General features: G+C 32.1%; 2 protein-coding genes and 1 long non-coding RNA gene across 6 annotated transcripts; all 3 read right to left on the bottom strand.

Moving 5' to 3' along the window:
• Positions 1 to 13,937: 13,937 nt before the first annotated feature.
• Positions 13,938 to 21,124, bottom strand: LOC116022981 (putative late blight resistance protein homolog R1B-8). Of its 3 annotated transcripts, none has more exons than XM_031263904.1 (7): positions 17,042 to 21,124; positions 16,771 to 16,911; positions 16,570 to 16,676; positions 16,188 to 16,281; positions 15,922 to 16,009; positions 14,936 to 15,009; positions 13,938 to 14,171 (listed from the first exon to the last, which is right to left on the bottom strand). In XM_031263904.1, the coding sequence occupies exons 1-2, from the start codon at positions 21,122 to 21,124 to the stop codon at positions 16,792 to 16,794; spliced, it is 4,203 nt and encodes a 1,400-aa protein (XP_031119764.1). In that variant the 3' UTR covers positions 13,938 to 14,171; positions 14,936 to 15,009; positions 15,922 to 16,009; positions 16,188 to 16,281; positions 16,570 to 16,676; positions 16,771 to 16,791. The 3 variants fall into 3 exon arrangements, with proteins under 3 accessions (XP_031119764.1, XP_031119763.1, XP_031119765.1); XM_031263903.1 differs by having other exon boundaries at positions 14,936 to 15,002; XM_031263905.1 differs by lacking the exon at positions 16,570 to 16,676 and having other exon boundaries at positions 14,936 to 15,002.
• Positions 21,125 to 22,941: 1,817 nt separating this feature from the next.
• Positions 22,942 to 28,311, bottom strand: LOC116022983 (far upstream element-binding protein 2-like). Of its 2 annotated transcripts, XM_031263909.1 has the most exons (7): positions 27,899 to 28,311; positions 27,468 to 27,748; positions 27,209 to 27,301; positions 27,059 to 27,130; positions 26,846 to 26,962; positions 23,414 to 24,214; positions 22,942 to 23,347 (listed from the first exon to the last, which is right to left on the bottom strand). In XM_031263909.1, exons 1-7 carry the CDS (start codon positions 28,212 to 28,214, stop codon positions 23,096 to 23,098), a joined length of 1,932 nt encoding a protein of 643 aa, XP_031119769.1. In that variant the 5' UTR covers positions 28,215 to 28,311; the 3' UTR covers positions 22,942 to 23,095. The 2 variants fall into 2 exon arrangements, with proteins under 2 accessions (XP_031119769.1, XP_031119768.1); XM_031263908.1 differs by having other exon boundaries at positions 22,942 to 24,214.
• Positions 28,312 to 52,261: 23,950 nt separating this feature from the next.
• On the bottom strand, positions 52,262 to 54,841 carry LOC116022934. The gene is made up of 3 exons (XR_004099316.1): positions 54,674 to 54,841; positions 52,746 to 53,699; positions 52,262 to 52,665 (listed from the first exon to the last, which is right to left on the bottom strand). It is a non-coding gene; the product is annotated as an uncharacterized LOC116022934 (long non-coding RNA).
• Positions 54,842 to 72,089: the final 17,248 nt, after the last annotated feature.

The raw sequence follows: 72,089 nt of genomic DNA, 5'->3' as shown, positions 1-72,089 counted from the left end.
CATTCACTGATAGAATAATATAGAATAGAATAATCATGATAATTATTATGCCTTCACGGATAGAATAATATAGAATAGAATAATATGAGCAGTTACATGCATGAGATTATATGTCTAAACAATTACATTATGATAGAATAATATAATTATTATAATTATAATTATTAATTGGTAATAATTGGTAATTGGTAATAAACAAATGTAATTATAAACAAATAGGATTTCAACAAGAAAATATTTTATTAATTACTTCTCAACTTTCACATCTCTTAACATATCCACTATCCTTTGTATCACATTGCTTACTAGGCCCCAAATATCTGCATTTCTAATTAAATGATCAAGAGCTGAAAATATAATATTTCAAATATAAAAGAATAGTTGATTTTATTATAGTTCAAAAAAATATTTTAAAAATAATTAAATGAAAATTAAACGTCACGGAATTTAGGTCATTTGAAAAGTAAATTAATATTAATATTTGATTGAAAATTGAACGAAAAAGGAAATGAATTTATTTCGACAATTAAATTATTATAAGTATATTAATCATATTAATATTTATGAAGGAAAAAGAAAAATGAATATATTAATATTTCATTGAAAACATAATTGACAATTATATTTTTATAATTATATTACTTATTAATTATATAGAAATGAATATTAAAATCTTTTTATGAATGAAAAAGGAAATAAATATTACACACGAGAATCTGTTATTAATATTATGTTAATAATGTTACTGATTGGCACAGGAATCTAGCCAAATAAAAAAGGAGATTAATAATAAAAGTTCACTATAAATATAACATAGTTTTCCCTATGCAAAAATTAGTAACCACCAAATGAAATATTAGGAAAAAAGAAATGAATATGTTCATATTTAACTGGAATATAATCGACAATTATATTATAATTATAATTATATTAATTATTTAGAAAAAAAACAAAATGAATTTATTAATATTTCACTGAAAATATATTCAACAATTATATTTTTATAATTATATTAATTTTTAATCATATGAAAATTAATATTAAAATTTTATGAACAAAAAGGAAATGAATATTACACGGGAATCTGTTATTAATATTTTCTTACTAATTGACAAGGAATCAGGCCAATTAATTGGCAATTATCAAGAAAAAGAAATGAAAAGCAATATTAATTTTTTTGATTAAGGAAAAAGGAAATAAATATATTCAAAAGAAAATGGAATATTATGAAAAATGAAATGAATATATTAATATTCAAAAGAAAATGGAAAGCTATATAATATTTGATGTTATAATTTATAGGCTAAAGTGTCATCCCGCACCATGAACTATATTGAATTATTCATGCCGCACCTTAACTTTCATAAGGTCTATTTTGATACACAAACCATTAATTTTTGTTCATTTAACAATTTTTACAGGTTACTTACAAGTTATACGTAATCTATGCTGACTTGGACTTTTTTTTATTGTTTTCTTCTCTTTTTTTTTTTGATTTTTTTTTTGTTTTCTTCTAAACCTTCTCCAGCTAAACAACCCGTACCAGAACCGTAAAATAATAAAAAAAAAATATTATATTTAGGCATTTAGCTACTGGTAGTAGCTAAATATGTATTAAAAAAATTTATATTTAGCTACTGCCAGTAGGTAGTAGCCAAAATAATAATTAAAAAAATTATAATATGTTTTTTATAATAACAAAACATATTATATATAATTATATATACTAAAAAAAATTCGGTTGAACCGGAACCTTTATATAAGGTTCCAGTTCTGGTTTGTGTAACCTTGGAACTGTGAATCGGCGGTTCAGAACCGGAATGAACCGCGGTCACCCCTAGGCAGGTCGTCGATGGGCTCGGCGCACGCTGCCGCAAGGGAGGGGAGGAGCAGTGGATTGTGGAGGAGCTGTGGTGATTTGGTCTAGTGAGCACTGGTCCGGCTGAAGGCATAGGGGAGGGGCAGCGTGAGGCGTTGATTTTTGGGGTTTACTTAACAATTTTGGGTTGACTTAAAAAGAAGATACACATAAGCTAATTATCTGTGCCATGTCATCATAGTAACCTGGTAACCTGGAAAAAATGCTAGATGAAAAAAAATTAATGGTTTGTGTATCGAAATGGACGTTATGAAAGTTCAAGGTGCGGCATGAATAATCCAATATAGTTCATAGTGCGGAATGACACTTTAGCCTAATTTATATAATTGTATATCAATCCAAATATTCTTAAAATAGGGGCTCATACTTTGGCTTCTCTTGCTTTTTCACAGCACCATGCTTTGTACTAGGACTCTGTCCCGCCTGTCTCTATTTCTACTATGATTTAATCTACCGTTTGGTTGGCTTTAAAAAAAACATTCTTAAAATAGTATAATGACTTCATTCCGTGCAATGCACGGGCGAAAATACTAGTTATCATAATAACCAATTATAAAATTTTTTTTGAAAACAATAACCAATTATAATTAATACATATGAATGACTAATATTTATGAATATATTATATATATGAATAATTAATAAAATAAATGGTCTTACTAAAATGCCCCAAACTTTAGGCGGGAAAATTTGGGATGAGGATATTGCTTTTATATATAGTATAGATATAGATTACACAGAGAATACGTATAAATATTAAATGTACAAAAATTTAATTAAATGATGAGTTAGTTTAGATAGTTAGATTTTTGTTAGTGTGTGATGATCTTAGGTTCGAAACTTAGGGTATTGATTGATTAAATTCTTTAGGGTGTGTTTGGAAAGCTGGAAAATGGTTTAATTTTTAGTGTTTGGATGCATTTTGGAAAACTGTATTTGTAACCCCTCGGTTTTTTCGACAAAGTTAGGGTTCGAAAAATATTTTTTTAGGCTATAATATTTATGAGATGATCTCTCGATACTTCAGAAGGATTTTTTTTTATAAGTGAGGCTAATTATTAATAAAGCTGCGATTTACGTACCGGTCACGAACCGTAAAATTTTAAGGACGTATATACAGTTCGAATTTTCCTAGAAAATAGATTATTAAGCATGATACGATTACGCGTGAGCTTCCGACTCAGTTCAGTGAAAAAAATTAGACGAACTGTAAGAGTGAAATTTGCTACGAACCCTGTACCTATATTTCGCGAGATACCGAAAAATTCCCAATTTTGGTGATTAGCGACGGGATTATTTTTAGGATAATTTTGGTATTAGAATTTTCCCGAATTAAGCTATAATCATCCGGACTTTCATCTGATTTAACCCCAAACTGGCAAAATAAAATTGTTCTTCAAGGAGCCACCATAGGGAGATGACAAGTGGCAATCCAATCACCACTTGGTTGGCTCATTTATGGCATGTCATAAGAAGTATGGGAATGTTGCACTTGATTTCTTAACCTTCAAGCCAAACTCACATCATCTCTCTCTCCTACTCCACCATTCGAAAATACCATAAGGAAGAAGAAGAAAGGAATTAGTTTAGTCTTCCACTTGTGATCAAGAACTCCCAAGCATTTCTTCAACTCAAGTGTTATAAGTGTAGGTAAGACTTTAGACTTTGTTTGGTTAAATCCTTCCTAGAACTTAAGTGTAAACTAAAGGTGCATGAAAATGTTGTTATTATGGTGATTTTTCTAGGATCTTTGGTGAAGGACTCAAAGGAGGAAATCAACAACTCTTACGGTTTTTAAGATCTTCCAAAGAGGTAAGGAATCCCTTAAGTTGGTTTAGTCACTTGAAGGTGAACAAATGCTAGTAAATTATGTGACTAGGAATTTTATGTGAAAATTATGTGTTAAGTTTATGGATCTACAAGTTGGCTCAAAGAAACTACACTTTAATGTTTAGTAAATTTTGGTATGCATGTTCATAGTTAATTTATGCATGTATATGTTGTGTTTATGTCCATATAGGCTTATACTTGTGAAAATATTGNAATTAATGGTTTGTGTATCGAAATGGACGTTATGAAAGTTCAAGGTGCGGCATGAATAATCCAATATAGTTCATAGTGCGGAATGACACTTTAGCCTAATTTATATAATTGTATATCAATCCAAATATTCTTAAAATAGGGGCTCATACTTTGGCTTCTCTTGCTTTTTCACAGCACCATGCTTTGTACTAGGACTCTGTCCCGCCTGTCTCTATTTCTACTATGATTTAATCTACCGTTTGGTTGGCTTTAAAAAAAACATTCTTAAAATAGTATAATGACTTCATTCCGTGCAATGCACGGGCGAAAATACTAGTTATCATAATAACCAATTATAAAATTTTTTTTGAAAACAATAACCAATTATAATTAATACATATGAATGACTAATATTTATGAATATATTATATATATGAATAATTAATAAAATAAATGGTCTTACTAAAATGCCCCAAACTTTAGGCGGGAAAATTTGGGATGAGGATATTGCTTTTATATATAGTATAGATATAGATTACACAGAGAATACGTATAAATATTAAATGTACAAAAATTTAATTAAATGATGAGTTAGTTTAGATAGTTAGATTTTTGTTAGTGTGTGATGATCTTAGGTTCGAAACTTAGGGTATTGATTGATTAAATTCTTTAGGGTGTGTTTGGAAAGCTGGAAAATGGTTTAATTTTTAGTGTTTGGATGCATTTTGGAAAACTGTATTTGTAACCCCTCGGTTTTTTCGACAAAGTTAGGGTTCGAAAAATATTTTTTTAGGCTATAATATTTATGAGATGATCTCTCGATACTTCAGAAGGATTTTTTTTTATAAGTGAGGCTAATTATTAATAAAGCTGCGATTTACGTACCGGTCACGAACCGTAAAATTTTAAGGACGTATATACAGTTCGAATTTTCCTAGAAAATAGATTATTAAGCATGATACGATTACGCGTGAGCTTCCGACTCAGTTCAGTGAAAAAAATTAGACGAACTGTAAGAGTGAAATTTGCTACGAACCCTGTACCTATATTTCGCGAGATACCGAAAAATTCCCAATTTTGGTGATTAGCGACGGGATTATTTTTAGGATAATTTTGGTATTAGAATTTTCCCGAATTAAGCTATAATCATCCGGACTTTCATCTGATTTAACCCCAAACTGGCAAAATAAAATTGTTCTTCAAGGAGCCACCATAGGGAGATGACAAGTGGCAATCCAATCACCACTTGGTTGGCTCATTTATGGCATGTCATAAGAAGTATGGGAATGTTGCACTTGATTTCTTAACCTTCAAGCCAAACTCACATCATCTCTCTCTCCTACTCCACCATTCGAAAATACCATAAGGAAGAAGAAGAAAGGAATTAGTTTAGTCTTCCACTTGTGATCAAGAACTCCCAAGCATTTCTTCAACTCAAGTGTTATAAGTGTAGGTAAGACTTTAGACTTTGTTTGGTTAAATCCTTCCTAGAACTTAAGTGTAAACTAAAGGTGCATGAAAATGTTGTTATTATGGTGATTTTTCTAGGATCTTTGGTGAAGGACTCAAAGGAGGAAATCAACAACTCTTACGGTTTTTAAGATCTTCCAAAGAGGTAAGGAATCCCTTAAGTTGGTTTAGTCACTTGAAGGTGAACAAATGCTAGTAAATTATGTGACTAGGAATTTTATGTGAAAATTATGTGTTAAGTTTATGGATCTACAAGTTGGCTCAAAGAAACTACACTTTAATGTTTAGTAAATTTTGGTATGCATGTTCATAGTTAATTTATGCATGTATATGTTTGTGTTTATGTCCATATAGGCTTATACTTGTGAAAATATGAAAAAATAAGGATAGTCTCTGGCAGTAACTTCCGAGATTTATTGGGAAAAATTGGTAAGGTATTTTGATCCTATTTTTTTTAGACATGTAGTTCTATAAGTGTAGAACCTGCATATAAAATTTCATAATTATCGGAGTAGTATAAGTATGGTTTTCGAATTTCTTTCCAAAACTGGTCCAGAGAGAGAAACTCTGGACAGCACACTGCCAAGGGCAAAAATGAAATTTTCTGTGTTTATTCGCGGATCAAAATGACCAAAACTTTTTATGGACATCAAGTACTATAAGTTGGGGTTCTACCATAAAAATTTCAAGTGAAAAAGAGTTCGGGAACTATTTTTACCGGCTCAATCTTTCGAACTGCGCCAAGCTGTAATTTCCTAGCAGATTTGGATGGACGCGGCAGTGGACGCGCGTCCACCGCGCGCCCATCAAGGGAGTGTCTTTGGCGTCACGGCCGAAAGGCCGGACGCAACCACGGACGCGCGTCCGCTGCGCGTCCGTGGCATCCAGACTTCGGCGAGAAATGCCGAAGCAGCGGACGCGGCTCGGACGCACACGTCCGCTGTGTGTCCGCAGCTGCGGCCAACCGCGAGTCCGCGCGACGCGGACTCGTTTTTTACCAAACTTTTCCCCGATGTTTTTAATCCCGAGTGTTATGATGTTTGAAAGGCCTACAGGCAAAAGAGATCTATTTTTGAAAGAAATATCTGTTTTGGAAAAATTATGTACATCACTTTAGAAGAAAATATTGTTGTTGAGAAATAAGTACAACTCTTGTAACTTGAGGAGTGGTGTTGGAAAGCCTATGAGTGTTGGAAAGCCTATGAGTAAATAAAAATGTTTATAAAACTTACGTCGAAAGAACGTATGCTATTTTGGTAAACAGGTTGTCAAAACCTTATTTTTAAGGAATGAGTACATTACGTGAGAAAAACGAGAAAATGACGATTGAAAAGCCTGCGGGCACTGAGAGTATTTTGAAAATCCTTCTTGGGCTGATGAGATAGCCGATTTCAACTATTGGACTCAAATGAGAAATATGTCCAAAAGAAATGATTTGAGAAAGAAAAACGGAAGGAAGAATCATGTTTTCAAACCCTTAGTTTCTAAAGCGAGTTGAGGAGGACCTTGATTGACCCACGGGTGGCTTTAAGTGCCATGGCCCAGTGGTCGTTGTGGATATTGTATGACCAGTTCATACTGTAGGGCAAAGTCTATTCGTCGATATGTTATTGTGTATGACCAGTTCATACTGCAGGGCGAAGTCTATTCGCCGGGTACTATATAACTCGTAGGATGAGGTATTCCTATGGGGGTGTGCACACTTAAGGTATAGTTACTCCAGAAGTCCGGGTAGGTGTTGTTTTTATGGACCTAGCTAGGCCAGCTAGGAATCATTTTAACGAACCTTACGTCCAGGGGATCAGTGTTAGACCGGGTGATGACCACTGAACCCGAGTTTGATGATCCAAGTAGTCAGAGTGGGAGTTATGAGAATGCTCCAAAGGCCTCACGCTCACTATGAAGAAACTAAGGAAGTTTTAAAGATGAGAAAAGAGTTACTCTGTAACGACTTGAGAAGGAAATAATTCTATCCAAAATGTGACGAATTTTGAGCACGGAAATGTGCTGTTGAACCTCCTTTTGAGTTAAAATGAGGGAACTACTGGAAACGAAATATTTTACAAACTTATCTGAAAAACAGAAAAATGTGTTTTAAGTGGCAATGATGCCGGTACCTTTATATGAGAAAAGTTTACGTGTTGAGTTAGCTTTACGCCTTATATTATATTATCTACTATTGATAACCTGATTGCAGGTAGAGCTATAACTCGTGGGTAAATTTTACAACTTACAAATTATTATATTTTCGAAACCTTTGTCTACTTTTGAGTGACAATGGATTTCCTTACTTAGCCGTCGTGCTAACTACACCTCGATGTGTTTACAGATGTTGTCTAGTATGGGCTCCTGAAGCCCGATGAGTTCTGAATAGGATGGAAGTCGAGGTTGAGGACTACCCTATCCTAGAAAAGACACCCTGGAAGAATTATTTCCATACGTACATAGTTGTATGTTGACATGGTTATTTGAGGATTGTAAGTTTAGCCTTAGCGTTTGGGTATAGGAGAGATACCTAAGCGTGACGGTAACACCCAGTTTTCTGCTGGTTAGACGCTTCCGCAATGTATTGTATTATTAGGGATTTTGTAATAAATCCAAGTGGTGAAAATTGGGGTGTTACAGTATTTGTGTGTTTGGTTCATTTTCCGAAAAATAGATAGAAATATATAATTATATATTTTTATTATTTTATTTAAAATATTAAAATATTTATAATTTATAATAATAATTAAAATTTAAAACCCCCTCCCCCCCACCCGTTTCCGGCGGAACCAGAGCATACCCTGGTTCCTCGCCGGGAACCAGAGTAGTGCCCTGGTTCCTCGCCAGGAACCAGAGCAGTCTGGTTTCCGGCGAGAAACCAGAGCACTGTGCTCTGGTTTCTGCCGGAAACGGTGATGTGTGTGTGTGTTGTTGTGGGCGGAAAATGACTTCCGCCCAAATTTGGCAGAAGCCATTTTTCGCCAAATGAGGCTTATTTTCCCCAGTCAACAGAAAATGACTGGGTTTTCCAGTGCTTGCCAAACACCCAAAGCCCGGCAAATGATTTTCGAAAATCATTTTCCGGGCTTCCAAACACACCCTTAATGTAACATTAGGATTCTCTTCTTAAAAAAAAATTATAATTGTGATTTAAGAACTCAATCATGTTTAATTAAATTTTGAGCAAATTGTCATTTTGGTCCACTGACTATACGGGTCCTATTAAGTTTGGTACACGACTTTCAAAAGTGTTAATTGCATACCACGACTTTGCAATTTGTATCAATTTTGGTCACTGCGGCGAAATTGCCGGCCAAATGTCGCCGGATTCTCTTAATCCCTCTGATCCGGCTTAATTTTAGGGGCAAAAATGTACTTTTCATCCAAACAAAATAACCCAACCCAAACCCCTATCCCAAACCCGGTTTATAACCCCAAGCAAGGCCAACCCAGGGTCCTCTTCGTCTGCAACCACCGCACCATCCTAGACCCCGTGGTCACGGCCGGAAAATCAGCTGCGTCACGTACAGCATAAGCAAATTCTCGGAACTAATTTCTCCGATCAAAGCCGTCGCTTTGTCCCGGGAGAAAGAGAAAGACGCAGCTCATATCAAACAATTGTTGCAAGAAGGCGACTTGGTGATTTGCCCGGAAGGGACGACTTGCAGGGACCATTTTTGCTAAGGTTCAGTGCCCTTTTCGCCGAACTCACAGACAGAATCGTGCCGGTGGCCATTAACACCAAACAGAGCGTGTTTTACGGAACCACCGTCCGAGGACACAAACTTCTCGACCCGTATTTCGTGTTCATGAATCCTCGGCCCACGTACGAGATCACATTCTTGGACCAACTCCCCCCGGAGCTGACCTGCCGCGCCGAAAAATTGGCGATTGAAGTCGCGAATTACATCCAGAAGGTTTTGGGCTTTTGTAATTTCTCAGGTTTTTATGGGATTCTGTAATTTCACAGCCAGGAGTCAGCTGAACCGGGTTTGGGATAGGGGTTTGTGTTGGGTTATTTTGTTTGGATGGAAAGTACATTTTTGCCCCTAAAATTAAGCCGGATCAGAGGGATTAAGAGAATTCGGCAACATTTGGCCGGCAATTTCGTCGAAGTGACCAAAATTGATACAAATTGCAAAGTCGTGGTATGCAATTAACACTTTTGAAAGTCGTGGACCAAACTTAATAGGACCCCTATAGTCAGTGGACCAAAATGACAATTTGCTCTTAATTTTTGTAAAGTTTAAATAATTTAAAGTTTTCAAAAGGAAAGTGTAATTAATTTTTTTAAAGTTTTTCAATAATTTCCAGTCAATTAGTAATATCATTTTTCTTTCCAATTTGCCTAATTTTTGTTTCCTTTTCCATTAGGATCTTCTTATATTTTCAATCAATTAATAAAATCAGTTTTCTTTTCCATTTTATCTTTACTATTTACTATTGTTTGGGCAGAAATTTCACAAAGAATGATTTTATTTTTATTAATAGTAGTATAGATATTGAAGTATAAATAAGTATTCGAATTATTATTATTATTGGTGTAAATAATAATTAATAAATTATTTTTTCTTATAAAATTAGGCAGAATTTGTTTTCATTACTCTCATAATTATAATGGTTTAATTATTCTTAGAAATTGGTAAATAAAATTTTATTACCAATTAAACTTCATTAATTTTTTTTACCAATTAATTAATAACATTAGTTTGTGCGGGAAAGTTGAATGTGAGAATTTTACTTTTATTAATAGTATTGATACGTGAATATAGAAACAATATTATCAATTAATAGATATTAGTTAATTTCAATTTTACATTCTCTTACGGAATAAGCTTTATTAATTATTTGACCAATAAAATATTTAATTAATTGACTACAAACATTTGAGCTGGAAATGAAATAGGAGAATTTTACTTTTAGTATAGATAAATATCATCAAAAGTGAAGTGTGAAGTCCAGGTTTACTTGAAACTTGGAAAGTACAATAGCTAAAAAATCACATTATTGCCGTAAAGATGGAAAAACAGTTGAAACTAGAAGTGGTGCTTTGTATTTTATATGAAATTTGCAATGCATTTTTATAGGAGCTGCATCTGCACCTATGTGATGAACTGCAAATCCACAATTTTTATAAGATTATTGCGATTCAAAGTTATTCATCTATGAATTGCTAATAATACTGGCTAATTTATTTTCTCACCTCTCTTAGACTCAACAATTCTTGAATCTGATTCTTCACAGCAACATTGGTAACTGGTAAGGTTTCTTCGTTCTCTACAAATCAATTTATTTTTAATTCATTCAGCAAAAGTATATATGCAAAAAGGTCTTTGATAGATCTTCTAAAGGTGTGTTCAGATGTCCGAGTCTTCAGTTTTCTACACCACATTGCATGGTGCTATGTTCTGTTGACAAAAGGCTCCCTGATTATATCTCTTCTAAGTGAATTTCTGCATTTCACTTTTTATGCATATATGTGGGTATCGGGTACTCAGGTGCTAATTCCCCAACTACATTGATAAGATGATGCCATCTCTAATGATTTAAATGAGTCATTACTTTTACATTATATTTGGTTGGGTAAAGATGCATTTAATCAATACCTCCCGTACAACACCTACTATCATGTGTAAAATATGTAATGATCCATTTCAAAATATTTAAAGATGTGTACAGCATGAATAATAATGTATCCTTTGCTGACTTTAAAAAGTTTGTACATGGAGTTCTAGTTCTGAATTTGCATGAGAATTATTATTATTATTATTATTATTATTATTATTATTATTATTATTATTATGTTACCTCTTAGGTTCAAATTCAGGAGTTTTCTGAAGATGAGGCTTTGAACAGCAAAGGCACTTATTTACTATTCATACCAAAAAGCTTTGAACAACAGAGGGCGGCGCACACATACATTATTTTAAATACAATTCTTTTGTATGTATTTATAGGGACATGGACATCGTGCTACACTTAATGCATCAAAATTATATCGAGCTATAATAACGCTGCAATTAAACTTACAAATTCAGAGGTTGAAAAAATTTCTACAATTGCTATTATCCCTGCATCAATTGATCCGGTATGCAAAAAAAGTTTTACACACTAATTCAATATATTATATTTAACATTAATTTTTGTAATGATGACAACGTGTAGATTCAACCTGTTTGGATAAAAAGAAAAAATCATCTTTAAGCATCAGAACAAAAACACATGGTACATTAGATGCAGTCATTGTTTGAAAAAGGTTAACATAGAAGGTGACAAACAATTATGCTGCATGCATTGTGATGAAATGGTTGCAGTGAAAACAACACGGTTAATAGTAATTTTTATATACATTTTATTTAGACAGAGCTAAGTATCAATTGAATCATTAAAAAAAAATACAACAATGCTAATCTAAAACATAATAGGTGTAAAATGGACGTGTAAATTACTTATGGAAGTGGATGTCTGGTTACATCCATGTTTGGGAAATGTGCTTAACAATTATTACTCTTAACCAGCAAACAAGTTATGCAATTGGAACAACTGGTATTAATCGTCTTCCAACCACAAACACTCATGTTTATATTAAATTAACCTATGACTAACAACATATGAACCTTGTAGGGTCAACAGCTAAGAATTCAACATATCAATAACCGTTTACAAGACGAAGACTACATAATACAATTGAAGTCTCAATCTTATACACAAGAAGGTAAACACATGGTATCATATACCATAACATCATTACACAAATCATTCTCATTGACTACTACTAGTAAAAAAGATGCAGTAAAGACAACCAACAAAAAAAAGAAACTAAACTTCACTAAAGATGGAGAAGATGAAGACAATTCCGAACCTTAACAAAACACACAAAGAAAAATTAATTTAGGGTGTGTTTGGTTGGGGAATTTAGGCATAAGGAATGGGTATAATAGTGATTGTTAGTGTTTGGTTGATAGGTTGTTAGAATGCTATTATGGGTTTGGAATACCCCATTAATTGAAAAACTCAATACCCTTATTAAATAAGAGTTTCATTTCCCTTCCTCATTTCTTCCTCAACTATTAATAATCATTCTCATTCCACCCTTCTACCAAACATGCAAAATACTTTCACCAAAACTCATTACCATTACCAAGTATTTGATACCCATTCCGATTCCGATTCCATGTGCGAACCAAACGCACCCTTAATCTTCTCAAATTAGTACTCTTTATCCAATTGTTTAATTCAAATGGTTGATCATGAAAGACAGCCCGCTTTAGTGTGATTTATTTGTTTTTACTTTAGTTATAATTTAGCTATTACCAATCTCTTTATCTGTTATTAAAATAAGAGATTTAAAAAAAAATTCTCTATCATTATTATATGACTACTTTAACTAATTAAGGAACACTAATTTAAAAATACACATTGGACATTAATTTAATGCGTGTGATAACTAGTGTGTGTGTGTGTATATATATATATATATCATTTTAAAAACAATTTAAGTGAATACCCAATCACATAATAGAAAAGTTCTATAATACAAAAACTTTATCATATCCATCACTACAAATAAAAATTTAAAAAAAAAAAAACTCAATGACAATCGTGTAAATAATTATTATTTTTTGGAAATTTTACAGGATTACTATTTCGTGTGATTTGCAAAGCTTACTCCCCTTCCCATGTATTTCTAGTAAAGAATAATGTATAATTTTACAGAACACATATGCCCTCAACATTATATTGAAATAAATAAGCTTACAGTACATTATTTGGGTACTGAATATATATTATTTGATAGTATAAAATAATAATGTACTTTCAATACTCAAATAATATACTTTAGGTACACAAATAATATATTTATTATTTGTGATCCGCACAGCTATGTGGACCATGGTCCATAGAATAATGGTTAATTGAGTCATCACGTTTATCGAGTTTAAGCTTATCGGGTTCAAAATTTGTAACCCTAACTCTAAAATTTTAAGTTGTTGGATTAAACATTTTAGACTTTTAATTTTTAATAAATTAATAAATTTGCACTAATAAATATAAACCTATGCATTATTCAATCCATCTAAACCTCCAATTTCATATTTCAACTAAAAATAATTATTATATTTACACCATAATACCATAATTATAATAAGTTTTCTTTTTCATTATTTATTTTCATAAAAAAATTATTTTGAAATAAATTTATAAGCATATTTATTTAAAACTTTATTTACAAATTTAATAAAAAAAAATGCTAGAGATGAGTTTACATAGAACTCCCTATATATTTGGTTCCCATCACTCGTGAATTTTTTTATTTTTTTTTTAAATCTTAAGTGACTCGAGCTATCAAACTTATCAGTTTCAGACTTATCAGGTTAATTTTTTTTCAAATTCAAATTTTTTGGCCATAACCCTAAAATTTTTGTGTAACACTTGCGGGGACCGTCTCACGGGTCTCAATCCGTGAGACGGGTCAGATATTTGATTAATAGGTTGGATCTTTGGCTTCATTAATCAAAGATCCGACCTGTCTCATGGATTGAGACCCGTGAGACGGTGTCACACAAGTTTTTGTCAAAAATTTTCAGTCGTAATCAACTCATTGATTTCGGGTTAAGATTTACCTCCCATGCCATTGATGAGTGCAATTTTACAGTGGCTCTTCACCTTAATTGTAAAGTAAATCAATCATCTTAGTAACATCAGTACTTCAACTTCAGAACCATTTGCCATCTTCTCCAATGACAAGAACAAATGCCACATGCCTAGCTTTGGGATATGCATTCCCATCAGATGGGAATCAACCAGTGAGTGCCTGCAACAAGATTTTGGAAGAAATATAGAGTAAGCACTTAATTTCTAACTTATCTGAACCTGATCATATCCGAGTGAAGAGTGACTCTCCCGGATCTGTGAGACGGGTCGGGTTAAAATGAAAATGTAATACTTCTACTGAAAATGTAATACGAATCAGAAATAAAATATTTGTTACTTATAAAGAAAAATGTAATACTTTTGAGAAAAATATAATACTTTTAAATCAAAACGTAAAAGTATTACATTTTTTCTCAAAAGTATTATTCTCTCCCTTATAAGTAACAATCACTTTATTCCTTATTAGTATTACATTTTTCAATATAAGTATTGCATTTTCATCTTGACCTGACCCGTCTCACGGATCCTCATACAAGTTTTTGCCCCGCGTGAAAAAAATGAAAAGAGATGCTTGAAGATGTGGTTTTAAACACTTAGAAGCAAAAGCCATTTCAATCTGTAATGTAAATCATTCACTCTACTTCCGCTTTGCTGAGTCTATATCTAAAACTTTGCAGATATGATAGATATTGATGTGTCACATAAAACTCCTTTTTCAAAATTGATATCTTTGATATCTAAAGGAACAATAACAACATGCTCTCTCTACTCATATTTTATTTAACTTGCCAATTTTGTTCTATATATCAAAACGTTGGATACATGATTTTATTGAATATCATATTCTGAACACGTGTAGCACACGAGGTCTTCCCATGTTCTAAAAATGCACAATCATTTGAACCAAAAAAGACAATTTAGTACCTTTGCCTCCAAGCGTACTCCAAGAGTCCAAGTCGCTAGTAAACCTTTTCAAGTTCTCTTCATTATCCTGCTTACTAGGAAAATAATGCAAAACACACACATCATCATCATAAAAAATAAAATTAACTTTTCAAGTTCTCTTCATTATCCTGCTTACTAGGAAACGAATGCAAAACACACACATCATCATCATAAAAAATAAAATTAACTTTTCAAGTTCTCTTCATTATCCTGCTTACTAGGAAAAGAATGCAAAACACACAGAAGAAGAAGAAGAAAGTTTTAGTTATCAAAGAGGTGTGACTTTTGGGAGCTTCTCCATTTCTTATTTCATACTTTGAGTTGTTGGCAAATTGAATGTTCCCTTCATTTAATCTGCAATTTTTCCTAACAGAAATAGTAATCCTATTTGATCTTTGAATTAGTAATAGAATGAAGAAGAAGAAGAAAGAAGTTTTAGTTATCAAAGAGGTGCCAAAGATCTTGTGGTCCAGTGGCATCAAACATTTCCCTTTCTGACTCTTGTGTTTCTCTTGTGTTTTCAATAGGTTGAGAAAGTAGTTATGAACAGATACTGCATTGTAATAGAGTTAGTAGTATTCAAAAAAAAAAAAAGTTATCAAAGAGGTGTGACTTTTGGGAGCTTCTCCATTTCTTATTTCATACTTTGAGTTGTTGGCAAATTGCTTTGAATTAGTAATAGAATATAATTAGTAGTTGTTGGCAAATTGCTTTGAATTAGTAATAGAATATAATTAGTAGTTGGTGAATGTGGTTCAGTAATTATGAAGTTAAAATGCAAGGCAACATCAGTTTTATATAATTTCTCTCTGTTAAAGAACTTTTCATTCTTTGTTGAGGAAAGGCATGCTTATTCTGCAACCTTTTTAAAGAATATAATTTTTCTGCAAGTTATTTCAAGTATACAACACACCAGTAGTCTAGAGCATCCAGTTGCTTAAAATAAAATGGTAAAAAAGCATCACCTGAAGACTAACTACAGATTTGAAAGCCTTCTCTTAGAAACCAGGATCACCGTAAAATCTTTGATTTGACTGATGCCCTACAAAATGCCTGAAATGGATGTAATCAATCTCATGAGATTTGACTGATGCCCTACAAAATGCCTGAAATGGATGTAATCAATCTCATGAAGAAGTTTTCAAAATTACACTTAGCCTTGCAAAACCTGTTACCTCTATATCTTCAATTAGCTAGAGGCAGAACGAAATAACCAAGCAATTCCTCTTACCTCTAGATCTTAAGTACTTGAGCACTTGCAGCTTCCCATTTCCTTGACAATACTACAGTGACAAAACCAGGTACAGCAATACTGCATAAATTACCTGACAAGAAAACAACACCATATACTGATCAGCTTTCTGGTTATATACCATGGTGATAGAGTGATATTATTCTAAATAAGTTAATTAAACTAAAGGTCACTTGACTACTAAGTCTTTTCATATTTGGTCCTCAACTTCAAAATTAAGCATATTTAGTTCTCAATTATTGAAAATTAGCCAAACTCGTTCCTCTATTACCAAATGTAAGCCCAAACCCATATCATAAAATTCATTATAAATTACAAATAAAATAAAGTAGAATCTAACTCTAGAAAATGCAAAAATTACCCAATAAAATATCAGCACATCATCTCATGCGTGAAGATGAGCTTGGGCTTCTTGGTGGCTCCAACACTCTGAGGATCAGATACTGATCTTGGATGTTCTCCTCCCCTCTCCAGAAAAAAAAAATATCAGCACATCATTTCATATGGAAACAAATATAAATTTAGACACAAAGACACATGTCACATGTAGCTTCACAAGTACCATTTTGTAACTACGATTAATTCACTCTGAGAGTGTTGGGTTGGCCAAGTCATCTTCTACAGATAATTCTGTATCTGTGAGGCTGGCCAAGTCGTCTTCTAAAGACACATCTGTATCATATTCAGGGCCCATTATTTTGATCTATGAAAAATAATGCAGAAAATGAAATGAGATCAGGGAAAGAAATAGTAATGGTATTGTAAAGAAGGTCAGCATTGAGAAGAAAAGAAATAAAAAAAAATTAAGACTGAGTCACACTTTAGCTTCTAACCTCAAAAGTTACGTCTCCACATGCCCAGTGCTCATATTGAATCTTTTTGGCAGAAGCAACAAGGGAAGGGCAACACTCCTCAAACACAATTAATTTCAGCGTAAAAACATCTTTAAATATCCCAGGGATCTGTTTCAAACTATAACAGAATCTTAAGACTATGTGCTCAAGCACGGGAAAGTTATCATCATCACAAGTTTCCCACTCCCACTGTTTGAGTTTTATATCTTCAAGCAGCAAGAATCTTAATCTACGGAATCCTCCTTTAGATACTTTCCATACCGTTCCTTGGAAGGCATTTTCTAACTTGAGCACCATAAGTTGTGGCAACATGCCAATTACAGTCAAATCCCTTTCAGAAAGATTAGTCCCACTCAACCTCAACTTCTTCAATTGTGAAGGAAACACCAACCTTGCTGTAAGGGTTAACACACAGCCAACAGATATTGAAATAGTTAGCTTCTCAAGCTCTTCCAAATAGTCAAGATAATCCAAAATAATGGGATTGCTGTAAGATCCACCAGTGTGACTGGCCTCTATGTCATCATCTTTCAGGGAAATTTTCAGCTTTTTTATGTTAGGTAACTTGTCATACACCTCCTTTCTGCAATGAATAAGTCTCACCACCCAAGATAATGATTGCAAATTTTCTTTAACCATGCTTGGGGAATCCACCCTATATGAATCACCAAGTTCAAGATGCCTTAACTGTGGTGCCTCCCAAATACTGGATGGCAAATGGACAGGTGGTGCTCCGAATTGTGATTCATTACTGGAAACAACAAGGGATAGCAAATATGGATTATTTGAAACTACATGATCAAGACCTTCAAACCACTGTGTTATAGATAGGTATCTCAAAAAAACTAAATCCCTTACATTCACTGGCACTCTTTGAAGGAATACAGAAGGATCAAAAGCCATAACTCTTAACAGTTTTGGAGGAACAAAGATTTCAGGATTATCATGAAAGAAGAAAATGGAGCGAGAGATATTTGTACTAAAGAGCACATAGTAGTCAAAACTATGTGAGCAAAAACTTAACCAACGGCAGGAATTTGCAAACTCTTTTAATGGCAAACCTGAGTGTTGCTGAATATTTACTGCACATAAGATACCATGTTTCTGAGCTTCTCCTACACAGAAGCTATGCAAGGCACTGTGCATTCTACAAGTCTTGGTTTTGCCGTCAAAACTTTGATTTTCAATTAAGAGAAGGCTTCTATCAATAAGCTCTTGTAAATACCCATAAGCTTGATTATATAACTCCTTATGTTCCAATGGCTTCACAAATCCCTCGGCAATCCATAACCTTATAAGCGTTTTAACCTGAATTTTATAACGTTTTGGGAAGATCCCAAAATATAGAAAGCAAACTTTCAAATGATGTGGCAATGGATTGTAAAGGGCATAGAGTGCATTGCGATCTAGAATTCCCAATGACTCTAATTCCTTTTCAATCTTCTTCCATCCCTGTTGTATGTTGTTGCATTTAGATAAGCGCTTGGCAACTTCAACAATTAACTGTGGTAATCCATCACATTTCTCCACAACATCGTTCTTAATGTTTTCAAATTTAGGTGCCATGTGCTCTTTAATAGGAAGGATATTACAAAATAGATTCCAGCTTTCTTCTGGATCTAGCAAAGTCATGTGATGGATATAGTTGCTACGGTAGTACTCTCGTTTGAAGTGGCTAGTGGTTAGTAATATGCAACTTCCATCTATGTCATTAGGAACACACTGTATGAAGTCAATCCAAGCTTGATTGCTCAAAATATTATCCAAAACAATTAGATACCTCCTACCAAGTAAACATTTGCGTATCTGCATTTCTAGTTCATCTGGAGTGCTTCCCTTTTTAATTAAATTTGGCTTTGTTGGCGTAATTGACTTAAGAAGGTCGCATAGCATTCGGATCTTATTGTAGTCTTGAGGTATGGTACTCCAACCTCGTACATGGAAATGCGATGCAACTAATGGATCTTCATAGACATTTCTAGCTAACATAGTCTTTCCAATACCCACCATTCCAACAATTGAGATTATCGTTTTTGGTGGTTGACCATAGGAAGAGAGTAGTTGGTTCGTTATCACTCCATAATCATGGTGACGAACAACCATTCTGCCCTCAAGCTTTAGAAAGCGCTGTGAGGATCCATCAGACTCAACATTCGCAGAATAGGAAGCATGTTTTAACCAACTATTCGATGTTTGAGTTTCATTTGCCTCATCAACTTCATTGCTTCTACTGTTGATAATCTTCAACAACTCTGCTGCACTTTCTGCTGCTTCTCGCATGGTCTGATGAAGTTCCTCAGAAAATTTTTCTTGATACTCTGTGTCTCTGGCCTGAAGAAAATTGTTTAGTTGGATTTTGATGCCATCTCCAGCTCTGAGTGCAAAGTTTTTTATTTTAGTTTCCAAATCTTTCACTGCAGCACCATCCCTGGACTCCTTTTGCAAAAAGGCTTGCAAAGAAGAAATCTTTACAAGGATAGATTTCATTACTGCTTCATCATCAAGAAACTCCTGCTTAATTGTTCCCATGAGACTACTTAAAGCAACACAAGCCATCTCTATCTCATCATCACACTCGTTTTCGCTGTTGAAAATCATTAACAACTCTTCTGCATTTTTGGCTGCTTCTTGCAAGGTTTGATTGAGTTGGGAAGCTTGTTCTTGATATTCTATGTCATATTTGGCCTGAATTAAAAATTTTATTTGTGTTTCAATGTCATCTTCAACCTTGAGTACAAAGTCTCTGATTTTGGTTTCCAAATCTTTGATTGCTGCACCACCACTAGACTCCCTCTGCAGTATGGCTTGCAAAGAAGAAAGCTTTTCAAAGAAAGATATCATTACTGCTTTATCATCAAGAAGCACTATTGGGGTGGGATGCAAAAAGTCTAAATGAAATTTTTTCATGAAAATATATAAAGCATTACTAGCCATCTGTCTCGCACTTCCATAGTCCTCTTTTTCTTTGGTGATAATCTTCAACAACTCGGTTGCGTTTTCTGATGCTTCTTGCCAGGCTTGATATAGTCCCCTGGAAGCTTCTTCTTGAGACTCTTTTTCCTTGGCTTGAAAAAAGTTGCTTAGTTGTATTTGGATGTCATATTCAGCTTTGAGTGCGAAGTTTCTGATTTTGGTTTTCAAATCTTGGGTTGTAGCACCACCACTACATTCCTCCCGCAGAAAGTCTTGCAAAGTAGAAAGGTCTTCCAAGAAATTACATTTGATTCCCGCTTCCTCATGAAGAGAATTCATTATCACCTCAATAGCTGCCCTGAGAGAAGTTAACTCAAAACAAGCCATCTCCCTCTCTCTCTCATCCTCTTTTTCTTTGTTGATAATCTTCAACAACTCTGCTGCAATTTCGGCCGCTTCTCTCAAAGTTCGATGGAGTTCCTGGGAAGCTTCTCCTTCATGCTCGGTGTATTTGGCTAAAAGAAAGTTGCTTAGTTGTATTTCGATGTCATCTTCAGCTTTGAGTGCGAAGTTTCTGATTTTGGTTTCCAATTTCTTGATTGCAGCACCACCATTGGATTTCCCCTGCAATAAGCAGGCTTGCAGAGAAGAAAGGTTTTCTAAGAAAGATAGCATTGCTGCTCCATCATCGAGAGACACGGTTGGGATGGGGTGGAAAAAGTAATACTTAAATTTCGTAATGAGAATAGTTAAAGCTACACTAGCCTTCTCTCTCTCACTTACACAGGACTCTATTTCTCTGGTTATAATCTTCAGCAACTCCGCTGCAATTTCTGCTGATCCTCGCAAGGTTTGAAGGAGCTCCTCAGAAGCTTTTTCTAGATGTTCTCTCTCTGTGTCTTCCGCCATAAGAAAGTTCCACAGTTGCATTTCGATGTCGTCTTCAGCTTTGAGTGCAAAGTCTCTGGTCTGGATTTCCAAATCTTTCACTGCACCACTGGATTCCTCCCGGAGAATCGCTAGCAATGAAGCAAGGTTTGCAACGAAAGATTTGATCGGTGCTCGATCGTGGAGAGACGCCCTCGGGGTGGGTTGCAGAAACTGAAGCTCAATGGTTGCGATGAGAGAAGTTAAAGCAACACAAGCCATCTCTCTCTTGCAATCTAGCTTACTCTTTGTCTCCTTCCTTCCTGGGTGAGATCAAGAATACTGTATGTCCTTTCAAAAAAAAAAAAAAAGAATACTGTATGTAATAGTGCAGTTTCTTTTTTTTTTGAAACTAATGTAATAGTGCAGTTTCAAGTTTTGGTTTTGCACATAAAGTGTTCGATAAATTGTGGCAGAGTCAGATTTAGCCTCCATCCCATGGGAATTTTGCGGAGCTAGAGATTCCCCGCCTCAATTTTTTAGTAGAGTTTAAAACAATATATACCGAATATAAGTTAAATTATATAATTAGTTTGTAAATTAGTATATTTAAATATCTAATTAGTTGTCAAGTTGCTCAGATATCATGTATTGACTCTTCCATATGAGAGGTCATGAGATTGAGCCTCAAGCAAACAATCTAATTAGCTTATTAGCATACCATTCATCCAATATCTCAAATAAAATTTTTTAAATTTAAAAAAAACGTGTCAAATAGGCCACTGAACTTTTACATTTTGTGCAATTGAACCATCAAACAAAAAAATGTGCAATTAGACCATTAAAAACTTAAAAATTGTGCAAATAGCATTATTTTTTACTGATTATTTCCAAGTTTCCATTAAATATGATATCATAATGTCAAATCATATATAAAAATTATTTCAATTATTATTTTTTAAAATTAAAAATTTCAAAAAAAAAAAAGGTGGAGGTCGTCATTCATCTGTTGTGGATGAAGGGGGTGGCAGCCATGGCTGCTCCCTTGGGTAGCCTTCGCTGCCTCCCCTTCATTCACAGTAGACAAAGATGGTTGTCTCCCCTTTTTTTGATTTTTTTAAAATGGTTTTTTTTTCTTTTAATTTTTATAAATAATAACTAAAATTATTTTTATATATAATTTGACATTATGACATCATATTTAATGAAAATTTTAAATTAATTTGTAAGAAATACTATTTGTACAATTTTTAAATTTTTAATGATTCAATTACACAGTGTAAAAGTTTAGTAACTTATTTAACATTTTTTTCCTTTAATTTATATCATATAAAAATAACTAATTATTATATATAAATATAATATATGTAATATAATATAATTCATGGAATCGAGGTCAGGGATGAGAAACGGGGTTCGAGGTCGAGTTTGGGTGCAAGGGATGCCGTCCCGTCCCCAGCGTGGATAGGAAAGCTCTCCCCATCCATCACGGTCACGTTGAATTGTCATAAGTATTATTGTAGAGCTGGCAAGTCCTTGAACACTCCACTCTCTCCATTATCAGGAGATCAGTTGTAAAAGACTTGTAATTCTTCATCATGCTCTTCTCCAACAATGGTCTGCTTTGTTGAAAGACATGTCAAAGTCAAAGTATCATTGCCTTCAAGAAGGTGACCTTGGCAACCAACTCCACTACTGTAGAAGGCACTGATCGCCTTTTCCAATTCCCAAAGAGAAGGCAACCAATTGCCTTCTATTGGAGAAGGCGTCAATCACCCTTCTCTAGTAGAGAAGGTGCCTTCTTCAGTAAAGGTGCAATCACCTTTTTCTTTAAAGAAGGCAACCACCGACCATCACCTTTTCTGTAAACAAAGACGGTCAATCGTAGCATGTAGTAGTCAACAACAATCTACATGTCACATCATCAAAATTTTACCGGTAACCGGTTGTTTACCAGGCTTATTTGACTAACTTTTAATAAGTTTAAGTGCTTAATTGCCACATTAAAATTCAAAACCTAATTGCTCTTTCATATAATGTTTAATGATCTATTTGACCATATTCCCTTACAAGAATAAACATAGACTAAGAACCACGAATTATGAAACATAGAGTCATACTGCAATTAGAGTTAAGATAACAAAACAGATATCACAACAAATTAATTCTACATTCAAAAGATCAAGAAACTAAACATACTGAACATAACCAAAGTACATGCAAAATTCATAACCACCATTTAAGTCAAAGAAATCAACTCTGTGGAGAGGTTTTTGCCGACCCAGTAGGCTGGGAGGACTGAGAAGTTGGTGCTGTATCATAGCTCGCACGTGCACCACCACCACCACTTCCATCAGTGGAGTATGCTGAAGCCTGGGAATAACCACTACCACCATACCCACTATTGTATGGCACTCCTGATTGAGTCATCTGTGGCGCCCCATAGGGTGGAGGGCCATAACCCGGTTGACTTGCCGGGGCACCATATCCAGTAGAGGGAGCACGCTGGGAACCAGAATCAGGCTGAGAATAACCAGATAGAGTAGGTGAAGGCTGAGAGTGTGGATATACCTGAGGGGGCTGTGCATAAACTCCCTGGGCACTAGGTGACTGTTGTGGCTGACTGTAAGCTGGTTGACTAGCTGGAGGCTTTTGAGATGGGGGTTGTCCATAGTTGTTGCCATAGGCAGATGGCTGTGTCCCGTATCCACCTTGAGAAGTTGGGATGCCATACCCCCCAGGCTGGGAAGCATGGTACCCAGGTTGGCTGCCCACTGACTGATTTGGAGGTGCTTGACTTGTATCACTCTGTGTCCCATATGAAGGCGTCTGGCCATCAGCTGCTGGGTTGGAGGTATTACTGTACCCAGTAGTAGAATTATAACCTTGTTGCTGATCATATCCAGGAACAGGATTTGGATAGCCAGATTGAGGGGCAGGTGCATGATATCCACTATAACCATCTTGGGAATAACTTTGTCCTTGACTGTAACCAGAGGATGGTTGTTGATTGTAGCCATAGGCACCACTACTATCAGTAGGAGCAGCAGAGCCTCCCGAAGTTGGTTGCTGCTGCTGTGGTGGCACCTGGCTGTAGTAATCATAACCACCTCCAGGAGCTGTCTGTTGATTCGGATTTGATTGATCCCAGCCAGTGCCATATCCAGCAGATGTTGGTTGAGGGGGGTAACCAGGGTATGGTGGTTGAGGCATGCTATATTGGGGTGATGGACCAGGGTATGTTCCAGGCTGCATATATCCATAACCAGGTTGCTGCATTTGTCCACCAGGAGGGGCCCAGCTAGTTGGTGGCCGTGCCTGATATCCTTGCTGAGGATATGCACCAGTCATTGATGGATTTCTAGCACGATTCTGCACAAAGTTGTTATCTAAAATGAACCACGAATAACTAATCCATACCACATTGGGTAGACAATGAAGTAAAATGATTGGTATACATAAAATAAAATACAACAAAATAACCAGCAAGATATAAATGCAACAATCAAAACAATTAATCTAAAATAAGCCACTGTTATTCTAGATATGCAAATTAGTAAATTACAGTCTCATTAAGGCAAAAAGATTAGACACCAACATACCGTACTCTTTGATTGGGACACAAACTTCTGCAGAGGCCCCATCCTCACCCTAATTGAAGTGATAAGTGCAACAACATATGGCCAAAAAAAAAAGCTAAACAATTTCCAAAATGTTTGGCAATGCACTTATAAAATTGGGATAATTGTATTTACTGAAACCCATTCTCGCATGGCAATTCAGAAAAAATACTAAGTGGTTAACAACTAAGTAGAGCATTCAACACGAATAATTCTCCACATCCTAAATTTTTACCAAAATTTCACAAATGCAAATTCAATTAGTACAGAGTATTAATTAATTTTATTTTTAATATTAATAACTAATATTAATTATTAATATAGTTTTTATTAATTATTAATTTAATATAAGTTATTTATATCAATATATTACTATTAAAGTATTAAAATAGTCTTTAGTGTTTTTTCTTTTTCTTTTTCCACTTATCAACTAGCCATTTAAATTGAAAGTGGAATTTTACTTCTTCTTTTTCAGAATACTTCTTTTTTTTTATTATTCCATAGACTCTCAACATTTATATTGACAACAGTGAATCAAACAAATATAATTATTTATGGATATGATACTGAGTTACTGACTACTAACTCCCTCAAAATGCTGATCTTGGGAGTTGGGATATCTATAGAAATAAAAGGAGCAAAAAGTAATCATACATAACACAAATCAAATACACACAGATACACCCAGTCAAGTACTAAACAAGAATATTTTAAAAACACAGAAGATAGCCTTGTACCAAAACATTCAATAAACAATTTGGCAGCTCTAATATCTAATAGTTCCATTAATCTGATACCATAATCATACAAGAGGCTGCAATCCTTTCCAATTCTCCACATTTACAAATACAATAATGCAAGGGTGTAGTCATTAAAGCGTGATGAACTTAATTCAAAGCCAATAGTAGCATTAATAAATGGATTCTATTTACGCAGCATACACAAAAAATATAATTCATAAATTACTTAGAGTCTCGTTAGTTATGCCAACCATAAATTTAGCATCACCATAGCTTGTAAATTTTAAAGATACTTTGTACCTTGAAGTCGGATAAGAAATGAATGGGGCATTTTCATACTGGGCAGACATTTTTTCTCCATTATGTGAGGATAATTATCTACTACAGTTTGAAAACATACCCGAACAGCCCTGATGAAGACCCAACATAATGGTTCCATGTTTGGTGTCACCGACTTTCCATTAACAAACTAACTCTAGAATTGGCCCAAATGACAACAAAAAATCAGATATGAAACTAACCAAAAAGAATTGATATGACAACCCCAAACACTATTTACTAGAAAAATCATCTAAAAATTGTTGAGAAACTCGAGTAAAATACATCCACTACATTAGGGAACTTATAAACTGCCTTCATACCTCAGTGAAATTGGCTTGACAAGACCTGCCTCACATGAAATCAGATATCCAAGTCCAATAAAATATCCAACAATTTAAAATAGGAACTGACATATCTTAACACCTCAAAAGGCATTATGAACTTGGATGTTAAAATTGACTTAAAACCTTTATAAATTTAACTCATGTGTATGCAGTTTCAACCAATACCCGAGAAAAACAACAGGAGAAAAGTCTGCATAAATATCACTTTACTAGCATTCCATTTATAATGCACCCTTATCAAGAATGGATAGCAATGGATCATGGTGTACTAGCAGTAGAATATCATTGGTTAACAAGGTCCTAGTTTGCAACTAAGGGCACTGCATAAGGCCACATTACCTGTCCATCCAGGGACATTCAACACGAACTATAGAATCTCAATCAGCCTGGCTGTACATCCAAAGAGGAATGGCAAAATATACATATGCATACACCCTGTATTTGCATGTATAGATATTGGTTTGGTATAGGAGACAATTATTCATCAACATAAGTCACAGGATATGATACCAGAATTCTATGGCAGTTAGTCTACGTATATAATATTATTAGGCTAGAATGATTCCAGTAAAGATATCCATCCAATCACCAAATTAAGAATATCGAAATATTTAGACCTTCACCCCAATAAAAAAGGAATGAAAACTACTGGACCTCATTGCGCTGCCAGGATCTACAAATGATAAGACTGCATTGGAGTCAAGGTTATGCCACTGATGTCAAAAGTAGACTCTAAATACCAATACAGATATTCAGAAAATAAAGCTAAATAAGATCACACTATTGACTTGAGAAGGAATGCTTCTACAGTCCAGCAGTGAGTATTTAACTCTTAGCATATTTGCGCAGGATATTCTCTTTACAAGCACCGAAGGATAGTAAAAAATATGGGCACACAAACTAAACAGAATACCTAAATTGCATTTCAGGCACAGGTTCACAAGAATAAATCCACAACATTATGCACAACCAATATACCTCACTGATAACTTCATTGATAAGCTGTTTTGCATGCTCAATCTGATCACTTGATCCATCAATCTGTACAGTCCTCTCAGTTGAAGTGTCACCAGGTGGCAAGTGCAAAGGTATCACCTGTAAAAGTCATAAGAATTCAAACAATTATTGACACTGCATAATTGGCAATGAATGTTGGTGCTCACAAGCAAATAAAAGAGGGATTAAGTGTACCTGAATACGTGCTCCTGATCTTGCTTGCATGTTTTTTATGCTTTCTCCACCTTTGCCAATAACAAGGCCAACCTATACACACACCAGTTGATAATGATAGAACATAGAAGTATTTCACCATATAGCAAACAAATCTTACTGGCAGTATACCTTGTTGTTTGGGACTTTCATAACAAATTGTTCAGCTCCAGGTTGCTGTCCAGTTACCCTTCGTGATACTATGCCAGAACCACCTGAATCAGCCTATCTCAATTACAGTGTATTAGTAGCGGGCAAACCACTAAAAGCACATAAACCATAACTTATCTTAAACAGGACGCCCTGACCAAAGGATAGGCCTAATGGTTTAATAGAAGAAACTATAATATGAATAGAAATGGTATAAATAATTTATAAATTGAAATTCTACCTCAGAAAGAACATCTTGAATCAACTGCTCAGCCTTGGCTATCTGCTCTGGAGTGCCCATTAGTTCAACCCCTCTAGTCTGAGAACTAAGGTCAGCATCCATGTCTCTGGTAACTTGTATCTTTGCTCCAGATTGGAGTTGAAGATACCTGATGGTTTCCCCACCCTTGCCAATGATTACACCAACCCTGGAATTTGGAACCTCTATCTTCTTGCTTGGACCGGGATAACCGAATGATCCAGTTACTGAAGGAAGTAAAGTAGACCCAACTGGCTTCTGAGCTGCAGTAAATAAAATGCCAAAAATCTTTCACAGGGAATACGCATAAACGCATAACATAAGGGATGATAATAGGCACAAGATTAATATGCGTAAAGAAGACAGGCCAGTCAGAAAAGCATCACGTATAAGGATGAAGCTGAAACACTTACGTTCTCTAGTTTCATAAGCACCAGCGCCACCACCGTTGTCAACCCTGGGCTTTTTTGGATCCGAGTTGTTGATTAGCCGAGCAGCGATCTCCTGAGCCCTCTGCTTCGCCAGCTGGAAGTCGTCCATCGGAGGCGCGACATTATTGTACGAAGGAGGAGGAGCGCCCGCGGCGGCGGAAACGTCGGGTGGAGACAGTGAAGAGATTGGGGCAGAGAATCCGGTGGGCCTGCGTGTCACCGGGGAAGGGGAGGTTGGCTCCTCGTACTTCCTCTTGTTCGACCCCGCTTCCGATGCGTACTGTGCCTCTTCAGCCATTTTTGATTGATTTTTGGTGTGAGAAGGATCAGAAAAATGCTGGTGCGAGGCTGTGGAAAACCCTATGTTGGGGGATAACCCGATTGATATGCGATTGGCCAATGGGGTTGGGTTTCTGATTTCGGTTCAGGTAGTGTTTGGAAACCAGAAAATAAATTCTGAAATCATTTTTAAAAATTTTTAGTATTTGGATATGTAGAACTTAAGTGAACGTAAATCAATTTTCGTTGACCGTGAAAAATATAGGTGCTTTCTCAGAAAATGACTTTCGCAGCATCACAAGAGTCACAACCTTGGTTTTCGCGGCATTAATGCTTTAGTTTTCGGGTGGAAACTAGTAAATTATTGATTTCCGCGAGGAAACAGAGGGTTGGTTTTTTTTAATTAAATTTTTTGTATTTTATTTTTAATAAATAATATTATTTTTAACATTATTATAAATTATAAATATTTTTAAAATTCTAAATAAAATAATTAAAATGCTTAATTATACAACTCTACTCATTTTTTCAAAAAATAAACCAAACACACAAAGACAGTTTTTCAAAATGCAACCAAACACTAAAAATGAAACTATTTTCTGAAAAATGAAACACTAAAAAACATTTTCAATAAGTCATTTTTCTAGTTTCCAAACACACCCTTAGTGCTTTAATTTTCTTTTTAGGAAAATCCAAAACATCTATTAATTTAGATCCTCGACATTACAAAGAAAAGAAGAATAAATGATCCACTCCTCGCAATCTGACTTAGTAATAGACTCTCGAGCTAATGTAGGAATTGTAGGTTCACATATCGCTTTACAAAAGAGATAGACACGTTGTTAAACAAACTTTTTTTTTTGAAGGTAAACGTAGCTATTCCATTAATTCATAACATAAAACGTTTACATCAACTATCAATGAAATGGTAAACCATTCCTTACAACCAGACATAGAAACAACTTTTCTAACTATGCTATAGAAAACTTGAATCGCAGACTGTTTCATAACTAGGAAGTTATGTTCATTCAGGGAGCTTAAAGCTTCATCAAAGATCTGGGTCTTCGTCATCATTCTTTTTTGCTTGCCCAGGATAAGATCAACACTTGCCGAAACCAAACTAAACGATTTATGTTAATGAAAATGAAAAGCTCGTGAAAGTAACGAGATGAAAAATGCTCGTGAAAGTAACGAGAGGAAAACACAATAATAGAGAAAATAAAAAGTGGGTAAAGTCAAAGTAGGGTTGGGATCGAGTTCAAGACTACCAACACAAACCCCAATATCTACCTACTATTATTTTATTCAAAGGGAAAGAAAACGGAAGAAGAAGATCTGTGGCGGTGGTCGGAGGCAGACGGAGCTGCGACGGTGGTCGGGGCGGAAGAAGAACGAGAGCAAATGTAGAAGGTAGCCAAAGTTAAGCAGCAGAGAAAGGCGTTTGGTTTTAGAGAGAAAAAGGAGCCGTTGTTAAACAAACTTAATCTATTTTTAGTGTCTAACATAATCAAGTCAAAAGAAGACTCTCTTGAGCTAGAATTAAGACNTTCAGGGAGCTTAAAGCTTCATCAAAGATCTGGGTCTTCGTCATCATTCTTTTTTGCTTGCCCAGGATAAGATCAACACTTGCCGAAACCAAACTAAACGATTTATGTTAATGAAAATGAAAAGCTCGTGAAAGTAACGAGATGAAAAATGCTCGTGAAAGTAACGAGAGGAAAACACAATAATAGAGAAAATAAAAAGTGGGTAAAGTCAAAGTAGGGTTGGGATCGAGTTCAAGACTACCAACACAAACCCCAATATCTACCTACTATTATTTTATTCAAAGGGAAAGAAAACGGAAGAAGAAGATCTGTGGCGGTGGTCGGAGGCAGACGGAGCTGCGACGGTGGTCGGGGCGGAAGAAGAACGAGAGCAAATGTAGAAGGTAGCCAAAGTTAAGCAGCAGAGAAAGGCGTTTGGTTTTAGAGAGAAAAAGGAGCCGTTGTTAAACAAACTTAATCTATTTTTAGTGTCTAACATAATCAAGTCAAAAGAAGACTCTCTTGAGCTAGAATTAAGACCTTGAACCACAACAAAAACATCATACTCCACCATTACTCTATCATAGTTTTGCGATGGCAACTGCTTCAACTTCCCTTAGAGGGTAGGTACTAGGGATGGCAATTTGTCCCGTCCCCGACGGGGATCCCCGATCCCCGCCCCGACGGGGACGGGGATGGGGAAAATATTCGGGTATCGGGGACGGGGACGGGGATACCCCTCCCCGCCCCGCCCCGTCCCCATATATATATATATATATATATATATATATATATATATATATATATATATATATATATATTATCACACACACTAGCAGTGTACATGTAATGTACTTTATATATGTAATGCACTATATATATATATAATTAATGTAATATTGCCACTGTATATATAAGTGGCAGTATGCATTTCTTTTAGTTCTTTATATACAGGCAGTACGTAATTAGGTATACTACTGTAATATATACAGTATTTTACTTAGTATATATAAGTAATATATACTGTAATATATCTTAAATTGACATTACCAGTCCCTCACTTCCTTGTACCTGTAATATACTACTGTCTAGACTGGTAATGTAATATATACTGTAATATATCTTAAATTCTACACCTTTTATATATATACTAGTTTTTCCTATGCGCGATGCGCAAAAAATAGGTGCCCAATATTAGTATTTTATATTAAAATTTTAAATTTATTTAAATTTTAATATAATAAATAATAATAATAATGTAAAATATTTTTCTAAATTGGATATTTATATTCTAAAAAATACCTAACATATAACTCTAATATTTTAATGTGTATATTTAATTTTATTATTATTATTGAAGAAGATAAGAAAATATATGGTGGATGCATGTGCATAGTAACAATAGTGAAAATGATAACGGAAGTTATAACGGTAGGGGTATATTTGTCCAAAATATTATGTAGTACAACTTTTATAGCATAATGTACAAAAAAACTTAACGGAAAAAACGGACATAAATGAGGGGTATAACCTTCATTCACATTTATTATGTTTTTAGATATATATATATGTTTGTAGACTTAGTATTTTAATTTTTGAGACTAGAACTTCGATTTTTTTAATTATTAAAAATTACAATTATTTAACATTTTGACTAAAAGTTGACGGGGAATGGGAAATCCCCGTCCCCGCCTAATTCCCCGCGGGGATGGGGATGGGGGAATATTTCTAACTCCCCGCCGGGGACGGGGACGGGGACGGGGATGGGGACGGGGTCACGGGGACAGGGACGGGGAGTATACTCCCCGCCCCCGCCCCGCCCCGTTGCCATCCCTAGTAGGTACCCAACCATGGAGTGCATATAGTTCTTTAAATTGGCCTTGATTGTCTCTAAGGATCCAACCAAAGCCCATAATTCCGCCTTTTGTATCTAGGGATGACCACGGTTCGAACCGAACCGTGTACTGTTGGAACCGGACCGGAACCGGAACCGGAACCGTCGATTCCGGTTCCAAACCAGAAAATATTTAATTTTTTTAATTATTATTTATTATTTAGTTAAAGTTTAATTATTATTTGATTAATGTTTAAACTTTAAATACCATTTTAAAATTCAACTATAACAATTTTTTTAAATATAGTTTAACTTTGAAGTTTAAATATTTAATATAACTATTTAAAAAACATTTTAGAATGAAATTTTTTCAACAAAAAATATTAATTGTTGAATTTGGACAATTTTAAAAATTAAAAAAAAATTACAATTTTTTTTTTAAAATCCGGTTCGAAACCGTCGATTCGAACCGGAACCGCTGGTTCCAAACTGTACTTGGAACCGTACCTGTAAGGTTCGGTTCCGGTTCGTCCAATTTCGAAATTGGGAACCGCCGGTTCGGAACCAGAACCGAACCGTGGTCATGCCTATTTGTATCTATAATTGCATCTACATTTAATTTGAGCAAGCTAAATTGAGGTTTTTCCCATTTAATAATTGCACTGACAGGAAGAGGAGCATTGCGATGGTCATCTTTGGAAATTTCTCTCCAATCCCTAAAATAGGACAACAATCTCTTTGTAATATGAGTTGCCATGCAAGAAGTATTCCTCCAAATCTTTTCGTTCCTGTTAAGCCAAATGTTCCAACACAACATAATCAGGATGGAAAACTCATTATTATTTATAACACTAACATTGTCATTGACCCAATCTGTAAAGTTCTTATAAGCATCAGGATTTTTAAATCTGTTCAAAATATTCTAGCACTCCCTAGCCAACTTGCACTTCACTAATGTATAGAGTATAGTTTTTGGGTCCCGACAAATCAAACATATACAGTGACAATTCACTCTCTTATGCTTAAGCAAAGTGGAAATGGGCAAACAAGAGGTGCAAGCTTGCTAAAAGAAAACCTTCACTTTCGGAAGAATATTCACCTTCCAAACAACTATCCAAGCACGAGGAATCTTATTAGAAAAATCACGTAATTAAGCCTTATAACAGCTTTTCATAGTAAATAATTGACATCTCTCGTCCCTATCCCAAATCAGTTTGTTTTCCTTATTATAAACAGGTAAAGGGATGCTATTAATAAGTCTCGAATCCCTACTATTGAAAATACCGTTGATCCTCATCACATTTAGCACTTTGATTATTGAGGAGACTGTTGCATTTTTCATATAAGGAAAAGGATAAGTTGTCAGTGCAGAATTGTAACAATTAGAAAGTCACTTATCTTTCCAAATTCTTATGGAATTCCCATTACCTACCATCCACCTGCCATGTATCCTTATAAGCTCCTATGATTCCAATAAACTACTCCAAATGAAAGAGGGGTTGCCACCTTTTTTTTTTAACTCCAGAAGGGAACAATTAGGATAGTATTTAGGTTTGAGGACCTTAGCCACTAAAGAAGATTGATTGCGCAGCAGCCTCCACCCTTGTTTACACAAGATAGCAAGATTGAATTCCTTTAGTTTCCTAAACCTCATCATTCTCCACTGTTTAAGAATACAAATTTAGTCCTATGTTTTCCAACAGATACCCCTCCTCCCCTCATTTTCACCCCCCTCCCCCACACACACAAAAACCATTCACCACCCTTCCAATTTCCTTTATCATGGACATAGGCAATAAGAACACATTTATGGCAAAAGAGGGTATTGTTCGAATCACACTCTTCAACAAAACCTCCCTCCCAACTCTAGTAAGAAACTTATGATTCCACCTTTGGACTCTAATGACAATTCTATTCTTAATATACTCAAACACTTCTCTTTTATTTCTACCAACGAAAGAAGGTTATGCTACTTTAAAGATTGATATTAGCAAAGCTTTTGATAGGGTAGAGTGGAGCTTTCTTATTGTAATCATGGCTCGTATGGGATTTTCTGACAAATGGATTAATCTGATCACTGAATGCTTATCTACTGTCAAGTACGCTATCCTTACTGAAGAAGATGAAATTGGACCTATTTTCTATAGTAGAGGTCTGAGACAGGGTGACCCCCTGTCTCCCTACCTATTCATTATTGATGCCGAAGGCTTAAACTCCATGATTCAATCTGCTGAGGTGCAAGGTTCCTTTCATGGTGTTTCTATCGCAAGGAATGCTCCTATAATCACTCATTTCCTCTTTGCCGATGATAGTTTCTTCTTTTTCAGAGCCAATCCCCCCGAGACCGCACTTTTAACCTCTTGCCAAGTCATTAATTTGGATAAATCTACTTTAATTTTTAGAAAAAATGTGGATGCGGATAGTCGCTCTCTAGTTTAGAATATTTTGAGTGTTAGAAGGGAAGAATGTAATGGATCTTACTTAGGGCCGGGTTACCTTTTATTGTGGGCAGAAACAAGAAACGGATACTTGGCTTCATTAAAAATAGAATTGTGTCTAGAGTGCAAAGTTGGGGAAATAAGCTTACCTCTAAAGCAGGCAGGGAAATTTTATTGAAAAATGTACTACAAGCAATTTCAACATACGCTATAAACGTCTTCTTGTTCCCCAAGAATCTCATCAAGGAAATTGAAAGGGTCATGAATGCATATTGGTGGAAGGGTGAGGAAGGTGAGAAAAAAGAAATTCACTAGAAACAATCGTTTGCTTTGTGTGCTCCCAAAGATTGGGGCGGTCTTGGCTTTAGAAGCCTCATGGAGTTTAACCTCGCCCTCTTACGTAAGCAGGCTTGGAGGCTTATGGATAACCCATTCTCATTCGTTGCCAGATTATTCAAATGTAGATACTTCCCCAACACCTCTTTCATTGATGTTGTTAAAGGTCACAACCCTTCATTCATCTGGAGTAGCCTCTCTGAAACTAGGGAAATTATTCGCAAGTATACTAGATGGAGAGTGGGCAATAGCAATCAAATTATGATCTGGACTGACCAATGGCTGCCTGATAAACTCAACCCCAGAATCATCACTAGTCATTTTCCCCTACTGCAAAATGACACTGTCTCATCTCTTATCAACCCTCATACTAGAGATTGGGATGCAGAGGTTATTAAGGACATCTTTCACCCCCGTGATGCTAAGCTTATCCTAAGTATTCCTTTATCTAACAGATTTAGTGAAGACAAACCAATCTGGGCAATGGAGGAGAAGGGCACCTTCTCAGTCAAAAAATGAATATTATTGTGGTGGAGATATGTTAATGATATTAGAATAATTAATTATAACATTATTGAGCAGAGAGAAGCAATTATATATATATATATATTACATTCATGTAGCAATTCGTCCTATTGTAACATTAACCTTTCTGCGCTCGGCAGAGCATTAAACCTCAGTCCAAGCATCATAGAAGCAAGCAGCTAACATCAATTTAAAACCAAAAAAAAAATATCTCAAAAATTCCCAGAACAAGAAGTAGGCTGATGAGCATCATCGACGTCATGTTCGTCGCTGCAATCCTCTTCAAATATGGTTTCCAGCGAAGGAGAATTGGATATCTTCTTCCGCGATACGAGAATCGCAGGAACAACCTCGACCCAGGACGATGAAGAACTCACCAACAACGCCATCTGCTTTGCCATTTCCCAGCAATTAATGTTTTTCTTCGATCGACTTTGCTGAACCGGTAGTGTTGATGAGTATAGAGTGAAGAAATGAAATTTGGTTGAGAGAGATCAGGTGTATTTCTGCAACTTGATTGCTTTACACACGCTTGCATACACATATATATATATATATATATACACACAGAGCGGCAGAACGAACAGGAACAGTGTTGCGGGAAAGGCAGTGGAAAGAGCACTGAAACCTGAGAAACACGTGTTTATTGAATATTGGCAGTTTCTGTTTTTTTTTTTTTAACAGAATTAAATGTAGAAAATGACGAAACGTGTGGAAAATACATGTGGCCGCCCCAATTTCATTTTTTTGATTTTTTTTTTAAATTTCCTTACTATATTTTGGACTTTATAAACCCACCTCCAAACTTATGAACAGTTAAATCGAGTGATCGAGTCAATCTAGTTTCGATATTTAATACCAAATTATTCATTTCTTCGCAAAAGAAGTCCAAATTCAGATTCAAATATTGAATGTTCGTCGCATGAATTAAACCTCACACATGCCTTGAGCCCCCACCCCTTCCCTGTTGTGACTAGGAGAACCTACAATTACTTTTTAAAAGTGTACATTAAATAAACTCTACGCATATGTAATAGTTTCAAAATTATATACACTAACAAATATCGAATGAGAGGATGCTAGTGCTCCAATGCTACCTATGTAGTATTTAAGAGCGACAAATGTCATTTGCAATGTCACAATTTTATTGGTTTACAATAAAAACAAAAGCCAAATAAGTGCACATGTGGAATTTGTTTTGTCACGATCAACAAGTCTAACAAAGAAATAAAAATCAAAGACAAAACACAATAATTGACAATTAAATAATACTCCGTATTTACCATTCCAAATAAGTGGTATCCAACTCTGATGGTGAAAACATTAATTCTTTAGATTAGAAAATACGAAAAAAGTATAAAACAGATACTACCTTATAAATAGTTATGGACGTTTCAAAAAATAAAATATTTACTTAAATAGTTAAATATGTGCAAGTAAATTTATCTCTATGTAAATAAGTTCTTTTTTTGTTTTTGGTAAATTCACCTGGTCTTTTTCCATCAGTTTAACGGTCCGGGTCCACCCGCGTTCGCCCCGAAAGGCACAGAAGCTGGCCCAAGGGGAATCGTCACTTATGGAATCAAACCAGGATTCTCTCGAAATTCTTCCCCACAAAGAGATCTCACTTACCACTTGAACTACCCCATTGGGTTCTCTCTATAAGTAAGGAGAGGATTCAAGTCAATATTGTGATAGTGATACTGAGTTTCTAAAAAACGCACAAAAAATATACGGAAAGAAAAATATTGCTACTCTTGTCTACTAAAATTATTATATTATATTTACTAATTGATGTAACACAATTTTTTAAAAAATAAATTGTTTTATATTCATGGATTATTTTTGAATTAGCAAATTTCACAATGAGTGAATAAAAATTTTTTAATCAAATATAAAGAACATCAATAAAATAATAACATATCAAGTAATAATTAATGGGGAACGACTCATAAAAATGGTAGAGTTTTATTTTTGCACTTGCTATACTAGAAAGGTGGCAAATTATACCATGCACCACGGTGCACATAGCAATGTGCACCACATACCTAAACGATGTCGTTTTGAGCATTGTAAACTAATCGTCCGTTTTTTTTGGAAATCACGTTTCCTGTTTCGGCCGGTCTCTGTATTTATGTTAATATTTTGTATATTCTAGGCAATCATTCTGTGTATTTTAGGCAACCGTTCTGTGTATTCTAGGCAACCGTTCTGTGTATTCATGTTAGTAACACATGTTGTGATATGTTTGTGCATTCGAATGCTCAGGAGGATGAGTTCTGTGTATTTTGTGTCAATATTCTGTGTATTCATGTTATTAACACATGTTGTGATGTGTTTGTGCATTCGAATGTTAGAAGGATGAGTTCTGTGTATTTTGTGTCAATATTCTGTGTATTCTGGGCAAACATTCTATGTATTCTAGGCAGTGTATTCTATATAATGATTATGTGTATTATAGATAATGAATTCCCTGGAGTCATTCGCGTCCGCGCCCGCGCCCGCTAACATCTGTGTATTTTGTGTCAATATTTTGTGTATTATGGACAAACATTCTGTGTATTCTAGACAAACGTTTTGTGTATTCTAGATAATGATTATGTGTATTATAGATAATGAATTCCCTGAAGTCATTCGCGTCCACGTCTACTAAGACCGAAACGACGTCGTTTTTCGTACATGGTGCACATTGCTATGTGCACCGTGGTGCAGGGTATAACGATTGTAGAAAGGTATTCATAAATCAATTGGGATTCTAATAGTGTCATAACAACAATGACCCTAATAGGAATTTAGAGGTGGTCGTTGTTGGATTCACACGGTTCTGAACTGATGGTTCATAGTTCACACAGTAACTCAAATTAACTCAAATTTACACCATATTATGAACCAATGATTCACGGTTCACAAAAATATAAATAAGATTGTATGGAGTAATAAATATGCACCTTGCAAGCAGGTACCAACTCCAAAAGAGCAAATATTGTTCAAACGAGTATTAGCAAAATGACAGTTTTGGTTCACATGTTTAATTCTTATCAATTTTCATCAACGAGTATTGTTTTAGTACCAAAATTAATCACGCCAATCACCCCTTCATTTAAGACATGCTGAAGTATGAAATTATTATGGGTATTTTCGTCTTTTTCAAATTAACATCTCAATTTGAGCACGAATAAATAGATTTAAGCACTAAGATCGATCCCAATTCGCAGTTCTCCTACTAAATCTCTCATTCACCCATTAAGGCCATTATACGTTTTGAGCGTACAATATATCAATTTTTTCATCTAACTTGAGACACATGAATTCACTTGGTCCGACTCAAATCAGAAGTGGACCCCACTGATATTTATACTACAAAATAACCATTCACAATATTATTTTTGCTAAATTTTTAAAAATACATTTATTCAGTGCAAATCTTCGAATAGTGATTGTAGGCCGATTTCCCTCTATCACGCCCAAAAAAAACTATAACTTTTCAGTAATATTTGAATTTAAAACCTTGCTCGTCATTAGATCAAAACACCGTTGGTCGGAGAAACCTCAATTAATAATGAAAACGTAGATTTCCCAATACCGTAGCTTAAAGCAATCGCAAATTAAAGCAAGCCTGCGTAGGCTTCACTTTCATAGAAGAATATGGTCGGCCATGATTAATGGTTTGAGAGATGACAAAGATGAACAGTTTGTTGCCCAGATTTTTTGGTATAACTAAAACGCGAATAAAAATGGCTTTTCTTAAAGAGAATCTGATTGCAGATCGATGTACTTGTCCTCATGTGTGTGTTGATTCATTAAGTAAAGTGTGCTCACTGTTTCCAGAATTTTAAAGTAACCAAATTCACATAGAAAAACATGGTCTCGCTGTCGGTGACATAAAACACGTGAATCATGAACCAAACAAAATTTAAGGTCCAAAATATTCGCAAGTAGTGGACATACTTTCTTTTTTTTTTTTGAAAACAGTAGTGGACATACTTAAATACTCGGACTCCGTATAAGATTACATCAATAATCTGTACAACCACATGAGTGAATTAGTGAAACATACTGTTGTACACTTCTAGCACTAAAAATATAAATGAAATAGGGTTGCCCACTTGTTAGCTAGGGAAGCCTTGTCTATGACTGACTGCTCGGACTGCTCTTCGGTCCCTTTTCCTTCCATTGTTGTTGCTTTGAACCTCGACTTGAATTAATATAGTTTCTTCGTTTTGTTTCAAAAAAAAATATATATATATATAAATGAAATAGGGAACCTCAGTTAGGGTGGACGGATTATTGACTTAATAATCACAATATTTTAATTTTGACCTGAGTGAGAGCGGCTTATTTGTATTTCTAGATTTGATACATCTAAAATAAAAAAAATAATTAAATTTCTTTTGGTATATTGTTAGACTTTTATTTGTGTTTTTAAAATTTTTCCAACGTACCCATACACCAAAAAAGTTCAAAAATAAAAATAAAAATAAAAATAAAAATTTTCAATGTACCAAAAGTTATATTGAAAAATTTTAAATTTTAATGATACATCAGAAATATGTCAAAACTTTCAAACATGATGCGTTAGAAAGTAGAAACCATGCCTAGCTAGAGAAATTCATGTCTTTTGGTAGTAAGATGTATAATAATTTAAAGGAGCAAATACCAATTTTGGTCCCACGATTATTAGCAAAATGACAATTTTGGTATACATGTTTAATTTCTATCAATTTTGGTCCCACAATTATTGTTTTAGTACCAATTTTGGTCTCACGATTACTGTTTTAGTGCCAAAATTCATCGCGTCGATCACCCATCCGTTTAAAATGTGTCGAAATCTAAAATTTTTAAATGTATTTTCGTCCTTTTCAACTCAATATCCCAATTTGAGAATGGATAAAGAGATTTAAGCTCTAAGATTGATCACAATCCACAGTTCTCTTCCTCAAATTAAGGTAAAATTATGAGGAAAACTGCAAATTTTGATTGATCTTAGGACTTAAATTCATTTATTCATGCTTAAATTGGAATATTAAGTTGAAAATGAAGAAAATACCCTTAACAATTTTAGATTTTTGCACATTTTAAACGGATGGGTGACCAACGCGATGAATTTTGACACTAAAATAATAGTCGTGGATGAAAATTGGTACTAAAACAATAGTCGTGGTACCAAAATTGGTAGAAATTAAACATGTGGACCAAAATTATCATTTTGCTAATAGTCGTGTGACCAAAATTGGTGTTTGCTCAATTTAAAATATTTGAACCGATAACTACTCAAACTCATTTGAAATTTAAAATTTGATTGAACGTAATATTAGTTTGAATAATTTGAAAAGCTTCTACCCCAAAAAATGTATCAAAAGAAGATATTATTATTATTATTACTAGTATTTTCGCCTGTGCGTTGCACAGAATTAATTTGTTATAATATTTTAAGAATATTTGGATCGATATACAATTATATAAATTATAACATCGAATATTATATAGCGCAATTGATGAAATTAGTTGGATTGATTATGTTTTCTGATGTTTTCTTTGCTTGAATTAGAGCAAATAATTGTCCAATTACCCGTGCGATTAACGGATAAATTTTTGTATTATTTATTTAGATAATAAAATTAAAGATAAAATTATTTTTAAAAATATATAATATTGAACATGTACATTTATTTGATTATAAGATTAGTGCAAAAGTATCACTCAATTACTTGAGTAATATATGACTTGTTTGTTTACCATTATCTTAAAAAGATCTATATTTAATATAACTTAAGTAATTATATTATTACAAAAATAAATATGGAAAAATGAGAAATAATTTATCTTTAATTATTACGGAGTATAAAAATAAATTCAACGACCAATATTTAGCTTAATTACGATAATAATTATTACCTTCGTCCCAAAATGGTTGTCTGGTTCGTTTAACGAGGCTTGACTGGAGTAATTTTTAATCCAATTTTTCATATTATTAAGTTTAGCATTAATATATAAAATTTATATATTTAGAAACTACATTAAAAGTACTATTAAACACAAAAAATTAAATTTAAAAATAATAAAAAATTACTAAAGAAAATAAGTAAAGAAGGAAGAGTTGGTTTGACCAATGAATAGTATATAGGACAGGTAAAATGGGACAGAGGGAGTATTAGACAATTATTATTAGTCAATTACACTAAATTAATTATTTTTCGTTAATAGAAATATCAATTCGTATATACAAAAATTATTATTATTATATATTAAATATGTTCGACCTTCTGCAGTGTTCATGTCACACGTGTACAAATTAATTTGATCAACGACATCTAAAGTTGGTGAGGGGATTGCTCAACCTTCTAGTTAATAAATATTAATTATTATGGAGTACTATTTATTAATATAATTAATAATTAATATAATTAATTAATTAATATTTAATTTATATAATTATAATAATATAATTGCCAATTATATTTCCAATGAAATATTAATATATTCATTTTATTTTTTCTAATATTTTAATTTCCTTTTGAATATATTCATTTCCTTTTTCCTTTATAATTAGAATTATTTATTGTCATTCATTTTTCCTTCATAATTTTTTCCTAATATTTCATTTGTTGGCTACTAATTTTTTGTAGGGAAAGCTATGCTATATTTCCAGTGAAATATTAATATATATTCATTTCGTTTTTCCTAATATTTCATTTCCTTTTAAATATATATTCATTTCATTTTTCCTTCGTAAAAATAATTAATATTGATCTCCATTCCTTTTTCCTTCATAATTTTTTCCTAATACTTCATTTGTTAGTTACTAATTTTTTCATATGGAAAGTTGTGTCATATTTCCAGTGAAATATTAATATATTTCTTTCGTTTTCCCTACTATTTCATTTCCTTTTAAATATATTCATTTCCATTTTCCTTCATAAAAAAATTATTATTCATTCCCATTTTTTTCCTTCATAATTTTTTCCTAATATTTCATTTGGTGGTTACTAATTTGTTTATAGAGAAAACTGTGTTATATTTCTAGTGAAATATTAATATGTTCATTTCATTTTTTCCTAATATTTTATTTCCTTTTGAATATATTTATTTCCTTTTTCCTTCATAAAAAGAATTAATATTATTTTACATTCCTTTTTCCTTTATAATTTTTTCCTAGTCATTCATTTTGTGGTTACTATTTTTTTCGTAGTGAAAAGTTGTGTTATATTTCCAGTGAAATATTAATATATTGATTTCAGTTTTCATAATATTCCATTTTCTTTTTAGTATATTCATTTCTTTTTTCCTTCATCAAAAGAATTAATATTGCTTTCCATTCATTCCTTTTTCCTGATAATAATTGCTAATTAATTGGCCTGATTCCTTGCCAATTAGTAAGAAAATATTAATAACAGATTCCCGTGTAATATTTATTTTCTTTTCATTCATAAAATTTTATTATTAATTTCCATATGATTAAAAAGTAATATAATTATAAAAATATAATTGTTGAATATATTTTCAGTGAAATATTAATAAATTCATTTTGTTTTCATTCTAAATAATTAATATAATTATAATTATAATATAATTTTCGATTATATTTCCAGTGAAATATGAATATATTCATTTCCTTTTTCCTTCATATATTCATTTCCATTTCTTTTTTCTTCATAATTTTTTGCTAATATTTCATTTGGTGGTTACTAATTTTTGAATAGGGAAAGCTATGTTATATTTATAGTGAATTTTTATTATTAATCTTCTTTTTCATTTGGCCTGATTCCTGTGCCAATTAGTAACATTAGTAACATAATATTAATAACATATTTCCGTGTGTAATATTTATTTCCTTTTTCATTCATAAAAAGATTTTAATATTTATTTCCATATAATTAATAAGTAATATAATTATAAAAATATAATTGCCAATTATATTTCCAATCAAATATTAATATATTCATTTTCTTTTTCCTTCATAAATATTAATATAATTAATATAATTATAATAATTTCATTGTCAAAATAAATTCAATTCCTTTTTTGTTCAATTTTCAATCAAATATTAATATTAATTTACTTTTTCAAATGGCCTAAATTCTGTGCCGTTTAATTTCCAATTAATTATTTTTTTAATATTCTTTTTTTTGAACTATAATTTCACCTCTGAACATGGTATGAATAAATGAATAAAACAACTACATATTCAAAGTAATGTAAAACCATGAAATGTTAAGATTTAAAAAAATTACACAAATTTAAAATTTGAAATCTTTAATGCCCAAAAACATAAAATGCCTATGATTTCAACAGGAAAATATTTTATTAATTGCTTCTCAACTTTCACATCCATCTCTTAACAGATCCATTATCCTTTGCATCACATTGCTTATTAGGCTCCAAATATCTGCATTTATAATTAAAGAATCAAGAGAGCTGGAAATATAAGATTTCAAATATAAAAGAATAGTTAAAAAATCAATTAAAAAAGAATAGGTAATACTTAGAATAAAAGTTGTAGTTATTTGACAAATTAGCTTACCTTTCGACAATTGAAGCTACCAACAATTAACCATAGCGCTTGTGATTGCAAAATATAAGAACCTGCAATGAATGTAACCAAAAAAATCAAAAAAAGAAAAGAAAAAGAAAAAGAAGAAAAGATAAAAACAGTAAAAAAAAAAAAGAAGCAATAAATATGTCACACTTTTATGGAGAAGGGTGGTTTTTCCTATGTACATTAATGTTTTCACAAACGAAAAACAACAGAACTAAGAGAGATTAAAATTGGTGTTGGTGGTGGACTGAGTTTCTTCTTGTATTTATAGCCATAAAAAGAGAGATGCATAGCTATTATTGTTAACTAGTAAATTACCCGTGCGATGCACAGATTAATTTTTTGTATTATATATTTAAATAATAAAATTTGAAAGTGTATAATATATTTCATTATTAGTTTAATTTTTTATTAAATAATAATTTTTAATATATTTGAAAGTGTACATTTATTTAATTATAAGATCAATGCAAAGGTATCAATAATATATGACTCATTTTATTGCATTTAGTTTAGAAAAATCAATATGTAATATGATTTATGAAATTATATTATTATTTAAAATAACTATGTGGGAAAAGGGAAAATAATTTTGAAATACATTAATATGATTTTTTATTCTAAATATAATTATATTGCCATTTAAGTACTTTGTAATTATTTATTACAAAGATAATTATACTATGTCTTACTTAATTCCATTATTAGCTTAATTATAATTAATTCCCTAATTTCTTAATTAGTATAATAATAAAAGGGAGGAAATGACTACCTAATAATAATATTATAGTACACTATATTTTAAGATCTATTTAATAATTTTCCTTTACAATGATTTTTAGCTTTTCCGTATATTCATTAACTAAAAAAATGATTTTTTGACTGTAAAGACAATATTATTACCATTTAAATTTTCTGTATTAAATATTTTTGATACTATTAATTATTAATTATTATCTTTATAATGATAATTTTAAAAATATTTTATTTATTATAAATATTAATATTATGAAATATTTCCGTATATTCATTAACTAAAAAAAATGAATTTTTCATTATAAAGATAAGTTTATTACCATTTAAATACTTTGTAATTACTTTCAAAAATTCCTTAATTTCTTATTCTTGATTATTAATTTAATTACAATTATTTCCTTATTTTAATTAATTCATTAATTCTATTATTAGATTAATTTTAATTAATTCCTTAATTAGTATAATAATAAAATTAAGGAAAGAAATGACTACCTAATAATAATATTATAGTACACTAAATTTTAAAATGTATTCAATATTTTTCCTTTACAATAATTTACCTTTTCTGTATATTCATTAACAAAAAAAAATGTTTTTTTTTAATTATAAGGCACTTTTATTACCATTTAAATACTCTTTATTAAATATTTTACATAGTATTAATTATCATTATAATGATTATTTTGAAAATATTTTATTTATTGCAAATATTAATATTTTTAAAAATTTTCTTTTATTCATTAACTAAAAAAATAATTTTTTTAATTATAAAGATAATTTTATTAACATTTAAATACTCTATAATTACTTTCAATTACTTAATTTCTTATTTTCCATTATTAACTTAATTAGAATTATTTCCTTATCTTGCTTAATTCCTTAACTTCATTATTAGCTTAATTATAATTAATTCCATAATTAGAATAATAATTAAAATATTTTAATTATTACAAATATTGATATTTTGAAACATCTTTTTATATTCATTAACTAAAAAAAATGATTTAATATACTTTTGCAACACTACAATCTGTATACCAAGGAGAGATCCTTCCTGCAATAGTCTTCATTTGTTTTTCTGAATTATAGGAGCATCCGTAGACGGAGAAGATGAAGATTGCTCTAAAGGTTAATCATCAAAAAGTAAATCAGGAATAAGGAATAAAGATTCTAAACATACTTAAGTTTCCATTGTATATGTTTTTTTTTTTTTTATTATAAGGCACTTTTATTACAATTTAAATACTCTTTATTAAATATTTTTTATAGTATTAATTATCATTATAATGATTATTTTGAAAATATTTTATTTAGCGCAAATATTAATATTTTGAAAAACTTTCTTATATTCATTAACTAAAAAAATATTTTTTTAATTATAAAGATAATTTTATTACCATTTAAATACTCTATAATTACTTTCAATACTTAATTTCTTATTTTTGATTATTAACTTAATTAGAATTATTTCCTTATATTACTTAATTCCTTAATTTCATTATTAGCTTAACTATAATTAATTATTTAATTCCTTAATTAGTATAATAATTAAAATATTTTAATTATTGCAAATATTGATACTTTGAAGATTTGCTTATATTCATTAACACAGATTGCAGTGTTGCAAACGTATATTAAATTATTATTATTTTTTCTTTCAAAAAAAAATTTAATATACGTTTGCAACACTGCAATCTGTATACTATGGAGAGATCCTTCCCGCAATAGTTTTCATTTGTTTTTCCGAATTTCATGAGCATCCGTAGATGGAGAAGATGAAGATTGCTCTAAACACATACAAATATTAGATAAAGTCATGAGTCAAATAACAATTATTCAAATACTATAGAAATTATTTTTGAGGGATTTTAGAAAGATGGTGCAAATAAACACTTACAAAAATGATTACTTTTGGCAAAAAAGTATTTTGGTAAACATGAATACTAAACACTTACGAAAATGATTACTTTTGGGAAAAAGTATTTTGGTGAACATGAATACTTACCCTAAAAATCAAAATTCACTGCGCACACTTGAAATACTCATAGTTGATAATCATTGTTTGCTAGTTCTTTTCTTCCTTTTGGCGAGAAAAGGGAAAAAATTATGGGGAAGGATGAAGAATTTTTTTTGCAACAATGGAAGAAGATGAGAGAATATATACTTGGAGGATGAATAATTTTTTTGCAACAATGGAAGAAGATGGGAGAATATATACTCGATTAAGATTAGTTTATGGAAATGAGTGCATAATGATTACTAATGAAGAGGATATAATGGGATTAGGATAAAATTAGGGAAAGACATGTGTAGTATTGTAAGATATATATTTATTTATATAATAACTATTTCCATATGAACGTATGTAACTGTCAATTTCATAATTACATATAGGTATAATAGGATAATACTATACAATTTCATAATTACATATAGGTATAATAGGATAATACTATATTTATATATATACATATATATATCGTACATCATAATACTATATTTATATATATACATATATATATCGTACATCATATGAACGTAGTTATTAAGATAGGATTTAGGAATAATATATATAATTAATATTAACAATATATATAATTACTATCATAGAATTACAATCAAATGAGACAACCAAGTTAGGTGAGAAATAAGAATTAATTTTGAGAATCAATCTTTGATTTTTTTATGGCTGAGATTATTTCTTGTTTTATTCCTTATTTGATTACTATTAATTATTGGGGGTTTATATGTAATTGACCGTGGATATTATTTTTTTAATGGAATTCTATTCATATATTATGCAAGATTTTAGGTGGTTTAATTTTGGTAGGATTGCACTTGTCTTCTTTGATCATTGGTTCTCGTCTAATCTAACATCTATGGTCATCGTTCTTCACTGCTTCAATCGTCATTCTTCACCATTGCAGAAGCATGGATTGCATTAATGAATGTATGCTTTCCTATGTTTTTGGTTGTTTTTGTATTTCCGTTTGATTATGCTCCAATGTGTGTTTGTCTGTATTCTACCATGTGCATGTCTTCATTATGTCATCTAGCCATGTGTCCTATTATCTTGATTACCCTTAGCTTTTGTGTCTGTATATTGTTTGAAAGGTAATTTGCTGTGGAATTATTTTGTGTGTAATCTCCAGGTTATCCCATTTATTTTTACTGTTTGTTCATTAGCCAAAACAGTGTGTGTTCTTCTATGTCTCATAGTCAGTGCACATAGTGTTCACTTAAAGTGCACACAGTCTATTTAATCTCCAGGTTGTGGCATTTTCATTTTTCAAAAGTTTGGTGCAAGATGTTGAGTTTTCATTGGGTATGTTGATCAGTGCAAGTATATATATTTTATTTTCTTTAACTAGTGTTCATGGGGATGCTGTTGTATGTGTGGCCAATAAGAAGGGTGGGTTGAAGCAGGTTTGGAATGATTTTTATAGTTGTGTTGCTCTTGCAGGGGATATCACGGATCGTGTTATGGAGTTGTCCCATTTTTTGAAGGAGCTGAAACTGCCATTTGTCAATTTCAATACTAGTTTTGGTACGTCCGTTGGTAAATCTAGTGTTATTCGGGCGTTTGGTCGTGTGCTCACTCTCTTGATATTGTTGTCCACCCCAATCGTTGCTAAGAATAATGGTTCTCGGAAGCGGTTCAGATCGTCAAAATAGGTAGTTGTAGGGAAAGCGTCGAAGAAAACACAAGAGTGCAAGACTTGCCACAAATATGGCAGTCATGATAACCGCAATTGTCCCTTAAAGGCGTAGTGTCACTTTTATACTTGTGGTTTATTTTACAGACTTTGTATTTTTTTTATGAGATTTGGAATATCTTTGTGGGTTAGTTTAATCTGAATAATTTAATCTTGGGTCTTAGCCTCTTCTTGGAGTTTTTTGCCCCCCACATATATTTACAGTACGCAGGTGCGATACATATGATTAGTCATAGGTGTGCACATACTTTAGGCGGCGTGTGCATGATAGTGTAAATCCATGTGTTGTAAAACACGTTGGTGTGTGCACTTAAGAATTTCCCCGAGGTGCACAGGGCGTACATTTTTTCCCCATTTTTCATCTCCAATATGACCAACATTGTCTTATTAAAAGGAACTACATTGTAGTTGGTTGTTCTAAAAATAAAGTAAAGATTTTCCACAATGTTCTTCAACGTTGTCATTGTTTGAGTAACTCGTTCTTCAAATGGCTGGAATTATGGCAACAGAAAATCACATGTTAAAAACCCCATTTGACACCCTACTCTTATTTACCATATGTGCATGTACATACCCTACTGGTGTGCATCCATCTTCTGGACAGTGTGCACTATGGTTTTCAATCATGTGCATGCTAATAGCTGCTATAGTTTTCAGTTACTGTGTTAGGGCATTGTGCATGTAATTTCCAACGTCTGTGCACTTCCCAAACTCACCCTGTGCCATCATCATTAAGTGCAATAGACTCATCTCACAAAATTTTTCCAACGCACATTTTTTTCTTATTGTTTTGCATATGTCGTGGCTATTGTGCACATCTATGAACCGCAGTGTGCATGTGCCATGTGCTATGTGCACCTTATAACAGACCATGTGCCACTATAATCAATTGCATACAGTCGGATTTCATTTACCATTTACCATCTCACATGTTTGGACTACTAGTGTGCATGTGTGTCGTGGACAATGTGCACTTCAGTGTTCAGGCATGTGCATGTTAGTTAATTATTCTTTATTACTAGCCGCGCACATAAAAACGTGCGTGTGTGCATCTCACCACGCTGCTATGTGCATATTACAAAACACCCATGTGTCATACTCAATATTGAAGTGACGAGTTAATTACCGTTTTGGTCCCTCGACTATAGCGAAAGTAACGAATTGGTCCTTGACTTTCCTTTTTGGCCGATTAAATCCTCAAGTATTGAATTTTTGACCGATGTGGTCCTCCGTCAAATGGGCTGTTAAGTGGTCGTCCAAGTTAGGGGCATAAAAGTCACTTCAGTCTCGACGTTGAGGGCTTTAGAGTCCTTTTACGCTTTCCTGTTTTTCTTCCCTTCACCAGTGTAGACAGTCGAAGTAATGGAACTACCCTAAACCTAACTCGCCAAAATCCCCCAAAATCGCCCAAATTCCCCATATTCGCTAAACCTAAGTAAGTTCGCGACCAAATTCCGGCGAAAATCTGTGGAAGATCTGCGATGGCTTCAAGCAGCACAAGTAAGTGTATTTCTTCCAAAGTTGAGTTTTGTACAGAGCATGATAAGGTTTTAGTGAAATGTATATATATGTATGGTGTGGATAATAGGTACGGTGGTTTTTATTATGTGTGATTGCCTGTAAAGTGAGGGTACCAGTTTAGGTAGGCAACAAAATGGAGTGTGTTTTTCGGATGGGGACCATCCCTTTTTGTCAAAGCAATGTCCTCTTTTACCAAATATTGGGGACCAATGTTGTTGTTGTCTGTAAAAGTTAAAGTATTTGGTGTTGTTGTTGTTGGGGTGGGGGGGGGGGGCATGCATAAATGTTTATTATTTGTTTCCACCTACCAAGTGTTGTTATTGTTAAATATGCACTGTCTTTTTCGAATGGGGACCCTCATATGTATACTTTAGTCTTTTTATTTTGTTTCCTGTTACCAAAGAATGAGACAGTTGCTTTATTTTTTGAATTTTGTACGGTGCTTTGAGGTTTTGAGGTTTGGACAGTTTCTTAGTCACTGTATTCTTTGTGTTTAAACAATTAGGTGGACAAAGCTATACTTTCTCTCTTAAGTTAAGATATGGTGGTAGGATAACTCTTTGTAACCCACCTAAATACTTAGGAGGGAAAGTGACTACATTTTCTGACATGGACTCAGATGAATGGGGAATAATGACACTTAGGGTAAAGCTGGAGGGATGCTACTGACTGCAGTAGGGGTTGATGGAAATGAAGGCATATTTCCAATTGCCTATGCCATTGTAGAAGGAGAAATAAGAGACTCTTGGTGCTGGTTTTTACAGCTGTTGAGAAAGGATATTATTGGACCTTTTCAAGCAGATTACACCTTCATGTCAGACAAGCAGAAAGGACTTATTCCAGCCTTTGAAGAGGAGTTACCCCTGGTTAGCCATAGGTATTGTGTTAGACACCTGCATGGTAATATGAAAGTGGCTGGATTTGGTGGGCAAGCAATAAAGGATGCACTTTGGCAAGCAGCAAGGGCCACTACTGTGACCAGCTTCACTACAGCAATGATAGAGCTTAAAAAACTGGATATTGATGCATTTGGATGGTTAGGTGACAAACACCCCACAGAGTGGAGTAGGTCTCATTTCTCCCCAACTCCAAAGTGTGACATGCTTGTAAACAACATCTGTGAATGTTTCAATGCAATGATATTGGATGCAAGGGATAGTCCACTGATTACCTGCCTTGAGATTCTCAGAAAACAAGTGATGGTTAGGTTGTTTGAGTGCAGAAAACAAGCTAGTAAATGGTCAGGACTGTTATGTCCAGTCATAGCAAAAAAACTAGAAGTGTCTGAAAAACAAGCAGGAGGATATTGGGCTTATCAAAGCGATGAACACTTGTTTGAGGTAAAAGGACCTTATGACCAACACCAAGTGGATCTCAATGCAAAGACATGTTCTTGTAGAAAGTGGGAACTGACAGGCATACCATGTAGGCATGTCATATCTGCCATTTGGATGAAGAAATTGTCAGTTTATGACTATGTAGAATCATGTTACAGGATTGAAACATATCTGAACACTTATGTTGGTTGTATTCACCCAATGGCTGGGTCTCATGATTGGCCAGTTAGTACTAAACTACCTCCACTTCCCCACTATACACTGCCAAAATAGGGAGGCCAAAGAAGCTCAGGAAGAAATCAGCTGATGAATCAAAAAGGTCAGAAACACATCTGAGTAGAAAAGTTGTCAGTCTGCACTGTTCCAAATGCAAACAAAAAGGCCATAATCGTAGGAGGTGTCCTCAGCTAGCACAGAATGCAAGGGCAGTGCAGGTAATATAATTAACTGATGATATAAATTCATGTAGATATGCAAGTCAGATAGATATCAATAATTACTTATTTTCATTGTCATACTAGGGAGAACAGGTTGTGGCTGAACAGGTTATGGCTGAACAGGTTGTGGCTGAACACGTTGTGGCAGATCAAGTTGGGAATGAACAAGTTATGGCAGATCTAAATGTCCAGTCTGAACAAGTTATGGCAGAACATATTGTTGGGAATGCACAGGGAGGCCAGGTAATATACTTAACTCATTATTCATATATAAGTTCACTTAAATAAGTATCAATGCAATCTATTGACTTATGCCATTGTAGAGAGAGGCTGTGGCAGAGGAAATTCCAGTCAATACTCAACCATGTGAAGAACTTACAGATGATGAGCTACTTAGACTCTTTGACTGTCCAATCTTAGGAATTCCAAATATAGGTGTTCATTCTGTTAGAGGTAATTACATACTACCATTTTACTATGAAATCTGTACTCAAAGTGCAATTATATTTACTAATTGGTTCCTGTATTCCCATGTAGTTGATCCATTATTGAATGTTGGAGACAATATTATTGCAAATTCTCTAACCAATGCTCAGAACATGGCAGTTGATACTACTCAAATGGAGATCATACCATCAAGTATTCTATGTTGTTTAGAATTTGTAAATGTCGGTCTCATTTCTCTGTTCAGCCTACTTACAATTACTTGGTAATTTACTTTGTATAGGTCAATTACAGTTTGAGGAAATGGATAACACATCACACCAGCAGCAGGAACAAAAGTCAACAAAAAGAAAGCACAAATCAAAGGAAACAAAGTCACTTGGACTCACTAAGTCAAGAACTACAGTGGCAAAGACTTACAGGACAAGATCTTCCAACATTATGAAGTTCAAGAATGACATGTCTTCTGCAATTGAATTAGATTGACAGATCTTAAGTTGTGAACAATGATTTATGGTTTTTTTTTTTGGGTTTAGAATGTGTCTGTTTTGTGGCAAACAAACAAAACCTACTAGCCAAAACCAATGGTCATTTGGGAATCAAGAATGTTTTGTGAATGAATTTGCTTTCCTTTATGCTATTTACATATACTGTATCAAATGAATAACACCAAGCACTATTTCATTAAATGAGCAAACAACATTACATAATTTGAGGATACCAACACCATTGCAGTACATTACATTTTTAGCTCTTTTAGAAAATGCCTAAGCAATAGGGAGCCTTTTCACCACTTTCACACTGCCACCACATGTACATTTGAAATAATACCACATCACAAACATCATTGACAGTAGAAACCAAACCATTACAACTCTACATGGACAATTCAATTTAGATTTCTTATCCCTACTAGCAGTAGCTCTTAATTTCAATTGCAGTCTCTCAATTTCTTCATCGTTCCGATTTAACCTTCGTAACAATCCGGGAATTATTGACTTTGATCTTGAACACATTGGTGGGTCATACCAGCTTACAAATCCACACCCACCAACACTCATTCCCTGAATCAAAATCCGATTCATAATCAAAACAAAGAAAAAAAACAAGAAAAATCAAATGATTACAAGGGAGAAGTACTAACCCTATCCTTCGTACAAACCCAAAACCTCCTGCCCGGATTATCGTTCGTCCACAACGTTCGAAGCTGCAAAGGTTGGCTACATTGACAAATCGGAATCGCCGTTGAACAACTTCTTGATGAATTTTGACTCCACTCGCTATTAGTATTCACCGCAGATTGCATGATAATTCCCTCTCGCTGTTGAAGACTAGATCAATTTACGAAATGGGTAAATTAAATTAGGGCATAGGGATGGAAGACGCAGTGGGAAGCAACTGGGAAGAAGGCGTATATAACTAACAACCGGTGGGAAGGTGGAGACTGAAGTGACTTTTATGCCCCTAGCTTGGACGGCCACTTAACAGCCCATTTGACGGAGGACCACATCGGTCAAAAATTCAATACTTGAGGATTTAATCGGCCAAAAAGGAAAGCCGAGGACCAATTCGTTACTTTCGCTATAGTTGAGGGACCAAAACGGTAATTAACTCTTGAAGTGACATTCACAAAAAAAGTATCATTCATCTCTGCCTCGATTAGTAACTTCATCTCCGCCTTGGGGCAGTCCAAATACTGTGTGCACCTATTCTTCACCCATCGGCAACACCTTCTCATTCTCCATTCGTAGTGTCATTATCGTTGGGTCAAAGTTGTTTAGCAGCCAATTTTCGAGCCTCTTAGGTGTTTCCATTACTTTCAGGTTGAGCATGTCCTAGAACCCTATTGTTTTTGCTGCATTTAGCTGCCTTGCATTCAAGTCCTTCAATGCGTCCACTAGTGGTTTGCCGGTCACACGAGTGATCATATTGGGGAATCAGGCGCACTTTTCTTTGGTTAACTCATACTATGGGACACTGCATGCTTGATCAGCTTGTACCCTTTGTATCAATCCTCTTGGCGAGCTCACAAAATCATCATCTTCCCCGTTAGTGTGTGCAACCTGAAGGTGTTGGTGAGACACCCGGCGTTTCTTACCTGCGCAGTGGAAACCAAAACCTCTTTAATTATGTATGGACGTGCATACATACATACCAGTAGATTCAAGATACCACTAACAACCTCCCACACACCCGAACAAAGCACTATGTGCACTTTTAAACAAACAAATAATAAATTCACCGGTGCTGAAAAAACTGGTTAGGATTGAAGTAAAAAAAAACTAGTCAGTCCCTACCTCTATTTTGCATTTAAACACAACATGATATCACAAAGCGTATTACTGCTCAAATTATATACAACATTCTAACAAACCCAAAGAACTACCAACCACTAAGGTGTTTCACACGTATGCACACTGTAGAACTTAGATATGCACATACTGTCGTGCACATTAGTTTGCATTTCAAATAACAAAAACTCATAAATATAAACAAAATATGTCAACACGCAGACACACATTCTCAATACATTTTAAGAAAAAAGCTACTGCTTTTGTCTTTATAAACACCAGGAACACATACCTTGCACACATTAGTATAAAGAGTGCACACACATTCACAATACATTTGTTTTCAAACATGCATTTTTACTTCAAATTTAACACCCAAACCTTCTACCTATGCAAATAAGTAAGCTATACGTTTGCAAAAAGTATCACTCTCAAACCTTCTACCTATATAGCCATATTTGTTCGTTTCTATACCTCCTACTACTCGTTGTCTGCCTACGTTACACCCACCACTGCTGTCTATCTACAGTCGTCTAACAACCCTAACTCAAAAATCCAATTTTGTGTAAAACCCAATACGCCATTCAAATCGATCTTAGCCTGGATGTCTGCATTCGTCAGTACCCAATACGTCTACCTACTGCCTTCTACCGAAAAGCTAGAACGGAGTGTGTGCATGTGTCTGAAACGAAACCCTAGCCTGGGTTCCGTATTCCCCTTTGCCAATACAAAAAAAAAAAAAAAATAAAATAAAATAAAACAAGAAAAAGAAAAGCAATACCTCTCCTTCCAACACGCGACCTCGCTCCACTTCGTTGTTTCTCTCGGTGTCTCGATCCAGCCATGCTTCTCCGTAGGATGCCTTGCACAACGCCATTTGCAGATGGATTTGGAATGGAGCTTGATTGCACGAATTTGACGGAGCGGGGAGAGGGAAAGTCGGGGGTTACCAAAGTTCTGGAACCACACACGCACACACTGTTACATCTTTGTCCTTATATTGCCTTTTATTTTAGGAATAAGGTTCAAATTGGCCACTGAAATTAACCTGAAAATGCAATTAGGCCACTGAACGAAAAAAAATGTGCAATTAGGCCAATGAACACTCCAAATGCATGCAATTTCACCTGATAGCAGGTTACCTTCTATTTCATCATGTTGGCTGCTTACATGGATGGTGATGTGGCATTTTAAAATAATTTTTTAATAATAAATATAAAAAAAAGTAAAAATTAAAAATTAAAAAAATATTAATTTTTAAATATTAATTTTAATATTTTTACTATTAATTTTTTAAATATTTTTTAATATTAATATTTTAATATTTTTAATTAATTTTTATTTTTAAAGTTCATTATTTAATAAATATTAAAAATAAAAATTAAAATTAAAAAAATTAATTTTTAAATATTTTTAATATTAATTTTTAATTTTTTTAATATTAATATTTTTTAATATTATTTTTTTATTTTAAATTTTAATTTTAAATTTTATTATTAAAAAATATTTTAAAATGTCAACTCACCATCTATGTAAGCAGGCAACCTGATGAAATAGAAGGTAACCTGCTATCAGGTGAAATTGCATGCATTTGAAGTGTTCAGTGGCCTAATTGCACAATTTTTTCGTTCAGTGGCCTAGTTACACTTTCAAGTTACATTTAGTGGCCAATTTGAGCCTTATTCATTTATTTTATAAAATCAACAAATTATTAAGTTAGCGTCTTCCAAAAATTGCTACCCAATCTCAATCATTAATTAATTACATCCTATGGCCAAGATTATGTCCTATTTCTCATCTAAATGAGTTGTCTCATATGAAGCCTACCCTACTATCATATGTACGTAGTTATTAAGATAGGATTTAGGAATAATATATATAATTAATATTAATAATATATATAATTACTAAAATGCCCCTATAATTGGGCGGGAAAATTTGGGAGGAGGATATTGTTTTTATATATAGTATAGATTGGTAATAATGGGTAATTGGTAATTCATTTGATTACCATTCATATGTTTTCACCATTAACATAATAATAACATATCTTTTGGTAATAATTGCTAATTTGGTAATAAATAAATAGAATTGTAAACAAATAGGTATTGGAATATACGGAGTAATATATATGGAATTAAATTATAATTAATAGAATTCCATACAATTATAACTAATATATTTTTTTATATATTATTATATAGATATAGATATAGATTATTATTCTACCATAATAAATAAATAAATAAATCTATACCATATACATTTGTCAGTGGTATTACATTAATGCATGTATATGTATTAATCTATATGAAATACAAATATATTATCATAATAATTAATTACCATAAACAATTTTAAGTGGTATTACATTAATGCACGTATATGTATTAATCTATAAAATATAAATATACTATCATAATAATTAATTACCATAAACATTTTTCAGTGGTATCTATACTCTATACTATTAATAAAATCAATATCCTCAACTTTAACTTCCCGCCCAAAACACTCCTATACTGTTAATATTTGCGTAATATTGTAAAATATGGTAATACAATTTCTATTCATAATACAATTGTAAATTAAAATATAGTAATACAATTCCTAACAAAATATATTATTACCTACGTTCTTATTCGTAATACAATTCTAGATTAAAATTACTAATCGTAATAATACAGTACATATATTTCATTGCAATGCAATCTATCTATACTATACTATTAATAAAAACAATATCCTCAACTTTAACTTCCGGCCTAAAACACTCCTATACTGTTAAGGTTTGCGTAATATTGTAAAATATGATAATACAATTCCTATTCGTAATACAATTGTAAATTAAAATATAGTAACACAATTCCTAATAAAATATATTATTACCTACGTTCTTATTTGTAATACAATTCTAGATTAAAACTACTAACTGTAATAATACAGTACATATATTTTCCCTGCAATGCAATCTATACTATTAATAAAAACAATATCCTCAACTTTAACTTCCTGCCCAAAACACTCCTATATTATTAAGGTTTGCGTAATATTGTAAAATATGGTAATACAATTCATATTCGTAATACAATTGTAAATTAAAATATAGTAACTAGTTTTTAATCATGGTCAATTGTACATGGCTTTTTCTCGAGTCACCCATCCTGATAGCCTGAAAGTGTTAATTAGTTCTAGACGATGATGGACAAGATTGTGTTGCAACTACCAATGTATTTTACAAAGAGGTTTTCAATAATGTGTAATACAACCAGTGATATTATGTTTTTTTCTAAGATGGAAAATATGCAATATATCTACACAAAAATATATCTTCCATACACATGAATTAGAATAGCAATTGAATACTATAACTGAGTTACTAGAAAACAAGTATATTTGCCTAATTTATAAAAATCATAAACAATGAATTATAAAATATCTAAAGTTCCAACACTGCATGCGTACATCTACACATTAGCTATTAATTAAGCAATTATTTGTTAAAATTCAAACAAGGATAGCATTAGAAAACATAATCGATCTAAAACATATCTTCAATTGCACTATATAATATTTGATGTTATAATTTATATACATAAACATGTCAATTTAGTTCATCAAGGCATAATTACCTGTTAGTAACCTGTAACACCAGGTAAATGTAAATATGACTTTTTTGGCATAAAATATGTCAAATAGGCCATCAAAATTTACCTGAAAATTAATTAGGCCCTCAAACTTTTTAAAGTTGCAATTAGATACATAAACATGTCAATTTAGTTCATCAAGGCATAATTACCTGTTAGTGACCTGTAATACCAGGTAAATGTAAATATGACTTTTTTGGCATAAAATATGTAAAATAGGCCATCGAAATTTACATGAAAATTAATTAGGCCCTCAAACTTTTTAAAGGTACAATTAGATACAAAAACATGTCAATTTAGTTCATCAAGGCAGAATTACCTGTTAGTGGCCAGTAATACCAGGTAAATGTAAATATAACTTTTTTGGCATAAAAGATGTCAAATAGGCCATCGAACGTTACCTAAAAAACTAATTAGGTCATCAAACTTTTCAAAGTTGCAATTAGATACATAAACATGTCTATTTAGTTCATCAATGCATAATTACATGTTAGTGACCAGTAATATCAGATAAATGTAAATATGAATTTTTATTATTTTTTTTGCAAAAAAATATGTCAAATAGGCCATCGATCTTTACCTGAAAAATTAATTAGGCCCTCAAACTTTTTAAAGTTGCAATTAGGTACATAAACAAACCGATTTAGATCATCAAAGCATAATTACCTGTTAGTCACATGTAATACCAGGTAAATGTAAATATGACTTTTTTGGCATAAAAGATGTCAAATAGGCCATCGAACTTTACCTAAAAAACTAATTAGGTCCTCAAACTTTTCAAAGTTGCAATTAGATAAATAAAGATCTTTATTTAGTTCATCAAGGCATAATTACCTGTTAGTGACCTGTAATAGCAGGTAAATGTAAATATGACTTTTTTTTTGCAAAAAATATGTCAAATAGGCCATTAAACTTTACCTGAAAAATTAATTAGGCCTTCAAACTTTTTAAAATTGCAATTAGATACATAAACATGTCAATTTAGTTCATCAATGCATAATTATTTATTAGTGACCTGTAATACCAGGTAAATCGAAATATAACTTTTTTTTTTTTGAAAAAAATATGTCAAATAGGACATCGAACTTTACCTTAAAAATTAATTAGGCCCTCAAACTTTTTAAAGTTGCAATTAGGTAAATAAACATGTCACTCAAACTTTTTAAAGTTGCAATTAGGTAAATAAACATGTCAATTTAGTTTTTTAAAGTTGCAATTAGGTAAATAAACATGTCAATTTAGTTTATCAAGGCATAATTACCTGTTAGTGACCTGTAATAGCAGGTAAATGTAAATATGACTTTTTTTGCAAAAATATGTCAAATAGGCCATTGAAGTTTTTAAAGTTGCAATTAAGTACATAAACAAGTCAATTTACTTCATCAAGGCATAATTACATGTCAGTGACCTGTATTACCCGGTAAATGTAAATATGACTTTTTTTGGAAAAAATATATCAAATAGGCCATCGAAATTTTAAAAGTTGCAATTAGATACATAAACATGTCAATTTAGTTCATCAAGGAATAATTACCTGTTAGTGACCTGTAATACCAGGTAAATGTAAATATGGCTTTTTTTGCAAAAAATATGTCAAATAGGTCATTGATGTTTTTAAAGTTGCAATTAAGTACATAAACATGTCAATTTAGTTAATCAAGGCATAATTACCTGTTAGTAACCTGTAATAGCAGGTAGATGTAAAAATAATTTTTTTTTTTGGAAAAAATATCTCAAATAGGCCATTGAAGTTTTAAAAGTTGCAATTAGATACATAAACAAGTCAATTTAGTTCATCAAGGTATAATTACCTGTTAGTGACCTGTAATAGCAGGTAAATGTAAATATTTCTTTTTTTTTTGGGAAAAAAATATGTCAAATAGGCCATCGAACAATTTAAAGTTGCAATTAGATACACAAATATGTCAATTTAGTTCATCAATGTATAATTACCTGTTAGTGACCTGTAATAGCAGGCAAATGTAAATATGACTTTTTTTTTTGCAAAAAATATGTCAAATAGGCTATTGAAGTTTTTAAAGTTGCAATTAGTTACATAAACATGTCAATTTAGTTCATCAAGACATAATTAGCTGTTAGTGACCTGTAATAGCAGGTAACCGTAAATATTATTTTTTTTTATGGAAAAAATATGTCAAATAAGCCATTGAAGTTTTTAATGTTACAATTAGATATATAAACAAGTTAATTTAGTTCATCAAGGCATACTTACCTGTTAGTGATCTGTAATAGCAGGTAACTGTAAATATAACAATTTTTTGGAAAAAATATGTCAAATAGGTCATCGAACATTTTAAAGTTGCAATTAGATAAATAAACATGTCAATTTAGTACATCAAGGCATAATTACCTGCTAGAGACCCGAAATAGCAGGTAAATGTAAATATGAATTTTTTGTGCAAAAAATATGTCAAAGAGGCCATTGAAGTTTCTAAAGTTGCAATTAAGTACATAAACATGTCAATTTAGTTCATCAAGGCATTATTACCTGTTAGTGACCTGTATTACCCGGTAAATGTAAATATGACTTTTTTTGGAAAAAATATGTCAAATAGACAATCGAAGTTTTTAAAGTTGCAATTAGATACATAAAATGCCAATTTAGTTATCAAGGCATAATTAACTATTAGTGACCTGTAATACCAGGAAAATGTAAATATGTCTTTTTTTGGAAAAAATATGTCAAATTGGCCATTGAAGTTTTAAAAGTTGCAATTAGATACATAAACAAGTATATTTAGTAAATCAAGGCATAATTACCTGTTAGTGACCTGTAATAGCAGGTAAATGTAAATATGACTTTTTTGTAAGAAAAAAATGTCAAATAGGCCATCGAACATTTTAAAGTTGCAATTAGATACATAAATATGTCAATTTAGTTTATCAATGCATAATTACCTGTTAGTGACCTGTAATAGTAGGTAAATGTAAATATGACCTTTTTTGGAAAAAAATATGTCAAATAGGCCATTGAAGTTTTTAAAGTTGCAATTAAGTACATAAACAAGTCAATTTAGTTCATCAAGGCATAATTACATGTTAGTGACCTGTATTACCCGGTAAATGTAAATATGACTTTTTTTGGAAAAAATATGTCAAATAGGCCATCGAAATTTTAAAAGTTGCAATTAGATACATAAACATGTCAATTTAGTTCATCAAAGAATAATTACCTGTTTGTGACCTGTAATACCAGGTAAATGTAAATATGGCTTTTTTTGGAAAAAATATGTTAAATATGCCATTGAACTTTACCTGAAAAATTAATTAGGACTTCAAAGTTTTTAAAGTTGCAGGTACATAAACAAGTCAATTTAGTTCATCAAGGCATAATTATCTGTAAGTGACCTGTAATACCAAGTAAATCTAAATATGATTTTTTTTGCAAAAAAAAATTTCAAATAGGCCATCGAACTTTACCTGAAAAATTAATTATGCCCTCGAACTTTTTAAAGTTGCAATTTGGTACGTAAACATGTCAATTTCGTTCATCAAAGCATAATTACCTATTAGTGACTTGTAATAGCAGGTAAATGTAAATATGACCTTTTTTGCAAAAAATATGTCAAATAGGTCATTGATGTTTTTAAAGTTGCAATTAAGTACATAAACATGTCAATTTAGTTAATCAATGCATAATTACCTGTTAGTGACCTGTAATAGCAGGTAAATGTAAAAGTAATTTTTTTTTTGGAAAAAATATCTCAAATAGGCCACTGAAGTTTTAAAAGTTGCAATTAGATACATAAACAAGTCAATTTAGTTCATCAAGGTATAATAACTATTAGTGACCTGTAATAGCAGGTAAATGTAAATATTTCTTTTTTTTTTTTGGGAAAAAAATATGTCCAATAGGCCATCGAACAATTTAAAGTTGCAATTAGATACACAAATATGTCAATTTAGTTCATCAATGTATAATTACCTGTTATTGACCTGTAATAGCAGGCAAATGTAAATATGACTTTTTTTTTTTGCAAAAAATATGTCAAATAGGCTATTGAAGTTTTTAAAGTTGCAATTAGTTACATAAACATGTCAATTTAGTTCATCAAGGCATAATTAGCTGTTAGTGACCTGTAATAGCACGTAAACGTAAATCTTATTTTTTTTTGGAACAAATATGTCAAATAAGCCATTGAAGTTTTTAATGTTACAATTAGATATATAAACAAGTTAATTTAGTTCATCAAGGCATACTTACCTGTTAGTGACCTGTAATAGCATGCAAATGTAAATATGACCTTTTTTGGAAAAAAAATATGTCAAATAGGCGATTGAAGTTTTTAAAGTTGCAATTAGGTACATAAACAAGTCAATTTAGTTTATCAAGGCAGAATTATCTGTTAGTGACCTGTAATAACAGGTAAATGTAAATATGACTTTTTTTTGCAAAAAATATGTCAAATAGGTCATTGAAGTTTTTAAATTTGCAGTTAAGTACATAAACAACTCAATTCAGTTCATCAAGGCATAATTACCTGTTAGTGACCTGTATTACCCGGTAAATGTAACTATGACTTTTTTTGGAAAAAATATGTCAAATAGACAATCGAAGTTTTTAAAGTTGCAATTAGATATATAAACATGCCAATTTAGTTTATCAAGGCATAATTACCTATTAGTGACCTGTAATAACAGGTAAATGTAAATATGACTTTTTTTTGAAAAAATATATCAAATAGGCCATCGAAATTTTAAAAGTTGCAATTAGATACATAAACATGTCAATTTAGTTCATCAAGGCATAATTATCTATTAGTGATATGTAATACCAAGTAAATCTAAATATGACTTTTTTTTGCAAAAAATATGTCAAATATGCCATCGAACTTTACCTGAAAAATTAATTAGGCGATTGAAGTTTTTAATGTTGCAATTAGGTACATAAACAAGTAAATTTAGTTTATCAAGTCATAATTACCTGTTAGTGACCTTTAATAACAGGTAAATGTAAATATGACTTTTGTTTTGCAAAAAATATGTCAAATAGGTCATTGAAGTTTTTAAAGTAGCAATTAAACACATAAACAACTCAATTCAGTTCATCAAGGCATAATTACCTGTTAGTGACCTGTATTACCCGGTAAATGTAAATATTACTTTTTTTGGAAAAAATATGTCAAATAGACAATCGAAGTTTTTAAAGTTCCAATTAGATACATAAACATGTCAATTTAGTTATCAAGGCATAATTAACTATTAGTGACCTGTAATACCAGGAAAATGTAAATATGACTTTTTTTTTTGGAAAAAATATGTCAAATTGGCCATTGAAGTTTTAAAAGTTGCAATTAGATACATAAACAAGTATATTTGGTACATCAAGGCATAACTACCTGTTAGTGACCTGGAATAGCAGGTAAATGTAAATATGACTTTTTTTTAGGAAAAAAATGTCAAATAGGCCATCGAACATTTTAAAGTTGCAATTAGATACATAAACAAGTATATTTGGTACATCAAGGCATAACTACCTGTTAGTGACCTGTATTACCCGGTAAATGTAAATATTACTTTTTTTGGAAAAAATATGTCAAATAGACAATCGAAGTTTTTAAAGTTGCAATTAAGTACATAAACAACTCAATTCAGTTCATCAAGGCATAATTAGCTGTTAGTGACCTGTAATACCAGGAAAATGTAAATATGACTTTTTTTTTTGCAAAAAATATGTCAAATAGGCCATTGAAGTTTTTAAAGTTTTAATTAGGTACATAAACAAGTCAATTTAGTTTATCAAGGCATAATTATCTGTTAGTGGCCTGTAATAACAGGTAAATGTAAATATGATTTTTTTTTTTGCAAAAAATATGTCAAATAGGTCATTGAAGTTTTTAAAGTTGCAATTAAGTACATAAACAACTCAATTCAGTTCATCAAGGCATAATTATCTGTTAGTGACCTGTAATAACACGTAAATGTAAATATGATTTTTTTTTTTGCAAAAAATATGTCAAATAGGTCATTGAAGTTTTTAAAGTTGCAATTAAGTACATAAACAACTCAATTCAGTTCATCAAGGCATAATTATCTGTTAGTGACCTGTATTAACAGATAAATGTAAATATGACTTTTTTTGGAAAAAATATGTCAAATAGACAATCAAAGTTTTTAAAGTTGCAATTAGATATATAAAATGCCAATTTAATTTACAAAGACATAATTATCTGTTAGTGACCTGTATTAACAGATAAATGTAAATATGACTTTTTTTGGAAAAAATATGTCAAATAGACAATCAAAGTTTTTAAAGTTGCAATTAGATATATAAAATGCCAATTTAATTTACAAAGACATAATTATCTGTTAGTGACCTGTAATACCAGGAAAATGTAAATATGACTTTTTTTGGAAAAAATATGTCAAATTGGCCATTGAAGTTTTAAAAGTTGCAATTAGATACATAAACATGCCAATTTTGTTTATCAAGGCATAATTACCTGTTAGTGACCTGTAATACCAGGAAAATGTAAATATGACTTTTTTTGGAAAAAATATGTCAAATTGGCCATTGAAGTTTTAAAAGTTGCAATTAGATACATAAACAAGTATATTCAGTATATCAAGGCATAATTACATGTTAGTAACCTGTAATAGCAGGTAAATGTAAATATTACATTTTTTTAGGAAAAAAATGTCAAATAGGCCATCGAACATTTTATAGTTGCAATTAGGAACATAAACAAGTCAATTTAGTTTATCAAGGCATAATTATCTGTTAGTGACCTGTAATAACAGATAAATGTAAATATGACATTTTTTTTAGGAAAAAAATGTCAAATAGGCCATCGAACATTTTATAGTTGCAATTAGGAACATAAACAAGTCAATTTAGTTTATCAAGGCATAATTATCTGTTAGTGACCTGTAATAACAGATAAATGTAAATATGACATTTTTTTTAGGAAAAAAATGTCAAATAGGCCATCGAACATTTTAAAGTTGCAATTAGGAACATAAACAAGTCAATTTAGTTTATCAGGGCATAATTACCTGTTAGTGACCTGTAATAACAGGTAAATGTAAATATGATTGTTTTTTGCAAAAAATATGTCAAATAGGTCATTGAAGTTTTTAAAATTGCAATTAAGTACATAAACAACTCAATTCAGTTCATCAAGGCATAATTACATGTTAGTGACCTGTATTACCCGGTAAATGTAAATATGATTTTTTTTGGAAAAAATATGTCAAATAGACAATCAATGTTTTTAAAGTTGCAATTAGATACATAAACAAGTATATTTGGTACATCAAGGCATAACTACCTGTTAGTGACCTGTAATAGCAGGTAAAAGTAAATATGACCTTTTTCGGAAAAAAATATGTCAAAGAGGCCATTGAAGTTTTTAAAGTTGCAATTAGGTACATAAACAAGTCAGTTTAGTTTATCAAGGCATAATTACCTGTTAGTGACCTGTAATAACAGGTAAATGAAAATATGACTTTTTTTTACAAAAAATATGTCAAATAGGTCATTGAAGTTGTTAAAGTTGCAATTAAGTACATAAACAACTCAATTCAGTTAATCAAGGCATAATTAGCTGTTAGTGACCTGTATTACCCGGTAAATGTAAATATGACTTTTTTTGGAAAAAATATGTCAAATAGNTGTTAGTGACCTGTATTACCCGGTAAATGTAAATATGACTTTTTTTGGAAAAAATATGTCAAATAGGCCATCGAAATTTTAAAAGTTGCAATTAGATACATAAACATGTCAATTTAGTTCATCAAAGAATAATTACCTGTTTGTGACCTGTAATACCAGGTAAATGTAAATATGGCTTTTTTTGGAAAAAATATGTTAAATATGCCATTGAACTTTAGCTGAAAAAGTAATTAGGACTTCAAAGTTTTTAAAGTTGCAGGTACATAAACAAGTCAATTTAGTTCATCAAGGCATAATTATCTGTAAGTGACCTGTAATACCAAGTAAATCTAAATATGATTTTTTTTGCAAAAAAAAATTTCAAATAGGCCATCGAACTTTACCTGAAAAATTAATTATGCCCTCGAACTTTTTAAAGTTGCAATTTGGTACGTAAACATGTCAATTTCGTTCATCAAAGCATAATTACCTGTTAGTGACTTGTAATAGCAGGTAAATGTAAATATGACCTTTTTTGCAAAAATTATGTCAAATAGGTCATTGATGTTTTTAAAGATGCAATTAAGTACATAAACATGTCAATTTAGTTAATCAATGCATAATTACCTGTTAGTGACCTGTAATAGCAGGTAAATGTAAAAATAATTTTTTTTTTGGAAAAAATATCTCAAATAGGCCATTGAAGTTTTAAAAGTTGAAATTAGATACATAAACAAGTCAATTTAGTTCATCAAGGTATAATAACTATTAGTGACCTGTAATAGCAGGTAAATGTAAATATTTCTTTTTTTTTTTTGGGAAAAAAATATGTCCAATAGGCCATCGAACAATTTAAAGTTGCAATTAGATACACAAATATGTCAATTTAGTTCATCAATGTATAATTACCTGTTAGTGACCTGTAATAGCAGGCAAATGTAAATATGACTTTTTTTTTTTTGCAAAAAATATGTCAAATAGGCTATTGAAGTTTTTAAAGTTGCAATTAGTTACATAAACATGTCAATTTAGTTTATCAAGGCATAATTACCTGATAGTGACCTGTAATAGCAGGTAAAAGTAAATATGACCTTTTTTGGAAATAAATATGTCAAATAGGCCATTGAAGTTTTTAAAGTTTTAATTAGGTACATAAACAAGTCAATTTCGTTTATCAAGGCATAATTACCTGATAGTGACCTGTAATAGCAGGTAAAAGTAAATATGACCTTTTTTGGAAATAAATATGTCAAATAGGCCATTGAAGTTTTTAAAGTTTTAATTAGGTACATAAACAAGTCAATTTCGTTTATCAAGGCATAATTACCTGATAGTGACCTGTAATAGCAGGTAAAAGTAAATATGACCTTTTTTGGAAATAAATATGTCAAATAGGCCATTGAAGTTTTTAAAGTTTTAATTAGGTACATAAACAAGTCAATTTCGTTTATCAAGGCATAATTACCTGATAGTGACCTGTAATAGCAGGTAAAAGTAAATATGACCTTTTTTGGAAATAAATATGTCAAATAGGCCATTGAAGTTTTTAAAGTTTTAATTAGGTACATAAACAAGTCAATTTCGTTTATCAAGGCATAATTACCTGATAGTGACCTGTAATAGCAGGTAAAAGTAAATATGACCTTTTTTGGAAATAAATATGTCAAATAGGCCATTGAAGTTTTTAAAGTTTTAATTAGGTACATAAACAAGTCAATTTCGTTTATCAAGGCATAATTACCTGATAGTGACCTGTAATAGCAGGTAAAAGTAAATATGACCTTTTTTGGAAATAAATATGTCAAATAGGCCATTGAAGTTTTTAAAGTTTTAATTAGGTACATAAACAAGTCAATTTCGTTTATCAAGGCATAATTACCTGATAGTGACCTGTAATAGCAGGTAAAAGTAAATATGACCTTTTTTGGAAATAAATATGTCAAATAGGCCATTGAAGTTTTTAAAGTTTTAATTAGGTACATAAACAAGTCAATTTCGTTTATCAAGGCATAATTACCTGATAGTGACCTGTAATAGCAGGTAAAAGTAAATATGACCTTTTTTGGAAAAAAATATGTCAAATAGGCCATTGAAGTTTTTAAAGTTTTAATTAGGTACATAAACAAGTCAATTTAGTTTATCAAGGCATAATTACCTGTTAGTGACCTGTAATAACAGGTAAATGTAAATATGATTTTTTTTTTTGCAAAAAATATGTCAAATAGGTCATTGAAGTTTTTAAAGTTTCAATTAAGTACATAAACAACTCAATTCAGTTCATCAAGGCATAATTACCTGTTAGTGACCTGTATTAACAGATAAATGTAAATATGACATTTTTTTAGGAAAAAAATGTCAAATAGGCCATCGAACATTTTAAAGTTGCAATTAGATACACAAATATGTCAATTTAGTTCATCAATGTATAATTACCTGTTAGTGACCTGTAATAGCAGGCAAATGTAAATATGACCTTTTTTGGAAATAAATATGTCAAATAGGCCATTGAAGTTTTTAAAGTTTTAATTAGGTACATAAACAAGTCAATTTAGTTTATCAAGGCATAATTACCTGTTAGTGACCTGTAATAACAGATAAATGTAAATATGACATTTTTTTAGGAAAAAAATGTCAAATAGGCCATCGAACATTTTAAAGTTGCAATTAGGAACATAAACAAGTCAATTTAGTTTATCAAGCCATAATTACCTGTTAGTGACCTGTAATAACAGGTAAATGTAAATATGATTGTTTTTTGCAAAAAATATGTCAAATAGGTCATTGAAGTTTTTAAAATTGCAATTAAGTACATAAACAACTCAATTCAGTTCATCAAGGCATAATTACATGTTAGTGACCTGTATTACCCGGTAAATGTAAATATGACTTTTTTTGGAAAAAATATGTCAAATGGGCCATTGAAGTTTTAAAAGTTGCAATTAGATACATAAACAAGTATATTTGGTACATCAAGGCATAACTACCTGTTAGTGACCTGTAATAGCAGGTAAATGTAAATATGACTTTTTTTTAGGAAAAAAATGTCAAATAGGCCATCGAACATTTTAAAGTTGCAATTAGATACACAAATATGTCAATTTAGTTCATCAATGTATAATTACATGTTAGTGACCTGTAATAGCAGGCAAATGTAAATATGACCTTTTTTGGAAATAAATATGTCAAATAGGCCATTGAAGTTTTTAAAGTTGCAATTAGGTACATAAACAAGTCAATTTAGTTTATCAAGGCATAATTACCTGATAGTGACCTGTAATAGCAGTTAAAAGTAAATATGACCTTTTTTGGAAAAAAATATGTCAAATAGGCCATTGAAGTTTTTAAAGTTTTAATTAGGTACATAAACAAGTCAATTTAGTTTATCAAGGCATAATTACCTGTTAGTGACCTGTAATAACAGATAAATGTAAATATGACTTTTTTTGGAAAAAATATGTCAAATAGACAATCGAAGTTTTTAAAGTTGCAATTAAGTCCATAACCAAGTCAATTTAGTTCATCAAGGCATAATTACCTGCTAGTGACCTGTAATAACAGGTAAATGTAAATATGATTGTTTTTTGCAAAAAATATGTCAAATAGGTCATTGAAGTTTTTAAAGTTTCAATTAAGTACATAAACAACTCAATTCAGTTCATCAAGGCATAATTACCTGTTAGTGACCTGTAATAACAGGTAAATGAAAATATGACTTTTTTTTGCAAAAAATATGTCAAATAGATCATTGAAGTTCTTAAATTTGCAATTAAGTACATAAACAACTCAATTCAGTTAATCAAGGCATAATTATCTGTTAGTGACCTGTATTACCCGGTAAATGTAAATATGACTTTTTTTGGAAAAAATATGTCAAATAGACAATCGAAGTTTTTGAAGTTGCAATTAGATACATAAACAAGTATATTTGGTACATCAAGGCATAACTACCTGTTAGTGACCTGTAATAACAGGTAAATGAAAATATGACTTTTTTTTGCAAAAAATATGTCAAATAGGCCATCGAACTTTACCCGAAAAATTAATTAGGCCATTGAAGTTTTTAAAGTTGCAATTAAGTACATAAACAACTCAATTCAGTTCATCAAGGCATAATTATCTGTTAGTGATCTGTAATACCAGGTAAATCTAAATATGACTTTTTTTGCAAAAAATATGTCAAATAGGCCATCGAACTTTACCCGAAAAATTAATTAGGCCATTGAAGTTTTTAAAGTTGCAATTAGGAACGTAAACATGTCAATTTAGTTCATCAAGGCATAATTACCTGTTAGTGACCTGTAATAGCAGGTAAATGTAAATATGAATTTTTTTGCAAAAAATATGTCAAATAGGCCATCGAACTTTACCCGAAAAATTAATTAGGCCATTGAAGTTTTTAAAGTTGCAATTAAGTACATAAACAAGTCAATTTAGTTCATCAAGGCATAATTACATGTTAGTGACCTGTATTACCCGGTAAATGTAAATATGACTTTTTTTGGAAAAAATATGTCAAATAGAGAATCGAAGTTTTTAAAGTTGCAATTAGATATATAAACATGCCAATCGAAGTTTTTAAAGTTGCAATTAGATATATAAACATGCCAATTGAAGTTTTTAAAGTTGCAATTAGATATATAAACATGCCAATTTAGTTTATCAAAGTTGCAATTAGATATATAAACATGCCAATTTAGTTTATCAAGGCTGCAATTAGATATATAAACATGCCAATTTAGTTTATCAAGGCATAATTACCTATTAGTGACCTGTAATACCAGGAAAATGTAAATATGACTTTTTTTAGAAAATATATGTTAAATAAAAATGTAAATATGACTTTTTTTAGAAAATATATGTTAAATAGCCCATCGAACTTTACCGGGAAAAGAAAATATATGTTAAATAGCCCATCGAACTTTACCGGGAAAATTAATTAGGACTTCAAAGTTTTTAAAGTTGCAATTAGGTACATAAACTAGTTAATTTAGTTCATCAAGGCATAATTATCTATTAGTGATATGTAATACCAAGTAAATCTAAATATGACTTTTTTTTGCAAAAAATAATACCAAGTAAATCTAAATATGACTTTTTTTTGCAAAAAATATGTCAAATATGCCATCGAACTTTACCTGAAAAATTAATTAGGCGATTGAAGTTTTAATGTTGCAATTAGGTACATAAACAAGTAAATTTAGTTTATCAAGGCATCAATTAGGTACATAAACAAGTAAATTTAGTTTATCAAGGCATAATTACCTGTTAGTGACCTTTAATAACAGGTAAATGTAAATATGACTTTTTTTTTTGCAAAAAATATGTCAAATAGGTCATTGAAGTTTTTAAAGTAGCAATTAAGTACATAAACAACTCAATTCAGTTCATCAAGGCATAATTACCTGTTAGTGACCTGTATTACCCGGTAAATGTAAATATGACTTTTTTTGGAAAAAATATGTCAAATTGGCCATTGAAGTTTTAAAAGTTGCAATTAGATACATAAACAAGTATATTTGGTACATCAAGGCATAACTACCTGTTAGTGACCTGTAATAGCAGGTAAATGTAAATATGACTTTTTTTTAGGAAAAAAATGTCAAATAGGCCATCGAAGTTTTTAAAGTTGCAATTAGATACATAAAATGCCAATTTAGTTATCAAGGCATAATTAACTATTAGTGACCTGTAATACCAGGAAAATGTAAATATGACTTTTTTTTTTGGACAAAATATGTCAAATTGGCCATTGAAGTTTTAAAAGTTGCAATTAGATACATAAACAAGTATATTTGGTACATCAAGGCATAACTACCTGTTAGTGACCTGTAATAGCAGGTAAATGTAAATATGACTTTTTTTTAGGAAAAAAATGTCAAATAGGCCATCGAAGTTTTTAAAGTTGCAATTAGATACATAAAATGCCAATTTAGTTATCAAGGCATAATTAACTATTAGTGACCTGTAATACCAGGAAAATGTAAATATGACTTTTTTTTTTGGACAAAATATGTCAAATTGGCCATTGAAGTTTTAAAAGTTGCAATTAGATACATAAACAAGTATATTTGGTACATCAAGGCATAACTACCTGTTAGTGACCTGTAATAGCAGGTAAATGTAAATATGACTTTTTTTTAGGAAAAAAATGTCAAATAGGCCATCGAAGTTTTTAAAGTTGCAATTAGATACATAAAATGCCAATTTAGTTATCAAGGCATAATTAACTATTAGTGACCTGTAATACCAGGAAAATGTAAATATGACTTTTTTTTTTGGACAAAATATGTCAAATTGGCCATTGAAGTTTTAAAAGTTGCAATTAGATACATAAACAAGTATATTTGGTACATCAAGGCATAACTACCTGTTAGTGACCTGTAATAGCAGGTAAATGTAAATATGACTTTTTTTTAGGAAAAAAATGTCAAATAGGCCATCGAAGTTTTTAAAGTTGCAATTAGATACATAAAATGCCAATTTAGTTATCAAGGCATAATTAACTATTAGTGACCTGTAATACCAGGAAAATGTAAATATGACTTTTTTTTTTGGACAAAATATGTCAAATTGGCCATTGAAGTTTTAAAAGTTGCAATTAGATACATAAACAAGTATATTTGGTACATCAAGGCATAACTACCTGTTAGTGACCTGTAATAGCAGGTAAATGTAAATATGACTTTTTTTTAGGAAAAAAATGTCAAATAGGCCATCGAAGTTTTTAAAGTTGCAATTAGATACATAAAATGCCAATTTAGTTATCAAGGCATAATTAACTATTAGTGACCTGTAATACCAGGAAAATGTAAATATGACTTTTTTTTTTGGACAAAATATGTCAAATTGGCCATTGAAGTTTTAAAAGTTGCAATTAGATACATAAACAAGTATATTTGGTACATCAAGGCATAACTACCTGTTAGTGACCTGTA

Source organism: Ipomoea triloba, chromosome 6 (assembly GCF_003576645.1).
Source record: "Ipomoea triloba cultivar NCNSP0323 chromosome 6, ASM357664v1".
Taxonomy (NCBI): Eukaryota; Viridiplantae; Streptophyta; class Magnoliopsida; order Solanales; family Convolvulaceae; genus Ipomoea; species Ipomoea triloba.
This window is presented reverse-complemented; position numbering and strand designations above follow the sequence as displayed.

Bases quoted from the DNA above. Each gene is read 5' to 3' on its own strand.
- LOC116022981 (XM_031263904.1), bottom strand. From the start codon at position 21,124: ATGGCTTGTGTTGCTTTAACTTCTCTCATCGCAACCATTGAGCTTCAG. The intron at 16,912-17,041 runs GTTAGAAGCTAA...TATTTTTCATAG, and splicing joins GTGGAGACGTAACTTTTGAG to ATCAAAATAATGGGCCCTGA.
- LOC116022983 (XM_031263908.1), bottom strand. From the start codon at position 28,214: ATGGCTGAAGAGGCACAGTACGCATCGGAAGCGGGGTCGAACAAGAGG. The intron at 27,131-27,208 runs GTATACTGCCAG...GTGTGTGTATAG, and splicing joins TGAAAGTCCCAAACAACAAG to GTTGGCCTTGTTATTGGCAA. The intron at 24,215-26,845 runs GTATATTGGTTG...AACTTTGTGCAG, and splicing joins TCAATGAAGTTATCAGTGAG to AATCGTGCTAGAAATCCATC.